A 72,089-nucleotide genomic window follows, 5' to 3' on the forward strand; every position below is an offset into this window, starting at 1 on the left:
ACCTGAGCTGAAGGCAGAGGCTTAAGCACTGAGCCACCCAGGTGCCCCAGACTTCTAATAACAATTTTAAATAAAAACATATTTCCAGTGAACATAGTAACTTATTTACTTTCAAATTTTTTAGTAGAATCTGCTTTTATATCAATATCTTCAATAATAGATTGTAGGACAATGTATAAAGATTGACAGAATATAAGTAATAAACCTGTTAAATTAAGAATAATCATATAAATAATGACATAACAATCTTTTTAAAAAAATTTTATTTATTATAAACATACAATATATTTTTATCCACAGGGGTACAGGTCTGTGAATCGCCAGGTTTACACACTTCACAGCACTCACCATAGCACATACCCTCCCCAATGTCCATAAACCCACACCCCCTCCCAACCTCCCTCTTCCCATCAAACCTCAGTTTGTTTTGTGAGATTCTTGTCACTTATGGTTTGTCTCCCTCCCAATTCCATCTTGTTTCATTTACACTTCTCCTACCCCCTTAACCCCACATGTTGCATCTCCTCTCCCTCATATCAGGGAGATCATATGATAGTTGTCTTTCTCCGATTGACTTATTTCGCTAAGCATGATACCCTCTAGTTCCATCCACGTCGTCGCAAATGGCAAGATTTCATTTCTTTTGATGGCTGCATAGTATTCCATAGTATTACATCTTCTTTATCCCTTCGTCTGTTGATGGACATCTAGGTTCTTTCCATACTTTGGCTATTGTAGACATTGCTGCTATAAACATTCGGGTGCACGTGCCCCTTCAGATCACTACATTTGTATCTTTAGGGTAAATACCCAGCAGTGCAATTGCTGGGTCATAGGGTAGTTCTATTTTCAACATTTTTTTTTAAAGATTTTATTTATTTATTTGACAGACAGAGATCACAAGTAGGCAGAGAGGCAGGCAGAGAGAGAGGGGGAAGCAGGCTCCCTGCGGAGCAGAGACCCTGATGTGGGGCTCGATCCCAGGACCCTGGGATCATGACCTGAGCTGAAGGCAGAGGCTTTAACCCACTGAGCCACCCAGGCGCCCCTATTTTCAACATTTTGAGGAACCTCCATGCTGTTTTCCAGAGTGGTTGCACCAGCTTGCATTCCCACCCACAGTGTAGGAGGGTTCCCCTTTCTCCGCATCCTCGCCAGCATCTGTCATTTCCTGACTTGTTAATTTTAGCCATTCTGACTGGTGTGAGGTGGTATCTCATTGTGGTTTTGATTTGTATTTCCCTGATGCCGAGTGATGTGGAGCACTTTTTCATGTGTCTGTTGGCCATCTGGATGTCGACTTTGCAGAAATGTCTGTTCATGTCCTCTGCCCATTTCTTGATTGGATTATTTGTTCTTTGGGTGTTGAGTTTGCTAAGTTCTTTATAGATTTTGGACACTAGCCCTTTATCTGATATGTCGTTTGCAAATATCTTTTCCCATTCTGTCAGTTGTCTTTTGGTTTTATTAACTGTTTCCTTTGCTGTGCAAAAGCTTTTGATCTTGATAAAATCCCAATAGTTCATTTTTGCCCTTGCTTCCCTTGCCTTTGGTGATGTTCCTAGGAAGATGTTGCTGCGGCTGAGGTCGAACTGGTTGCTGCCTGTGTTCACCTCGAGGATTTTGATGGATTCCTTTCTCACATTGAGATCCTTCATCCATTTTGAGTCTATTTTCGTGTGTGGTGTAAGGAAATGATCCAATTTCATTTTTCTGCATGTGGCTGTCCAACTTTCCCAACACCATTTATTGAAGAGGCTGTCTTTTTTCCATTGGACGTTCTTTCCTGCTTTGTAGAAGATGAGTTGACCATAGAGTTGAGGGTCTATTTCTGGGCTCTCTATTCTGTTCCATTGATCTATGTGTCTGTTTTTGTGCCAGTACCATGCTGTCTTGATGATGACAGCTTTGTAATAGAGCTTGAAGTCCGGAATTGTGATGCCACCAACTTTGGCTTTCTTTTACAATATTCCTTTGGCTATTCGAGGTCTTTTCTGGTTCCATATAAACTTTAGGATTATTTGTTCCATTTCTTTGAAAAAAATGGATGGTACTTTGATAGGAATTGCATTAAATGTGTAGATTGCTTTAGGTGGCATAGACATTTTCACAATATTTATTCTTCCAATCCAGGAGCATGGAACATTTTTCCATTTCTTTGTGTCTTCCTCAATTTCTTTCATGAGTACTTTATAGTTTTCTGAGTATAGATTCTTAGTCTCTTTGGTTAGGTTTATTCCTAGGTATCTTATAGTTTTGGGTGTAATTGTAAATGGGATAGACTCCTTAATTTCTCTTTCTTCAGTCTTGTTGTTGGTGTAGAGAAATGCAACTGATTTCTGTGCATTGATTTTATATCCTGACACTTTACTGAATTCCTGTACAAGTTCTAGCAGTTTTGGAGTGGAGTCTTTTGGGTTTTCCACATATAGTATCATATCATCTGCGAAGAGTGATAGTTTGACTTCTTCTTTGCCGATTTGGATGCCTTTAATTTCCTTTTGTTGTCTGATTGCTGAGGCTAGGACTTCTAGTACTATGTTGAATAGCAGTGGTGATAACGGACATCCCTGCCGTGTTCCTGACCTTAGCGGAAAAGCTTTCAGTTTTTCTCCATTGAGAATGATATTTGCGGTGGGTTTTTCATAGATGGCTTTGATAATATTGAGGTATGTGCTGTCTATCCCAACACTTTGAAGAGTTTTGATCAGGAAGGGATGCTGTACTTTGTCAAATGCTTTTTCAGCATCTATGGAGAGTATCATATGGTTCTTGTTCTTTCTTTTATTAATGTGTTCTATCACATTGATTGCTTTGCAGATGTTGAAACAACCTTGCAGCCATGGAATAAATCCCACTTGGTCGTGGTGAATAATCCTTTTAATGTACTGTTGAATCCTATTGGATAGTATTTTGGTGAGAATTTTTGCATCTGTGTTCATCAAGGATATTGGTCTGTAGTTCTCATTTTTGATGGGATCCTTGTCTGGTTTTGGGATCAAGGTGATGCTGGCCTCATAAAATGAGTTTGGAAGTTTTCCTTCCATTTCTATTTTTTGGAACAGTTTCAGGAGAATAGGAATTAGTTCTTCTTTAAATGTTTGGTAGAATTCCCCTGGGAAGCCATCTGGCCCTGGGCTTTTGTTTGTTTGGAGATTTTTGATGACTGTTTCAATCTCCTTACTGCTTATGGGTCTGTTGAAGCTTTCTATTTCTTCCTGGTTCAGTTGTGGTAGTTTATCTGTCTCTAGGAATGCATCTATTTCTTCCAGATTGTCAAAGTTGTTGGCGTAGAGTTGCTCATAGTATGTTCTTATAACTGTCTGTATTTCTTTGGTGTTGGTTGTGATCTCTCCTCTTTCATTCATGATTTTATTTATTTGGGTCCTTTCTCTTTTCTTTTTGATAAGTCTGGCCAGGGGTTTATCAATCTTATTAATTCTTTCAAAGAACCAGCTCCTAGTTTCATTGATTTGTTCTACTGTTTTTTTTTTTTGTTTGTTTCTATTTCATTGATTTCTGCTCTGATCTTTATGATTTCTCTTCTCCTGCTGGGTTAGGCTTTCTTTCTTGTTCTTTCTCTTGTTCAGCTCTTTTAGGTGTAGGGTTAGGTTGTGTACCTGAGACCTTTCTTTTTTCTTGAGAAAGGCTTGTACCGCTATATATTGTCCTCTCAGGACTGCCTTTGTTGTGTCCCACAGATTTTGAACCATTGTGTTTTCATTATCATTTGTTTCCATGAATTTTTTCAATTCTTCTTTAATTTCCTGGTTGACCCATTCATTCTTTAGAAGGATGCTGTTTAGTCTCCATGTATTTGGGTTCTTTCCAAATTTCCTCTTGTGATTGAGTTCTAGCTTCAGAGCATTGTGGTCTGAAAATATGCAGGGAATGATCCCAATCTTTTGATAACGGTTGAGACCTGATTTAGGACCGAGAATGTGATCTATTCTGGAGAATTTTCCATGTGCACTAGAGAAGAATGTGTATTCTGTTGCTTTGGGATGAAATGTTCTGAATATATCTGTGATGTCCATCTGGTCCAGTGTGTCATTTAAGGCCTTGATTTCCTTGTTGATCTTTTGCTTGGATGATCTGTCCATTTCAGTGGGGGGAGTGTTAAAGTCCCCTACTATTATTGTATTATTGTCGATATGTTTCTTTGATTTTGTTATTAATTGGTTTATATAGTTGGCTGCTCCCACGTTAGGGGCATAGATATTTAAAATTGTTAGATCTTCTTGTTGGACAGTTCGAGTATGATATAGTGTCCTTCCTCATCTCTTATTGTAGTCTTTGGCTTAAAATCTAATTGAGTGATATAAGGATTGCCACTCCTGCTTTCTTCTGATGTCCATTAGCATGGTAAATTCTTTTCCACCCCCTCACTTTAAATCTGGAGGTGTCTTCGGGTTTAAGATGAGTTTCTTGTAGGTAACATATAGATGGTTTTTTTTTTTTTAATCCATTCTGATACCCTGTGTCTTTTGATTGGGGCATTTAGCCCATTAACATTCAGGGTAAGTATTGAGAGATATGAATTTAGTGCCATTATATTGCCTGTAAGGTGACTGTTATTGTATATTGTCTCTGTTTCTTTCTGATCTACTACTTTTAGGGTCTCTCTTTGCTTAGAGGACCCCTTTCAATATTTCCTGTAGAGCTGGTTTGGTATTTGCAAATTCTTTCAGTTTTTGTTTGTCCTAGAAGCTTTTAATCTCTCCTTCTATTTTCAATGATAGCCTAGCTGGATATAGTATTCTTAGCTGCATGTTTTTCTCGTTTAGTACTCTGAATATATCATGCCAGCTCTTTCTGGCCTGCCAGGTCTCTGTGGATAAGTCTGCTGCCAATCGAATATTTTTACCATTGTATGTTACAGACTTCCTTTCCCGGGCTGCTTTCAGGATCTTCTCTTTGTCACTAAGACTTGTCAATTTTACTATTAGGTGACGGGGTGTGGTCCTATTCTTATTGATCTTGAGGGGGATTCTCTGAACATCCTGGATTTTGATGCTTGTTCCCTTTGCCATATTGGGGAAATTCTCTCCAATAATTCTCTCCAATATACCTTCTGCTCCCCTCTCTGTTTCCTCTTCTTCTGGAATCCCAATTATTCTAATGTTGTTTCGTCTTATGGTGTCACTTATCTCTTGAATTCTCCCCTCGTGTTCCAGTAGCTGTTTGTCCCTCTTTTGCTCAGCTTATTTTATTCTCTGTCACTTGGTCTTCTATATCACTAATTCTTTCTTTTGCCTCATTTATCCTAGCAGTGAGAGCCTCCATTTTTGATTGCACCTCATTAATTGCTTTTTTATTTTCAACTTGGTTCAATTTTTGTTCTTTTATTTCTCCAGAAAGGGCTTTTATATCTCCTGAGAGGGTTTCTCTAATATCTTCCATGCCTTTTTCGAGCCCGGCTAGAACCTTGAGATTCATCATTCTGAACTCTAGATCTGACATATTACCAATGTCTGTATTGATTAGGTCCCTAGCCTTTGGTGCTGCCTCTTGTTCTTTTTTTTGTGGTGAATTTTTCCGCCTTGTCATTTTGTCCAGATAAGAGTATATGAAGGAGCAAGTAAAATACTAAAAGGGTGGCAACAACCCCAGGAAAATATGCTTTAAGCAAATCAGAAGAGATCCCAAATCGTGAGGGGGGAGAAAGGGGATAAAAAGAGGTTCAGAAAGAAAAAAAAAAAGAAAAAAAAAAGAAAAAAGAAACAATTAAAAAACTAAACCAATAAAGAAAAAATATAAAAAGGAAAAAAAATATATATATTAGATAAACTAGTTTAAAAACGTTAAAAAAGAAAGGGTAAAAGTTAAAAAAATTTAGCAGCAGAAGAAAAAAAATTGAAAAGTAAAATAAAAAAAAATTAAATTAACTGCAAGGCTAAAGAATCATGGGGAGAATGCCATGAGTTCCGTGCTTTGCTTTCTCCTTTTCTGGAATTCCGATGCTCTCCTTGGTATTGAAACTGTACTCCTTGGTAGGTGAACTTGGTCCTGGCTGGGTTTCTTGTTGATCTTCTGGGGGAGGGGCCTGTTGTAGTGATTCTCAAGTGTCTTTGCCCCAGGCCGAGTTGCACCGCCCTTACACGGCCGGTCTGAGTAATCCGATCGGGTTTGCTTTCGGGAGCTTTTGTTCCCTGAGCGCATTCTGTAGAGTTCTGGAGGGCAGGAATGAAGATGGCGGCCTCCCGGTCTCCGGCCCAGAGGAGCCGAGAGTCAGGGGCCCCACTCCTCAGTGCTCCCTCAGAGAATAGCACCCAATGACTCCCATCACCCTGGCCTCCGGCCGCTCTCCGAGCTGACCGAGCCTGTGACCAGTTCAAGGTAACCCCGAGCTTAGAGCTTACTCCTCGGCTCTGTCCCTGTAGCTGGCTTCCCTGTTCTAATACCTGTAAGCTCTGTGACACTCAGACACCCCCGATCCTTCTGTGACCCTGCGGGACCTGAGGCCACGCTGACCCTGCGTGGGCTTCACCCCGGTTAAGCCTCTGGAGTGATGTCCCTCAGTGGAACAGACTTTTAAAAGTCCTGATTTTGTGCTCCGTTGCTCCGCCGCTTGCCGGGAGCCGGCCCCTCCCTCCGCGGTCTATCTTCCCGTCGCTTTGGATTCACGCCTCTGCCAGTCCTACCTTTCAGAAAGTGGTTGATTTTCTGTTTCTAGAGTTGCTGTTCTTCTTCTCTTCGATCTCCCGTTGGATTTGTAGGTGTTTGCAATCTTTAGATGAGCTATCTAGCTGATCTCCCACTACCTGAGGTGTAGTCTCAGCCTGCTACTTCTCCGCCATCTTGACTCCTCCTTGACATAACAATCTTTTATGCATTAAAGACAAATCCATCAAAGACTGAAGATTGTGTTAAGTCTATGGTATGCCATATCAGTTTACTAATGATAAGATTTGTTTGTATTTTAGCTTTAGTTTACTTTTAAATTCACACCTGAGACCATATTTTTTACCCCAGTGATAGATGTGGTACTATTCAGCAATTAGTTATCCAGTATGCACAATTAAAAAAAATGAATATCTAGTATTTGCCTTCATTTTATAAAGTTGAAAATGAAATGAAAAAATAAATAAATGAAAATTAATGAGTACATATAAAATTATAAATAAGCAAAAGACAGGTAAAAAATGATGGTCAGATTACAGATGGCATATTAATAAACTCCTTTCTTCTTGTATGATTTACCTTGTTTATTGTATCTTTTGTTGTAAACAAAGCAATGCTTCTTAGCACGTCCTAAGAGCTTCTCCCCAAGTCAGAAAAAAAGCTGTTAAATGATATTTTCTTAATTTTATCATTATGTAGTGTATATATACACATTTACATTTTTTTTTCTTCAGTCAGCGCCTTGCTTGGCTATTGGTATGGTGACCTAAACCTCATTTCTGAGAAACCAAAATGTTTTGCCTACATGAATGCTTCCTGTATCTCTCATGTACGTTCCATTTTAATTTACCCCTTAAATGGTGATGCTAGTAAGACCCCTGCAGATACTTGGCACCTAGACATTTTCCACAAACCCCAGTTATTGGGTTATTACTCATAATTTTCATGAATGAATGAATGACCAGAATTTATCATCATAGCTATTTTGTGTTTGTCATTTCTAGATGATATAGTACCTAGTAATATGTATACACATCACTGCCTCACTTCTTTTACTCTCAAATAAGTTCATTTTCAGAACCAATTTTCTTTAAATCATTGTGACTTGGGATAAAATATTTAGTACCCTACAGATGGTATTTCAGGAAGAAGCCTTATGGGAAACAGAAGCAAATACATATTCAGAAAAAGTTTTTCTTCCAGTGAGTACAAATTCGAGTCCCCTCAATGAAGAAAGGGGTTGTAAACTTATCAATTTTCTGTCAGGTAGCTGGTTGTTCCCTCTAGCATATGAGCTATATCAAAAGCTCAGCATGATCCTGGGTACTGGCAGGTTTTACATCCAGGTAACTTTTACATAAATTTAATCATTGCCTTCATGGCCATATTTTTCTTTAACTTAGTAAACAAGTATTCAAATAAATGGTTCAGGAAAAGTGAATGGCTTTCATAAAATGGGTCATCTTATCCTCTTGATTATTATAAATCTCCTTTTCAGATGAGTTTTTGTTGAAAAGTCACATGGCACACAAACACCTAAATATTCTGGTTCCATTATGAGAGTCTCATTCAAGTACCAATCTCCTAACTCTCTTTGTTTTGATACTCCAATATTTCTTCTAAGCCTCTTGCTACCCAATATACCATCAACTAATGTTAATAAAACAGTACAAAATCTTAACATCTGACTATCTGTAAGCTTCTGGAAATGATTCTACTGGAAAAACATCCTATCCTATGATTTAGGGCCATTTCTGAATGAGATTCATTGACTCAGTAGATTATTTATTGCATTTATATTATATGATGCAGAATTGTCTGTCAACCAGTTTCAGTTTTTTCTTCTTCTGGTAACTAGCCATTATAAATTGACAATGAAATTCATTGTATGTATGTTGTGAACCTGCAGGGTCTTTCTTAAATTGTAACAGAACACTTTCTGCTGCACAGAAGATGCTCTTTTTCTGGAAATTGATTCAGGTTTGCATTGGATGAAAGTTTGTGATTAACCATAGTAATTCAGGTCAGGCTTTCATAAGACATTATGTTTATTGTGGTTGCTGCTGTTGTTACTGAATAAGAATTACCTCAGTGGGTTGGCCATTTATTTCTCTCCTAGACTTTCATGAAGAATCTCCTATAGGAAGGTCGATTTTGTCAATTATCATTTTTATTACCAATCTAGACATCCTTGGGTGTTGGATAATAGCTTGCTTACATCATTTGAAGATTTAAGGGAGACATTAGTGCGGATGCTCAATTGCTCCTTCACTAAGAGTACCTCCCACTTTAGTCATTACCCCTTCTTCCATTTTTCCTGTTTTTTTTTTTTTTTTAATTTTTTAAAGATTTTATTTATTTTAGAGAGGAAGAGAGAGAACATGAGCTGGGAAGGACAGAGCAAGAGGAAGAGAATCCTCAAGCAGACTCCCTGCTGAGTGTGGAACATGACAGGATACTTGATCTCATGGCCCTGAGATCATGACCACAGCTGAAATCAAGATTCAAATGCACAACATACTGAGGCACCTATGTGCTCCTTTACTCAGTTTTTAATTTTTTAATTGTTTAGATTTTATTTATTTATTTGAGAGAGAGAAAGTGAGAGTGAGAGAGAGCATGAGATGGAAGAAGGTCAGAGGGAGAAGCAGTCTCCCCATGGAGCTGGAACCCAATGTGGGACTTGATCCCAGGACTCCAGGATCATGACCTGAGTCAAAGGCAGTTTCCCAGCCAACTGAGCCACCTAGGTGCCCTCCTCAGTTTTTTAAAAAAGAAAGTCATTATATTTGTTTCAACTCTTGGTGTCTTAGGGAATAGAGTTTGGAGGTCAGTGAATAGCTTAAACATGTTGAATGCTTTCCAAACTATATCATCAATCTATTGATTATAATTATATTAAGGAATTTATAATATTTTAACTTTTTTGTTATAAGTTAACTCAGAATTATCAGTTCAGTGATCTCATGAGAATCCACTGGAACTTCTTTTTTTTTTTTCTTTTTAAAGATTTTATTTATTTATTTGACAGAGATCACAAATTGGCAGAGATGGAAGCAAGGGTTGGGAGAAGCAAGGTCCCCACTGAGCAGAGAGCCTGATTCAGGGCTCAATCCCAGGACTCTGGGATCATGAGCCAAAGGCAGAGGCTTTAACCCACTGAGCCACCCAGGTGCCCCTCCAGTGGAACTTCTAGCTATTCAAGGTGGCTTAGGAAACCCAGAATTTCTGGTAGAGGCACTTATTTAAATGAATTTGGCATAATTTAAAATTCTGTTTCTTCTCTCCTGGATATGTGCTATGAGAATCCATCCAAACATAAGTTCCCATATTTAATTTTGATAAATTATCAAAATCGGTAAAATTTTTCAATGTAATTATGCCTTCTCCTGAGTTTGTACTTGCTTACCACTTCCTGGTAAGGCTAGATTCTGATACATATTATTAGGTCAGAAAATAGGAATGGTGACTGTACACATAAGGAAAAATTTAAAGCTAATTCCTTCATGTGTGGTAACTACAGAGGTTCTATAGTTTCATGAAGCAGAGGAAGATAAATATGGTTCCTTCTGTTGACAAGGGAGTCTACGTGGTGCTTTCACTTTCAGGTACTCTGAGTCATCTGAATCCACAGAGATACCTTCATCCATTGATCAGTTCCCATTCTTTCCCAATCAGTGTCCTAGCATTCACATAAGACATGTGAAGAAGTTGTGAATTAAATCAGCTTTATAACTAAGGAACCTGTAGGATAAGGATTTAATACTGGCTATATCATCTCTTCAGTTATGACATAATTGAAACTTTAAAGTTATATTTTCTTTTTTTAAGCTGTCTAATATATTTGGAAGCAGCTAGCTCCTAAATAAGTGTTGTATTCATTGTTCAGTTTTATTCAGCCTTGCTTTTAGTAGGCTTTTAATTCTAGATGAACTCTCCCTTATAAATGTGTCCATGTAGACTATCAGTATTCATGTGTCTAATGGAATCATTGCTGATTTCAGACAAAACTGGGTTAATAAATTGGTTCCAGATTCTTATTGGTTTAAGAGTCTGGGGGGCACCTGGGTGGCTCAGTGGGTTAAGCCTCTGCCTTTGGCTCAGGTCATGGTCTCAGGGTCCTGGGATCGAGCCCCACATCGGGCTCTCTGCTTATCAGGGAGCCTGCTTCCTCCTCTCTCTCTGCCTGCCTCTCGCCTATTTGTGATCTCTGCCTGTCAAATAAATAAATAAAAATCTTAAAAAAAAAAAGAGTCTGTTCCTGGGATAGGTTCTCTGTATTTCAACTACAGTTGCAGAGAGCAGGATTTAAGGAAGCTAATTAAAAATAAATCTATTTAGTATCAAGTAGTTGTTGGTTTAAGGAATTACCAAGAGAGCTAAAGGCAGATTTTTTTAAAGTATTTTTGTTAATTTTTTGTCTGAGAGGGAGAGAGAAAGAGCGCACAAGCGGGGAAAGCAGCAGGCAGAGGGGGAAGCAGGACCCAACTGAGCAAGAAGCCTGCTGCGGGACTCGATCCCAGGGCTCTGGGACAATGACCTGAGCCAAAAGCAGGCACTTAACTGACTGAGCCATCCAGGCATCCCTGAAGGCAGATTTTAGGATGAGCTTCGTGGAATGACCTCAAAGCTGCTTCACAAAATTAAGTTACCACGATAACTCTTCCTCAGGAATCTGGTGCTATTGCTATAAAATTTAGGGTCATTTGAATCTGCTATGATCTACACCAGCAATGTAGATGCTTAACTATAACAATGTTGTGTTTTTTTCTAAGATTTTATTTATTTATTAGAGAGAACATGAGAGGGGAGAAGGTCAGAGGGAGAAGCAGACTCCCCATGGAGCTGGGAGCCCGATGTGGGACTCGATCCTGGGATTCCAGGATCATGATCTGAGCTGAAGGCAGTCACGTAACCAACTGAGTCACCCAGGCACCCCTGTAACAATGTTTAAAGTTTGTATCTTTTATGAAGTTATCTGATTGGCAGAACTAAAATGATATTTAGAATCCTAGCTTCAAAGACAACTGAAAATGTAGCCTTTGCAGTCCTTGCATATAGATAGACATATGTGATGGAACTTAGAAGATGCAAAATGTATAAGTTCATAATAAAACAGTAGTAGAGTAATGAAATGTAAAAGAGTCATGCAGATTACTCACCAATAAATGAAGTAAGCATTATTGTCATCCTCAATTTACAGATGAAGGAATACCACATAAAGTACTCTACAAGGACAGTTGTCCTACAGACACTGTTGTGATGCATAAAGGCAAATTATTTTTGAGTAAATTGCATGTTGCTGGCTTTATGACATTTAATTAAAACTGACATTACTTAAGATAATAGTAATAGTTTTAATTTATTAAGCCCTGGGAGGTACTAGGCAAGTTTGTTAGCCATGTCTGAATAAATATTTAAACTACCCTCTGAGGTAATTCCCATTATTCTCCTTAATTTTTATATCAGTAAGTGACTCACTGAGAGTTTCATTAATTTTTCCAAGATTGCACAAATGGAGACTTAGTGGAGTGAATAATGGAGTATATGAGCTGCTCCTGAGACCTGAAGGCATCCGTGTCAAGAAAGCCATTGATGTGCTAAGTGAATAATATTGTTGAGTACCATTGTGATTTTCACTATTATCTGTATGAAAACATCTCAAGTTAAGAAAACATTAAAAGTGTGATACCCATGGAAGTCTAACCATAGGGTTCCAGCTGGTACCATGATTAAAAGATATAATTTTGCTCTGTATGTGTCCCCAGTGGAGATCCTGGGAGGTAGACCTAAAAAGAAAAGAGAGTTTCTGCCTGTTGAGTAATGAGTTTAAGAGGAGCTGCTATTCAACAACTGTATTGTTGAAGGGGTATAGTGATTTCTGTCCATGGTTTTGAAAAACAAGGCATCCTAGAAAACCGAGTCATAAAAAAATTATTCAAACAGGATATCAGAGCAGAGCAATGATAATTTTAAGGCAGGAGGTATTAATAGTTTATATAGGAATAGGCTTTTTGAGGCCTCCATCCTTTTGTAGATTAACAAATATTTTAGTAAATGACGGCACTATGGTAAGCCCTTTGGTAGGGATTAATGAACAAAGTATTCCATTTTCTATAAAACGTTCATAGTCTGTGAAGATCTAGCATCGAGAAAGATGACATTCTAGTATATGGTGAAAATTTCTAATCATATTGATAAACATACTGTATCATGAGGCTCATGTAATCCTATTTGACTATGAGTTACAGCAATACAAAGCCAATTTTATAGATGGAGCAAAGAGGGCAATGCGAATTTGAGGACTTTAGCGCTGGAGATCTACCATCAGACAGAGTGGTATATGGCATGATGAACACCAAGGAGATCTATTTAAGTATACAAAGACTTACTGTGACTCAAATCAGACTGATGGAGAACGATTAAGTTTTATCTATCAGTGAGAGAATCAGTTGTTAATCCCATAATCTATGATTATGGCTGCAGTTGTTGTTGTGGATAACTCAGTGCTCAATCCAAAAATGACAGAAACTCTTTCCAATGAGAAATGATATTATCATACAGGCATATGTTATATCTGAGATTACCAGTGGAAGAGTTTGGGATTCTAAGCTTCTTTAGTGAAAGCAATATTCTGCATGTAAATTTAGGGATTTAAGTTTAATTCGAAAAGAGTAGCTGTCTTATGAATTTTTAATTTTCTAAGATATGTTATTTTGGAAAGAAATCCCCATAAGCCAAGCCTGGCATATTAGATGAGCTTTTTTAGTACTCTTGTGAAAGAAAGTGCTTTTGTGGAAGAAATAGCATCCTATTCTGAAAATCTAAGATTTCTTTGTGTATGTTCATGTTGCAAAATTTCTCACCTCCCCTAGCAATGGGTACAATGGCTGTTTTGGGGGACACAGTTTTGATCTGAATCATTTTTCAGATGCATATTGGTGATATATACATTATTTGTTTCCTATGAATATCTGCCTTTTACTTTAAAAGGAGGAAAAAAGTATAACCACTTAAAGGGATTGTTAATATCTTGTGGGGGGTAGGTAAAATGTTGAAGAGAGTTTAAAACATATAATGTTGCTCTTGCATCTGGTTATTGTGTCATGAGGCACCATGAGCAGCAAAGTTTCCAAGTGACACCCTGTACTGGTGGTGTGGGAAGTCCTGAATGGGAATCAGTGCCAGTGTCAGAAATTTCTGGAGATGGTGGAGCTGCAGATCAGCTTGAAGAACTACAACCCACAGAAGGACAAATGCTTCGCAGGCACATTCAGGCTCAAGTCCACTCCTTGCCCCAAGTTTTGGGGGCTCAGCAGCACTGTGATGAGTCCAAGATTGTGGATATTCCCCACATGGACACTAAGACCCTGAAGAAACTCAAGAAGAAAAAAAAATTAGTCAAGAATATGACCAAGAAGTGTGATGCCTTTTTGGCTTCAGAATCTCTGATCAAGCAGATTCCACAAGTTTTGGGTCTAGGCCTGAATAAAGTTGGCAATTTCCCTTCCATGCTGACCCACAATGAGAACATGGGGGTCAAAGTGGATAAAGTGAAGTCCGCAGTCCAATTCCAGATGAAGAAGTTGCTATGTCTGGCAGTGACTGTTGGCCACATGAAGATGGCAGGTGATGAGCTTGTGTGCAACATCCACTTAGCTGTCAACTTCCAGGTGTTGTTGCTCAAGAAGGATTGGCAGGAGGTCTGCGCTTTATGCAACAAAAGCATCATGGACAAGCCCCAGCACCTGTACTAAGGCATACCTCGATAAACCCTTCTGCTAACATTAGAAAATAAAAAAGAAAGAAATATATACTATCCATATGAGGAACACTAATAATGGTTTTATAGCATACCTTTTTTCTGTGCATAATAAATTGAATCAATAAAATCAGCTTTTCATAGAAAGCATAAGAGAGAAGTAATGACTACTTGCTGTTTTCTGTTTCCAACCACCCAATTCCCATTCACTTCGCTCACTTTTACAGCTGCTATTTGCAATCATTATTCTTTTTGCCCAGGATATCCATTTAATTATATTTCTTACCTTTACTTGGAATTCTTACTGCATTGTTGGAAATGTTGTGAGCACTCCTATATTTTATAATCATATGGACCTGGGTATATGTTTTTATAAAATATTAATTCCATACTGAAAAGTCTACCTTTTTTTTTCAGCATAAGAGTATTCATTGTTTTTTCACCATACCCAGTGCTCCATGTAATCTGTACTCTCTCCAATACCCACCACCTGGTTCACCCAACCTCCCATCCCCCGCCCATTCAAAACCCTCAGATTGTTTTTCAGAGTCCATAGTCTCTCATGGTTCATCTCCCCTTCCAATTTCCCTCAACTCCCTTCTCCTCTCTAACTCCCCTTGTCCTCCATGCTATTTGTCTACCTTTTTATCTGTTGCTCAAAATCTTATAAGGTGGAAATGGTCTGTTCTATTAATCCAAATGGCTAGTGCTTGCTTGCAATTAGTTGCTTTGAAAGTCTTTTCAGAAATAACATCTGAATGATTTTCATTATAAGAATCAGGAAGAAATTAAAAGAGACCCTTAATCTCAGGAAACAAACTGAGGTTTGCTGGGGAGTGGGAGGGAGGCGAAGGGTGGCTGGGTGATGGATATTGGGGAGGGTATGTGCTATGGTGAGTGCTGTGAATTGTGTTAGACTGATGATTCACAGACCTGTACACCTGAAGCAAATAATGCATTATATGTTTAAAAAAAAAATGCAACAGCAAAGGCAAAGGAAGACAGAATTTGGAGAGCTAGAAAAAACTTTTCATCATTTGCTCCTCTAAAGCATTAAAAAGTACAATAAGTAAGAAAAAAAAGGAGGAAGAAATTATATTTGTGAGTTTCCTAATCTGCTTATAGTAAGCTGTTAAAATCCACATAATAGGTATTAAATATTTTTATTGGTTTTTCTTTTAGTTTACCTAGTTTGTGCATCGACTTAATTTGTCAAATATATCTCAGTGTTTCCTAATGTAAATTGATAAATGCCTGAAAAAGTCTTAAAAATCTTGACTATGGTCATTGATATAAATTCTTTCAAAATAGATCTGAGATAGTAATAGATTCGGTGTGGTACCAGGTTAACTGAGTGTAGATGAATGAATGATCCACAATGCCATTTGAGGGTAAAGGGAACCTTGCTGGAGAGTCTTGGAGAGTATCATATCCTATTCTCAAAAACTCTTCTTACTGGGGGACCTGGGTGACTCCATCGCTAAGTGTCTGCTTTCCACTCAGGACATGATCCCAGGGTCCTGAGATCAAGCCCTCCATTCAGCCCTGCATCGTACTCATTGCTTGGTGGGAAGCCTGCTTCTCCTTCTCCCATTCCCCTTTTGTGTTCCCTCTCTCACTGTGTCTCTCTCTGTCAAATAAATAAATAAACATTTTTTAAAAACCCTGTATTACTGAGGAAATAGTATAACTTTTTTTTAAAAAACATATGTGATTATGACAAAGAAATAAAATAAAGGTGAAAACTGAGATAATAGCCAAAGCAGACAAGGTTTGTCTTATTCACGTGACTTTAGGGTTAAAAAGAATCAACATTTAGCAATTATAGTGAAAATGACACTAATTGTGCTAAGGCAGGAAAACTGACATTTTCTTTGACAATGATAACATTACCTGGCCAATGGGCTGCTCATGCTTAAGTTACTGCATTGATCAAATTAAATTTTAATTTCACGTAGTTTCTCTCCCCCACTAGAATCTGAGATAAGTTAGAGCAAGAATCCTCCTTCTCATCACTGATCCCTAAAGCTTGCCATAAGTAAGAAAAGCCTGAATGAGTTCATTAAACATTACAAAGTCCTTTAATGTAACAATCCTAATATTGAACATGAGCTTTTATTCATAATTTATTTACAAGTGAAAGTCAGGGTGAAGATGAAAGTAACCCAACTAGTCTGGGTTTTGAGGTGAAGGGAAAGTGACTGAAATGCCAGTTCTGAAAGCTGCAATCTCTGTACTTTGAAATTTCAACTTCAATTTCATCATGTTCATTCACCTATAAATCGGAAGCAATAATGTTCACTTTCTAAGAAGTTTTGTAAAATATATACTGCATGTGATTTGCTTAATACAGAGTAGAGCGTGTAGAATATTATCAGTAGATGTTATTTCTCTTCCGTACTTCCCAAAACCCTAAAGTCGGTTCTAGATGCCACAAATAAAGCTCGGTTCTCCAGAAAGGTGAACTTCCAGTGGTTTATCATAGTTTCATCCATTTTATACGTTTGGTGTATTTTTACATTGTCTGTTTTTTGCCTATTTTTTAATTTTTGGAGGCATTTGATCTGCCTACGGAAAAATACTTCTGACTAAGAGAAATGAGTAATGAATCGCACCCCATAAAGTTGTTGGCAGGATTAAATGAGTCAAGACAAAGAAAACAATAGCTCTAGAAGGTAGGAATTGCTGAAAATTTATATGTTATCTTCTACCCCCTTCTGCCTCCTTTCTCTTCCTCCTCATTAGCATCCTAATTATGATAAATGTTGTAAATATTTTTTAGTATGTATGAGTCTCTAATCTTTTAATATTTTAAAGTAGATATTTATATTTTATTCCCAGTCCTCTGGTGATTGTGTTTACTTGATTTTATGGAAATGACAAAGAGAATCAGAGTTTTCTAATAACATTCATTTCTATTACTGGGTAAGAATGAAAAGTTCAGAAATCCACATCAATCCTGACACTCTTTCCATCAAACTAAATGCCCAGTGTCTCTTTAAAGGAAACCACTATCATTCAGAATCATAATCATTAACCCAGATGTTTTACTGCATTGAAAAAAAACACTTGAATTTACAGAAAATTCTGAAACAATATCCAGTTCATTAAATGTATTGAGTTCAATGATTAGGAACTTTAATATGGGAGTGGAAAAAAGGGGAAAATACATAAATCTAGTAAAGGAAAGGGAGTTTTGGGAAAGTGTGATAATAGTATTTACAAGAACGTCATCCTTTTAATGTTCCTTATACTTTCATTTACTGGAGAAAAACATAACCTTTTGGATAGTATCCTTAAAGGCTTGCTTTACTTGCTGGTTCCTGAGGGTGTAAATAAATGGATTCATCATAGGAGCGACAGAAGTATTCAGAATAGCCACTCCTTTGGTCAATGATGCCTTTTCTTTTGCAGAAGGGTTGGCATACATGAATATGCAGCTTCCATAAGAGATGGAAATGACAATCATGTGTGAGGAACATGTAGAAAATGCCTTTTTTCTCTGACTGGCAGAGGGTAGTTTCAGAATTGTTCTAATGATGAACATGTAGGACAAAATTATTAGTGCCAAAGTGAAAAGCAGAATCACTATGGCAGAGTAAAAACCGATCACTTCTAAGAGCCATGTGTCTGAGCAAGATAATTGCAAGAGGGGAAAATAATCACAAGCAAAGTGATCAATGACATTGGAACCACAGTAATCTAACTGGAGAAAAAGAATAACTGGCGGGAAGATATTTAAGAATCCTGCCAGCCAAGCACAAAAGACAAGTAAAATGCAGACTCTTTTGTTCATGATGGTTGTATAATGCAAGGGTTTACAGATGGCAACATAGCGGTCATAGGACATGGCAGTTAGAAGGTAAAACTCAGTTATACCCATGAAGATGAAGAAAAACAACTGAGCTGTACAATTATTGTATGAGATCGTCCTGTCTTTGGTGATAATTGTGCCCAGAAATCTAGGAATACAGACAGTTGTAAAGGATATTTCTAATACAGAGAAGTTCCTGAGGAAGAAATACATGGGGGTCTGTAGATGGGAGTCAACCAAGGTGAGAGTGATGATGGCCAAATTACCAGTGACACTTAATATATATGTGATAATTAAAAAGAGAAAAATCATAATCTGAAGCTGTGGGTCATCTGATAGCCCTAGAAGAATGAATTCTGTGGGTACTGTGCGGTTTTTCATTGCCGATCCTTTCTTCCCCCCTTTAGAGCAGAAACTTTAGAGCAGAAACTGTGTGTTCCCCTGTAGGACATAAAAATTTAAAACAAGATTGAGGTTAGAGTACAGAATCTTAAAAATATCCACAGTGATGAATAATCTATGAAACCCAAAAACAAATGTTTTCCTTCAGCAACTCTCCAATTTCTACTGGACTTCACATTCAAGTAATACATATTCTTTGAAGTTAAATACTGATTTCTTTTTGTTGAAAATGCACTGTCACGCACCATGGATAAAAAAAAAATCTTGTGCTAACATTTAAGCAGAAGCTATTTATTCTAATATTTTTTTAATATTAAGATTCTAATTATTCTTGAAAATATTTAGCTCCTTTTTAAAAAATCATGAAGATATTCTAATTGATATTTTTCTTTTCAATATTATAAAAACTAGTCTGGATTATGGATAATCTAAATACAGGGTTTCAAATCTCACAGGGGTTATTTAGGCCTGCCTCCACAATTTGAGACCTACATAGTTTAGGAAACTTTCACAAGGTTGCAAAATTAGTCATCTAATTTGTGAGTAATCCTCTCACTGTACAACATGCATGTTTATGCATGGGAATGTTTTGTTGACATTCTTTCATGAATTATTTTAAGAGTTTGGTTGATGCTGTCACACTCTTATATATATAATTTTTGCATTGTTGATAGGCTAGAAGGACAATAAGGTAACATTCTATTACTAAATTAAATAGTTGCCTAGAAGTAGTTGAATTCACTCAATGCATAATCATTTTCTTTTCTTTTTCTTTTTTTTTTTAATAATACTGCTATGGAAAATGAACAAGTAGTAGGTCAACATAATATCAACTGGGAAGCAGATATTTTTTCCAATAGGGAATTTTAATAATAATCTTGTGTATGTAACAGAATACATTTTCAAATTAGAAAAAACTGAACAATCCAAGATTAATTTCTGTGTTCCTGTTTTAGGATTTTATTAAGAGTCTCTTGGTAGTAAGCAATTATTTAATTTTTAATATTGAAATGGTTGTAAATCCACAAACATATATGCAAACATGATTTTAAAACATTTAAGTAAAATGAAGATTCCATATGTTATATTGAAGAATAAAAAATTTACTTACTTCCTGATTCTTCTTGATGACCTAGTCTCAAATTTTATCATCCGATTTGCTTAAATATTTACACAATTTCAGAGCTGGTAAATCGAGTTAGCAAAATATTTGGTTTCTACTGTGCTCTCAAAACAAGTGTGTTGATTTAACCTTTTCATGGTTCTTAGGGATTATAATTCTCTTCGACTCATGATATCCGTCATTCCTGATATTATAAAATGCTGACAACTTTTTATTATAATTCAACTCATTCTTGCTTTTCATCTATCAAACTCCACATACAAATTCAGTTACACCTAGATTGACTACTACTTTTCTATTTGCCTCTTTTCATATACTACAAAACACTTATTTATCCAGTCATTTTTCTTTCTATTCATGCAAACATTTAAAATAAATATTTTGTAATTCTATGATTATACATCTGTAAAACCTAAGTAATATTTTTCTCAAGTTCATGGACTGCTATATTTTCCTGCAAACAGTTTTGAGAAATAGAAATATATGAAATGTTCTTCTCTATGTCTGACATACAAATGGAACTGGACTTATTTTATCCGTGTCTTTTTGTTGGCCCCGGGGGAATTCATTAAGTAAACAGAATGCCAAGGAGAAGAATCATTAAAGACAGAGGTGAATCATTTTTATAAATATTGATTAAGAAGTACAAAAAGCAAAATGATTCAGGTAAATAGACAAATATACAAACAGCGAGATCCTAAGTATGTGAAAGCTTGATTTAGAATTTCACACTTCTATTGCTTCTCGGCCTTTTGGCTAAGATCAAGTGTAGAATTTCACTCTTCTGTGATTGCATAAGGAATCCACATTTTTCTTCCAGAAACTGGACTTGTCTCCAGTAGAATTAGTGTGCTGATATCTTTTGAATTTTGGCAACCTAGAGAAGAATTCTTTATCAGGATGAAAGGGTGGAAAACACTGCTGTGGATTTGTAGTATGACCTATTGTCTTCTGAAATGGACAACCTCTTAAAGACTGACCAGGAGGTTTATACCTCTACTGACCCTTTGAATTTAGGGAAGCCATTCCCAGCCCCTCCCTAATGTGGCTTTTATTGCCTTTTGACTACTTTCTTCACTGTGTTATTTACTTCCATTAAACAGTTACTTATATTTGTGCATATGACATCTTCTCATATTGAGAATATTTATGAATCAATAGAATAAATATCTGGAAAGCTGGCATTGGATATTTTGAACTTGTTTAATCCACAATTCCTTCAATGAGAGATGTCATTTTTATTCCTAGAAGTGTAATATAGTATAGAAATATAGGGGCGCGTTGGTGGCTCAGGGGCTTGGGCCTCTACCTTCAGCTCAGGTCATGATCTCAGGGTTCTGGGATCAAGCCCCATATCAGGCTCTCTGCTCAGCAGGGAGCCTGCTTCCCCGCCCCCACTGCTTGCCTCTCTGCCTACTTGTGATCTCTGTCTCTGTGTCAAATAAATAAATACAATAAAAAATAAATACATATGAATACCATATGTACACATATGTGTAATATAATTTTATATTTAACAAGTTAGCTTTATTTTCTTTGCAGTTATAAATGTGGACATAAAACATGTGTGCATTTAATACCAGTAGTGCAGATTAACACTATTTGTGGGGGGGTGGGGTGTGGATCATTTACAAGATTGAAAGATGAGAGTATTTGGTAATGAGACAAAAGAAAAAAGTGGGAAAGGATGAACAAACCACTGGCTCACACATAGGACAATACATAGATGCTGAGGTGTGTAGAATTTATATGTAACTGCTACACATTAAAATAGGCATTGAAAATATTTATTCAAGATATTTCAGTGGAGATGGTGAAATTGATTTTCTATTTGTGAAAATTCTATTCCTTTGCCTTTAGTTTTGTATCCAAATAGCAATTCTTTTTATATTTTATTCAGAGCTTTTATTGATTACCAGGCACTGACCATAAAATTATCTCATTTTTTCAAACAGGCAGACAAACAAAACCATCTGAGATCAGTGCTATTATTATTCAGGAAAAGAAAGAGTGAGGCAGAAAGAAGTTAAACTGTCTGGTGTCCACCATTTGTGTGCTTGTGAGCAACACAATCTTTAGTGACTCACAGGGAAAGGGAATGAATTTCTATCTCACAAAGCACTGCACTTCATGAAATATCCTATTAGACATGTTTCTTCTCCATATCTTTTCTCAAACTCCTAGATACTGGATTGTCTCTCTCTTTCCTCCTTGATCACCCTCTCACTCTCTAACTTTCTACCCTTACTGCTTTATTCCTAGTTCCTAATAGCTGTCTAGCTTTTCTCTAGGCCTCAGAATAATTTACTTTTAAAGAAGACTGATTAAATCTGTTACCCTCCTATCCACAAGCTAGTAGGCATCTGCTTTTTAATAATGTGTCAATTACCATCATGTATTCTGAGGTTGATGACTGACTATGTTTTAGGTCAATGAAACATCGTTCAAGCTACCAGGTTTCACTCTCCTCAGAGAGTGGAGGATGGATTTTAATTACAAATAATGGTTTGCTTAACATGTTCTAAATCAAAAGACAAAATTTGTTAAATCAAATGGTTAAGGGATCTAAATCTTTTAAGACTTTCTCTAAAACCTGAACTGGCATCGTATTACTGATCACTTCCAGTATGTATTACTAATCATTTTCAGTGATATATTATCATGCTCTTGTGGAGGTAAGCCACTCCACAAGATGTTGGTTGGCCTCCTACTTACTGACTACCATCATTTAATTGAGCTATTATTCTATAAATTGAATTTTTAATCTCAGAAGTGTATCGATTGACAGATGATGTTCGATCTGGTAAGTTACTAGGGGTAACCCATATAGTTAAGAGAATCTTTTTGTGTGTGAAAAAAATTAGGGTTTGCATCATGGGAGTTCCTACCATTAGAAAGTTCCAATACAAATCTTAGCAAGAATTGTTCTCAATAACTTCATGAAAAGTCATTACACATCAAATAAATTGATTTTTGCATAGTTGTCAAAAGTTCTAATGTAAAATAAAAGAGGAAAATGAACACCAGATGCATTAGAAAATATTCAATTAATTATTCCTTTGTCATACAAAATGTCTAGTTATGATAAAATATACACTTTATTTGATCACTGTTTTAAAAGCTAACTCACTGTTATGTACATTATTACATATGTTTATGTTGGGTAAAATATTTAGTCAGAGCACTAGGGCGTTGCAACCATTCTAAATTATTCAAATGTTTTTATGTACTCAGTGTTTATTGAAAACCCACTACATGGCAGATGCAGGTTCTAAGGGAGTAGTATTAATGACTTTTGGTAAAAGTCTAACAACTGCTTTTCAGGGGGTGGAGGTGAGGGTCTGATGTATAGAGCTGATTTTGTTCCAAGATGTGAAGTCTCTCACATGGCACATTTCAAGCTACTGATGTGAGCATGATTGATTCCTAAATTATAGGGTCTTTTATAAATTAGTAACTATTTTGTAAAGGAAAACTGAAAAACCTTGGAAGTGGGGGAGTACTATAATTTTATGTAGAGAAATTGGTGACATGCAGATATCTGGGAGAGGATTGTGTCTGGTTTAAGAACCATCTAGTGTAAATGCACTAAGGCCTTAGGAGGAAACATCATGTGATTTGCTAAGAAAGGTTTATTTGTTTCTTCCTTTCTAATATTAGTAAATGTATTGGTGCTTGTCCTGCTAGTCTCCTGGTTAGAACATCCAGTATAGTACTGAATAAACACAATGATAGTTCGTAACTGATTTTTGTTAAAATGATTTTTCTATGAACAAAGTATATCATGAAACAAATAAGGTTTTGCATCATTTGCACTTAAATGAATTGTATGTATAAACTGTTATATCAAAATAGCCAGAAAAAGTAAGAGAATGTTATAACTCTAAGCCATGACTGTATTTATGGTCTTTGTATAGTAAATTAAAAGTGTTAAACATGACTTAATATTTTCTGAAGTTCTAGAAGGTGTGTTTCCTGATGGAATCATATAACAGTTTCTCTCTTATGCTCTTGTTCTTTTTATGTATCTTCATTTTCTAAGAATTATTGTGGAAAAATTGGAATTAAAAAATACTTAGAAGAAGAAAATGAGGTCATTTTTATAGTTACAGAGTGGAAAGACTAACTCAAAGGAAGGGAAATACATGAGAAAGTGATTGGTTTTTAAATGGAAAAATATATATTCAAATATCCTCAGTATACTACTGGCAACAGAAATACAAGCAATGAAGTAAAACTGTAGTGAGACTATGTTGATATTCATAGGCATTTGAGGGACCTTGTTTTTTGTTTACTTGTTCTTTATTATGCCTCTAATTGATGACAATACTTTTATCCTTTATTTTTTATTTGTTTAAGAAAAATACAATCTTCCTTGCCCTCTCCATGAAGGCTTGCTTGACTTGCTGGTTCCTTAGGCTGTAAATAAAGGGGTTCAGCATGGGGGCTACTGAGGTGTTTAGCACAGCAACACCCTTGCTCAGAGACACTCTGTCTTTTGCTGCTGGATTAATGTACATGAAAATGCAGCTGCCATAGGAGATGGAGATGACAATGATGTGGGATGAACAGGTGGAAAAGGCCTTTGTCCTCTGACTAGCAGAAGGAAGCCTCAAAATTGTTCTGATGATATATATGTAGGACAGAATTATTAATGCCAAAGTGAACAGTAGAGTAAACACAGCACAGGAAAAGCCCACTATCTCTAGGAATTTTGTGTCTGAACAAGAAAGGTGTAGTAAGGGGAAATAATCACAGGTAAAATGGTCTATAACGTTGGACTTACAGTAATCAAGCTGTATGAACTGCATGAGTAATGGGAATATGATTAAGAATGAAGCCAACCAAGAGGCAAAGACAAGGAGTTTGCAGACTCTGGGATTCATGATGGTCATGTAATGCAGAGGTTTGCAGATGGCAATGTAACGGTCATAGGACATGGCAGCCAGAAGGCAAAATTCAGTGACACCCAAGAGGATGAAAAAAAAGAACTGAGCCATGCAGTCATTAAAGGAAATGGTTTTATCTCCTGTAATCAAGTTGCCCAGGAACTTGGGTATGCTGACAGTTGTGAATGAAACCTCTAGCAAGGAGAAATTTCTGAGGAAGAAATACATGGGAGTCTGGAGGTGGGAATCCAGCAGGGTAAGGGTGATAATGGTCAGGTTCCCAGTGATGCTGAGCATGTAGGTGATGAGCAGAAAGACAAAGATCACCCCCTGAAGCTGTGGATCATCTGACAATCCCAGGAGGATAAATTCTGTTATTTCTGTGTGGTTTTTCATTTATTTCTTCTTTTGTATAATCTAGAGGGAAAAATAAAACCAAACAGATTGTAGAAAAGAGGATTATCCACGGATAGTTCTGGAATTTATCTCTAGAAATAAACATATTATGCCATACCAGTTTGATGTAGCAGATCTTTAAGACATCTTAATAAAATAGGTAACATGTATAAGTAAGTTTTTTTCATATGTTGCTCTCTGTGTTTTACATAGAATGTTTCTCCATAAAATCCTTATTTCACAGATTGGAAACTGAATCTAAAAAGCGTTTTAAAAATCTTATCCAGGGCCGCCTGGGTGGCTCAGTGGGTTAAAGGCTCTTCCTTCTGCTCGGGTCATGATCTCAGGGTCCTGGGATCCAGCCCTGCATCCAGCTCTCTGCTCTGCAGGGAGCCAGCTTCCCAAACTCTCTCTCTGCCTGCCTCTCTGCCTGCTTGTGATCTCTGTCTGTCAAATAAATAAAATCTTAAAAAAAAAATCTTATCCAAACCATGTATTCCAAATGAGAAAAACAGGCGTTTTAGTTAGTTTTTTTTTGTTTGTTTGTTTGTTTTTGCATGTTTGATAACTGGAATAGAAATGCTTCCTGTTGATATAAATGTACTTCTTTCATGGGTCCCCTTCTTAATGGGAAACTACTTGTCTTTTTTTCCAAAAACAATAAAAGTGTCTCCTTTCCTCATTTCTGGCCCTTAGTTTCCTGTACTATTACTTACTGTACTAGTGTAACATAGAAAAGATGACATGTCAGGAAAAAAGTCACTAAAATGGAGGTGTCTCTAAATTTGAAATTCACTGAAGTTAAATCTTTAACAATGTGACAGATTTCTGTGTTTCACTCTGACTCCCATTTTCCTTTCAACTGCCTACTCGTGATCTTAAGCTGTAGACAATGAATTCATTGACACACTGTCCTCAGATATTACAGAGTATTGAATATGAAAAGACAGAGAAATTTAGTAGATTGGATCTACATATTTCATTGGCTAAAGAAGCAAAATTGGACGAACATTTAAAATAAACATTGTCTTCTACAGAACAGTTTTTCCTTCAAAGTTTTTTCCATCTAAATGTTGTTAGTGTATTCTCCCTATGTATATATTCTACTTTCCATCCCATATTATATTTTTATATTTTTCCTTTTATTTACATCAGTATTCATTTATAGAAGCTTTGTTTTATCAACCCTGGAGTAATCAATGAATCATACATGAAATCCCTTTATCTTCTCTTCCTGAATAACAACAACAACAAAAATAATGCATTTTAGAGTGAAGCTAAAATTCCCCTCAATAAATTGAACCAATCCATTTTCTAATCCCTTATTCTGTGCATTCTCATTAAATAGTAAAGTTTTCAAATCAGAGTCATGAGAGAAATCTTGCAATAGGATATTTAGTTTCAAGATATAGAATTGTTGATTGTTGGTATATAATGCCTCACAATACTGTGGAATTTCTTGCTCTTTTTTCCCCCTTAAATGCCTGAGTTCTCTTTTCACTCACTTCACTGTTTTGCAAAAAATATTGCTGTTGATTATTTAAGGCAAATTCCAACTGAAATGGATAGTGCCAAAGCTACTGGGAAAGCATGTGAGATTCATAAGAAATGAATATTTCTTTTATTATTTCTCAGGACTGGAGAAAACAGGCTAAAGAGCACTTACAAGAGAAACAGACATCACAATGACATTTTGTAAAAAAACTTATGGCAATTCAAGTGGATGATGGATATTTCAATCATAAAAGTCATTGTTCTCAATGGACAATACTCTATAATTAACAGCTGTGTATAGACTCTGATCTCTCAAGCATTTCTGTGATGTTTTTGTTAGAGAAATGAAACATACACCTGAGACTTGAAGATATATAATTTTAGGCTTTCCTTCCTAACTACTCATTCATGTTTCTTTTTCCCAGTCACATATAAGTTATGGTCACAAGTTTAGTGTGTCCTCTGCTTCTTTTTGTTTCAATGAATTCTAACCTGTCCTGAGTATCTTACTGTTGAATTACCTGTGTGGCCCATTGAAAGTGAAATTTAATCAATTTAATGAACAAATACTTGCTATTGTGTTAAATGAAATAACTGATATGCGAATGAAATAATAAGCACAAACCAGTTATTTTATTTACTTAAATAAATGACTTTTAGGACTCTTCTGTTGTTTCATATGAATTTTAAGGACGGCCTTGTTGAGAAAAGAATGGTATCTCCTAAATTGTCCAATTTAAAAATGCAACTATTTATTTATTTATTTTTTAAAGATTTTATTTATTTATTTGACAGAGAGAAATCACAAGTAAGCAGAGAGGCAGGCAGAGAGAGAGGAGGAAGCAGGCTCCCTGCTGAGCAGAAAGCTCGATGTGGGGCTCGAACCCAGGACCTGGGATCATGACCTGAGCCGAAGGCAGCGGCTTAACCCACTGAGCCACCCAGGCGCCCCAAATGCAACTATTTAAAAAGACCTATTAAGAATTGAGAAATTGCTTTTTATTTATTTATTTTTTTAATAATTAGAGTAGTGGTAAAAAGCTCCCTAAATTCCACAATATAATTAGACACTAACTTTACCATTCTGCATTCTCTATATGTGCTGAAATCTCTCTTCTTAAGTTAGAAGTCCTAAAAAAGTTGTGAACATATATATCTTCAAGGCAATTTGCACCCATAACATGAATACACAGTTTTCCAATTCTCTTTCTCTCTCATTGACACTCTTTTTCTTGGTGTTAGGTCTATATGCTAGGCTATATGCTAGGTCTATATGCTAATTTGTCAGAGAAAAGTGCAAAATTTTGGTTTAATTTGGTATCTTGATTAATTTCTTGGTTTATACCAAGTACCATTTTTTTTTCCTGCAATGATTCATTCCATTTTTGATGAAAAAATGTTTAGTGACATTTAATCTCATGTAAGAACTTCATGGTGACTGAATGCAAAAAATCTCATAAGAAACAATGTAGGTTTTTTTTTTTTTTCAGATTATTACTTTAGCAATGCCTTAGAGTAGTACCAAAATTAGTTTGGAATGCAGTTTGCCTGAATCTTCTGAAAAAAAAGAAATGACCTTGTTTTTTTTTTTTTCCTAATGGAAAGGGGAAGTTTGAATCCCAAGTCAGATCGACCAGTATGAATAGGAATAATGAAGGAAAAACAGTAATCACTTAAATCAGTTCACAATCTGTAGATTGTCATAGAGATATTCTACTTATATCCTGATTATTTCAGTTTATTAACTAAGTATCTACATTTGCAGATGATTTTCAACTCAAAAAAAAAGGAAAAGAATTCTTATAAAATGTATGGCATCAGAACTTAATGTATAATGTGTGGTATTTTTAGGGCAATTTGTGGGCTTTGCATTCAAAGAAAAATAGATTAAAAATGCAATTTAGGGGTGCCTGGATGGTGCAGTTGGTTGAGTCTGCCTTTGGTTTTCACTCAGGTCATGACCTCAGGGACATGAGATTGAGCCCTGCTTTGGAGTCTGTACTCTTCATGGAGTCTGAAATTGTCTCTCCCTCCCCCTCTGCTCCTCCCGATTGGGTTCTCCCTCTCTCCCTCTAAAATATATAAATAAATCTTTTTTATTTTAAACTGTAATTTAGCTACATTATAGTATTGTGAGTTTGGACAAGTTTCTTAATCTCTATTTTAGTTCTTTTTTTTAAAATTTGAAATAAGAATAATATATCATGGAATTAGGGCTAATTTAATTACAAGCACAATTAAATTGTACCAAAATATTATAGCATGTATTCCTAGACAGTAGTTACTTATATCTTATTAGCAAATAAAATCAGTTATCACATTTGAGGAATACAGCTCCATTACAAAATCACAAAACCATTTTTGTTCTCACTCATTTGAGAGACAGTGCTGGGGCGCCTGGGTGGCTCAGTGGATTAAGCCGCTGCCTTCGGCTCAGGTCATGATCTCAGGGTCCTTTGATCGAGCCCCCGCATCGGGCTCTCTGCTCAGCAGGGAGCCTGCTTCCTCCCCTCTCTCTGCCTGCCTCTCTGCCTGCTTGTGATCTCTCTCTGTCAAATAAATAAAAAAAAAAAAAGAGAGAGACAGTGCTAACACTGTATGCTTTTAACCTCATTTATTCTTTTTGATAACCTTATGTTAATTTGAAGAAATTGACAATGAGAGAGGTTAAACGACATAAACACAATAAGACAGCTACTAAATGGTAGAATTGAAATACTAATTTCTTTGTGCTGGGAAATGGAGCATGGGCTACTTAGTAAACTTATAGTCAGTGGGAGAAACCAAAACAAGAAAATAATTTTCTGAAAATTAATAAAAGAATAAATTATTATGACAAACAGGAAATGTAACATGCCCATTTTTTATAACACTAGACATATGTGGAAAGAAATAGCAACCTCAAGTTATTCTGCATTATCTGATGAAAAGTTGAGTTAAGAATTAATGAATTAGTGCTAAGAAAAGGAAATTTATCATTGGGTTCAGTTTTATAATCTTACCTGTATTTGTCATATAAATGTACTGCATCAGCTGGTTGAAATTATACAAAAAGCACATTGACAACTATTTCAGTTTTAGGTTAAGAGATTCAGTATTTCTAAAAATCACTCTCAAAACATTTAGTATTATTTTATTTCTATAGGTAATTTTCTATTACACATTTTCCATTGTAGCTATGGTAACAAAAACAATGAAGAGAAGTTAGATTTGGAGTTACTTTGGGCTTTTCTGGATGAAGATTCTATATGGATTTTCCCCTGCACGAGGCACATGTTTTATTTACCATATATGCCTATGTCTCACAGCAAATACTCCAATGAATCAAATATGCCAACAAGGGCTTAGAGGAAAATACACTAAGGATTGTACAAATGTTATCAACAGTTGCACCAATATTGGAATAGGAAACTTTTTTGGGATAATGCCCAAAGAGATAGAAAGGGAATAAGAAGTCAGCCAGAAGCATATGGAATATTTTGCATATGATCTAAATGAGAAAACAACTAAAGTGCAAGGTTTTTGGGAGAGATTTCCTGAATTTCCTAAATCAGGATTTCTCTTAAGATTAGATGCTCCCATTTCTTTTGCTGAGTAAAATACTGGGACAACTTAATCTTATATGAAAACATTACATTTTTATCATATACTAAAATGTCTCCATAAAAGTGGCTCTCCAAGCTAGTAGGTATCAAATAAATATTCAAAAACAATGAATATAGAACAATAAAAAGAATGGGATAGAGTTCAGTGCTCAGTGATTTCCCATTGAAAGACATGAAAAACTATGGATTAAATACTCATTGAACTCTTCAATCTTTTCCAAGAATCACTTGAAATTATTCTCGCATCATAGTTATGGTGCTATTTATGGAGAAGTATCTACTACCTAGAAGGTCCCTTTCCATTTGAAAGTTGTGCTGGATTTAACCTTGTAATTAATGCAAGCATAAAATCTAGGAACTTGGTAGGATTTTACAACTCTGATTTCCTCTCTGTTTCATTTTAGAAATGACAAAATATTGACTCATTCACTTTTTTTCTTTCAACAAATATCTTTTGAGGATCTGCTATCTTTAAATAGTATACAAAGCACTGGGGATAAAATGGAATCAAAATAGATATGATTCCTACTGACATGCAATTACCAAAGATCAAGGGCAAGCCAGTGAGAGAAAAAGACTCGAATAATGTCACATAATAATAGCCAAAGTTATGAAGCACCTGGGTGGCTCATTTGGTTAGCGTCTGACTCAACTTCAGCTCAGGTCATGACCTCAGGGTTTTAGGATTGATTCCTACCTCAGGGTCTGAGCTCAGTGCAGAGTCTGCTTGGGATTCTTTCTCCCTTCTCTGCCCCTCCCCCTGCTCATGCTTTCTTTCTCACCCTCTCTAAATAAGTCAATATGATCTTTAAAAATAAATAACAGTGTCCCAAAATACATAAGGTAACCTCTCACTTCAGAACTTTGATACTACGCCAAGGTACTTTTAATGAGGAAGCTTTCTCCATTATACTAAGATATGTGTATATATATATATATATACACATATATATATATTTCATTATATTTAGTCATTTTCTGAATATGAATGTATACCAAAATTTACTTTTAATATTTTATAATTTTTGGGGGGAGGAGTCAAGATGGCGGAGAAGTAGCAGGCTGAGACTACTTCGGGTAGCGGGAGATCAGCTAAATAGCTTATCTAAAGATTGCAAACACCTACAAATCCAACGGGAGATTGAAGAGAAGAAGAACAGCAATTCTAGAAACAGAAAATCAACCACTTTCTGCAAGGTAGGACTGGCGGAAAAGTGAATCCAAAGCGACGGGAAGATAGACCGCGGGGGGAGGGGCCGGCTCCCGGCGAGCGTCGGAGCAACTGAGCAAAATCAGGACTTTTAAAAGTCTGTTCCGCTGAGGGACATCGCTCCAGAGGCTTAACTGGAAGCCCAGGCGGGGTCAGCGCGGCCTCAGGTCCCGCAGGGTCGCAGAAGGATCGGGGGTGTCTGAGTGACGCAGAGCTTACCGGTATTCGAACGGGGAAGCCGGCTGCAGAGACAGAGCCGAGGAGTGACTCTCAGCTCGGGGTTGCCTGGAACCGGTTGCGGGCTCGGTCAGCTCGGAGCGCGGCCAGAGGCCAGGGTGACGGGAGTCATTGGGAGCTGTTCTCTGGGGGCGCACTGAGGAGTGGGGCCCCGGGCTCTCGGCTCCTCCGGGCCGGAGACTGGGAGGCCGCCATCTTCATTCCCGTCCTCCGGACTCTATGGAAAGCACTCAGGGAACAAAAGCTACCGAAAGCAAACCCGAGCGGATTACTTAGCGCCGCCCCGGGTAAGGGCGGTGCAACTCCGCCTGGGGCAAAGACGCTTGAGAATCACTACAACAGGCCCCTCCCCCAGAAGATCAACGGGAAACCCAGCCAGGACCAAGTTCACCTACCGAGGAGAGCGGCGGAATTCCAGAGGAGAAGAAAGCAAAGCACGGAACTCATGGCTTTCTCCCCATGATTTTTTAGCCTTGCAGTTAATTTAATTTTTTTTTCTTTTTTTCTTTTTCAATTTTTTTTTCTTTTTCTCTTCTTCTGCTAAATTTTTTTAACTTTTACCGTTTCCTTTTTTAACGTTTTTTAAATAGTTTATCTAATATATATATATTTTTTCCTCTTTTTATATTTTTTCTTTATCGGCTTTCTTTTTTTTAATAGTTTCTTTTTTTTTTTCTTTCTTTCTGAACCCCTTTTTATCCCCTTTCTCCCCCCTCACAATTCGGGATCTCTTCTGATTTGGCTAAAGCATATTTTCCTGGGGTTGTTGCCACCCTTTTAGTATTTTACTTGCTCCTTCATAAACTCTTATCTGGACAAAATGACAAGGCGGAAAAATTCACAACAAAAAAAAAAACAAGAGGCAGTACCAAAGGCTAGGGACCTAATCAATACAGACATTGGTAATATGTCAGATCTAGAGTTCAGAATGACGATTTTCAAGGTTCTAGCCGGGCTCGAAAAAGGCATGGAAGATATTAAAGCAACCCTCTCGGGAGATATAAAAGCCCTTTCTGGAGAAATAAAAGAACTAAAATCTAACCAAGTTGAAATCAAAAAAGCTATTAATGAGGTGCAATCAAAAATGGAGGCTCTCACTGCTAGGATAAATGAGGCAGAAGAAAGAATTAGCGATATAGAAGACCAAATGACAGAGAATAAAGAAGCTGAGCAAAAGAGGGACAAACAGCTACTGGACCACGAGGGGAGAATTCAAGAGATAAGTGACACCATAAGACGAAACAACATTAGAATAATTGGGATTCCAGAAGAAGAGGAAACAGAGAGGGGAGCAGAAGGTATATTGGAGAGAATTATTGGAGAGAATTTCCCCAATATGGCAAAGGGAACAAGCATCAAAATTCAGGAGGTTCAGAGAACCCCCCTCAAAATCAATAAGAATAGGTCCACACCCCGTCACCTAATAGTAAAATTGACAAGTCTTAGTGACAAAGAAAAGATCCTGAAAGCAGCCCGGGAAAAGAAGTCTGTAACGTACAATGGTAAAAATATTCGATTGGCAGCAGACTTATCCACAGAGACCTGGCAGGCCAGAAAGAGCTGGCATGATATATTCAGAGTACTAAATGAGAAAAACATGCAGCCAAGAATACTATATCCAGCTAGGCTATCATTGAAAATAGAAGGAGAGATTAAAAGCTTCCAGGACAAACAAAAACTGAAAGAATTTGCAAATACCAAACCAGCTCTACAGGAAATATTGAAAGGGGTCCTCTAAGCAAAGAGAGACCCTCAAAGTAGTAGATCAGAAAGAAACAGAGACAATATACAATAACAGTCACCTTACAGGCAATACAATGGCACTAAATTCGTATCTCTCAATACTTACCCTGAATGTTAATGGGCTAAATGCCCCAATCAAAAGACACAGGGTATCAGAATGGATAAAAAAAAAAAACCCATCTATATGTTGCCTACAAGAAACTCATCTTAAACCCGAAGACACCTCCAGGTTTAAAGTGAGGGGGTGGAAAAGAATTTACCATGCTAATGGACATCAGAAGAAAGCAGGAGTGGCAATCCTTATATCAGATCCATTAGATTTTAAGCCAAAGACTATAATAAGAGATGAGGAAGGACACTATATCATACTCAAAGGAACTGTCCAACAAGAAGATCTAACAATTTTAAATATCTATGCCCCTAACGTGGGAGCAGCCAACTATATAAACCAATTAATAACAAAATCAAAGAAACACATCGACAAGAATACAATAATAGTAGGGGATTTTAACACTCCCCTCACTGAAATGGACAGATCATCCAAGCAAAAGATCAACAAGGAAATCAAGGCCTTAAATGACACACTGGACAGAATGGACATCACAGATATATTCAGAACATTTCATCCCAAAGCAAAAGAATACACATTCTTCTCTAGTGCACATGGAACATTCTCCAGAATAGATCACATTCTTGGTCCTAAATCAAGTCTCAACCGGTATCAAAAGATTGGGATCATTCCCTGCATATTTTCAGACCACAATGCTCTGAAGCTAGAACTCAAACACAAGAGGAAATTTGGAAAGAACCCAAATACATGGAGACTAAACAGCATCCTTCTAAAGAATGAATGGGTCAACCAGGAAATTAAAGAAGAATTGAAAAAATTTATGGAAACAAATGATAATGAAAACACAACGGTTCAGAATCTGTGGGACACAACAAAGGCAGTCCTGAGAGGAAAATATATAGCGGTACAAGCCTTTCTCAAGAAACAAGAAAGGGCTCAGGTACACAACCTAACCCTACACCTCAAGGAGCTGGAGAAAGAACAAGAAAGAAACCCTAAACCCAGCAGGAGAAGAGAAATCATAAAGATTAGAGCAGAAATCAATGAAATAGAAACCAAAAAAAACAATAGAATAAATCAACGAAACTAGGAGCTGGTTCTTTGAAAGAATTAATAAGATTGATAAACCCCTGGCCAGACTTATCAAAAAGAAAAGAGAAAGGACCCAAATAAATAAAATCATGAATGAAAGAGGAGAGATCACAACCAACACCAAAGAAATACAGACAATTATAAGAACATACTATGAGCAACTCTACGCCAACAAATTTGACAATCTGGAAGAAATGGATGCATTCCTAGAGACATATAAACTACCACAACTGAACCAGGAAGAAATAGAAAGCCTGAACAGACCCATAACCAGTAAGGAGATTGAAACAGTCATCAAAAATCTCCAAACTAACAAAAGCCCAGGGCCAGACGGCTTCCCGGGGGAATTCTACCAAACATTTAAAGAAGAACTAATTCCTATTCTCCTGAAACTGTTCCAAAAAATAGAAATAGAAGGAAAACTTCCAAACTCATTTTATGAGGCCAGCATCACCTTGATCCCAAAACCAGACAAGGATCCCAACAAAAAAGAGAACTACAGACCAATATCCTTGATGAACACAGATGCAAAAATTCTCGCCAAAATACTAGCCAATAGGATTCAACAGTACATTAAGAGGATTATTCACCACGACCAAGTGGGATTTATTCCAGGGCTGCAAGGTTGGTTCAACATCCGCAAATCAATCAATGTGATACAACACATTAATAAAAGAAAGAACAAGAACCATATGATACTCTCCATAGATGCTGAAAAAGCATTTGACAAAGTACAGCATCCCTTCCTGATCAAAACTCTTCAAAGTGTAGGGATAGACGGCACATACCTCAATATTATACCTCAATATTGAGGCACATACCACAATACTATGAAAAACCCACCGCAAATATCATTCTCAATGGAGAAAAACTGAAAGCTTTTCCGCTAAGGTCAGGAACACGGCAGGGATGTCCGTTATCACCACTGCTATTCAACATAGTACTAGAAGTCCTAGCCTCAGCAATCAGACAACAAAAGGAAATTAAAGGCATCCAAATCGGCAACGAAGAAGTCAAACTATCACTCTTTGCAGATGATATGATACTATATGTGGAAAACCCAAAAGACTCCACTCCAAAACTGCTAGAACTTGTACAGGAATTCAGTAAAGTGTCAGGATATAAAATCAATGCCCAGAAATCAGTTGCATTTCTCTACACCAACAACAAGACAGAAGAAAGAGAAATTAAGGCGTCCATTCCATTTACAATTGCACCCAAAACTATAAGATACCTAGGAGTAAACCTAACCAAAGAGACTAAGAATCTATACGCAGAAAACTATAAAGTACTCATGAAAGAAATTGAGGAAGACACAAAGAAATGGAAAAATGTTCCATGCTCCTGGATTGGAAGAATAAATATTGTGAAAATGTCTATGCTACCTAAAGCAATCTACACATTTAATGCAATTCCTATCAAAATGCCATCCATTTTTTTCAAAGAAATGGAACAAATAATCCTAAAATTCATATGGAACCAGAAAAGACCTCGAATAGCCAAAGGAATATTGAAAAAGAAAGCCAAAGTTGGTGGCATCACAATTCCGGACTTCAAGCTCTATTACAAAGCTGTCATCATCAAGACAGCATGGTACTGGCACAAAAACAGACACATAGATCAATGGAACAGAATAGAGAGCCCAGAAATGGACCCTCAAGTCTATGGTCAACTCATCTTCAACAAAGCAGGAAAGAATGTCCAATGGAAAAAAGACAGCCTCTTCAATAAATGGTGTTGGGAAAATTGGACAGCCACATGCAGAAAAATGAAATTGGATCATTTCCTTACACCACACACGAAAATAGACTCAAAATGGATGAAGGATCTCAACGTGAGAAAGGAATCCATCAAAATCCTCGAGGAGAACACAAGCAGCAACCTCTTCGACCTCAGCCGCAGCAACATCTTCCTAGGAACATCACCAAAAGCAAGGGAAGCAAGGGCAAAAATGAACTTTTGGGATTTTATCAAGATCAAAAGCTTTTGCACAGCAAAGGAAACAGTGAACAAAACCAAAAGACAACTGACAGAATGGGAGAAGATATTTGCAAATGACATATCAGATAAAGGGCTAGTGTCCAAAATCTATAAAGAACTTAGCAAACTCAACACCCAAAGAACAAATAATCCAATCAAGAAATGGGCAGAAGACATGAACAGACATTTCTGCAAAGAAGACATCCAGATGGCCAACAGACACATGAAAAAGTGCTCCACATCACTCGGCATCAGGGAAATACAAATCAAAACCACAATGAGATATCACCTCACACCAGTCAGAATGGCTAAAATTAACAAGTCAGGAAATGACAGATTCTGGCGAGGATGCGGAGAAAGGGGAACCCTCCTACACTGTGGGTGGGAATGCAAGCTGGTGCAACCACTCTGGAAAACAGCATGGAGGTTCCTCAAAATGTTGAAAATAGAACTACCCTATGACCCAGCAATTGCACTGCTGGGTATTTACCCTAAAGATACAAACGTAGTGATCCGAAGGGGCACGTGCACCCGAATGTTTATAGCAGCAATGTCTACAATAGCCAAACTATGGAAAGAACCTAGATGTCCATCTACAGACGAATGGATAAAGAAGATGTGGTATATATACACAATGGAATACTATGCAGCCATCAAAAGAAGTGAAATCTTGCCATTTGCGACGACATGGATGGAATTAGAGGGTATCATGCTTAGCGAAATAAGTCAATCAGAGAAAGACAACTATCATATGATCTCCCTGATATGAGGGAGAGGAGATGCAACATGGGGGGTTGAAGGGGTAGGAGAAGAGTAAATGAAACAAGATGGGATTGGGAGGGAGACAAACCATAAGTGACTCTTAATCTCACAAAACAAACTGAGGGTTGATGGGGGGAGGGGGTTGGGAGAGGGGGGTGGGGTTATGGATATTGGGGAGGGCATGTACTATGGTGAGTAGTGTAGTAGTAGTAGTAGTAGTAGTATGCTGTGAAGTGTGTCAACCTGGCGATTCGCAGACCTGTACCCCTGGGGATAAAAATATATGTTTATAAAGCTGTAAAAAAAAAAAAAAAAGAAAAAAAGAAAAAAGAAAGGATGAATACCCAAGCTTTGTAGCAACATGGACGGGACTGGAAGAGATTATGCTGAGTGAAATAAGTCAAGCAGAGAGAGTCAATTATCATATGGTTTCACTTATTTGTGGAGCATAACAATAGCATGGAGGACAAGGGGAGATGGAGAGGAGAAGGGAGTTGAGGGAAATTGGAAGGGGAGGTGAACCATGAGAGACTATGGACTCTGAAAAACGATCTGAGAATTTTGAAGGGGTGGGGAGTGGGAGGTTGGGGGCACCAGGTGGTGGGTATTGTAGAGGGCACGGATTGCATGGAGCACTGGGTGTGGTGCAAAAATAATGAATACTGTTTTGCTGAAAAAAAAAATTAAAAAAAAAAAAAGAGATTAATATTTTATAATTTTTATGTTGAATGAAGTTTACCAGAAATCCCAAAATAGTGACTTTTAGCTAAATACTCTAAATTATTCTTATTCAACCATAGTATTTAATAAAATTATGTTTGAGGATGACCTAATTGTTTATGTCACAGTTAATCAGTATAACCTGCATATCTGTGAAAAAAGCTATTTAAACAGGTATCTTTAATTAAAAAAAAAGTTTCATAGATACAAAATTTTGTTACTTTAGGGATCAAAAATATTTTTAGTTTGATATATAAGTGCCTATGATATACAAGAATATCAATGGAAGACAGTATATCACAAGGATTTTTTTTTGGAAGATTTTCTTTATTTGAGAGAGAGAGAGAGAGTGAGAGAGAGCATGAGAGGGAGAAGGTCAGAGGGAGAAGCAGACTCCCCATGGAGCTGGGAGCCTGATGCAGGACTTGATCCTGGGACTCTGGGATGATGACCTGAGCCGAAGGCAGTCGCTTAACCAACTGAGCCACCCAGGTGCCCAAAGATCTTTTTTTTTTTTTTTAAATGGAGTTTTATATCCAAGAGAGATAGGTTCAAATTCAAGCTTTGCTATTTACTCACATTATAAGACTGGAAAATTATTAAAGGCCTTTCTTTCTTCATTTCTAAAACCGGCTTAACAATGCAAATTTTAAAAAATATTTATTAATTTATTTGACAGAGAGAGAGAGAGATCACAAACAGGCATAGAGGTAGGCAGAGAGAGTGGGAGGAAGCAGGCTCCCTGCTGAGCAGAGATCCCGATGCAGGGCTCGATCCCAGGACCCTGAGATCATGACCTGAACCGAAGGCAGAGGCTTTAACCCACTGAGCCACCCAGGCGCCCCCAATCCAAATTTTTAACAAATTAAATAAAACATAATATGTGGAGTTTTCTGTTTCAAAAGAAGGAGTAGCTTGAGACAGACCAATAGTCATGCAAAGAGCATATAGAAATGTGAGATTAAACAAAAAATAATGTGCTCTAAGACATATGACACCTTCAGTTTCCAGTTCTGCATGTAAGAAGTCACAAATCACCACCTGGGTCTAACGAAAGAAAGAAGATGAACAGCCTGAAAAAATCAACTCCTTTTGGATCCTTAGAGCAGGCAAATCACTGCCCTCAAGATTGAAAATCAGACAGGTAAGTATAAGAAGTGAAGGTTTTAGGGAGTAGAAGCTCATGAGCAGGAACTGCCATAAGGTCCAGTGCCAGAGTAGGAAAACCTGAAGTATAATGTCAGAAAAATCACCTCAGGCTTCTTCATGGAAAGAGGAAAAGGGACTATTCTGAAATACATGAGAGTGCTGTGCTCTTAAGAGAGCCAGCCCTCACAGAAATCTAGCTGACCAGAGCCTAACCTGCTGGGACACTATAGAGCTTAACTGACCCCAGACAAGGAAATACCCAACTCCAGTATCCTCTAGCCTTACCATGTGGGAAAAAGGAAATACCCAACTCCAGCCCACTCTAACCTTCCTGTTCTACTAAAGTGGAGAAAAAAAAAAACAACTGAGAAACACTTAGAAAATTTATAGCCCAGAGGCCAAGGCTCACTAAGACACTGAGCCCTAACCGTAGGGCTATAGAATCCTTCCCCTCCTCCCATGCCTGACCATCACATTTCTAAAAGTCTGCTTGCTCTGTTCCTTTTACCCAGTGTGTCATGTCTGGGTGTCAAGAAAAGAGTACAAGCATAACAAAGGCAAAAAAAAAAAAAAAAATGAAGAGTCAGAGCATGACTCAGAACCAGACATGGAAGAGGTGTTAGAATATTAAGGCTGGAAATTTTGAAATAAATATGGTTAGTATCACAAGGGATCTAGGGGGTAAAGTAGATGGAAAGCAAGAACAGAATGGAAAGATAAGCACAGAGTTACAATCCAAAAACCCCATACAAACAAACAAACAAAAAAAAACCACCACCACCACCACCACCAACAAAAACAATCCCTGAAGAAATAAAGAATTCTTAGACAAAGAGAAATTAAATGTATGTGAAGTCAATATCCAGACTGGACGGAATTGTTAAGAGAAATGCTTTAAAAAGAAAGAAAATAATATAGTTCACTGTGTCAGAGATTTACATAAAGTAAGGAAGAGCACGGCAGAAAGAAGAGTTGAAGGTAAAAAAACAAAAACAAAAACACATTAGTCTGTTGGGCGCCTGGGTGGCTCAGTGGGTTAAAGCCTCTGCCTTGGGCTCAGGTCACGATCCCAGGGTTCTGGGATTGAGCCCCACATCAGGCTCTCTGCTCAGCAGGGAGCCTGCTTCCTCCTCTCTTTCTGCCTACCTCTCTGCCTACTTGCGATCTCTGTCAAATAAATAAATTTAATAAATGTAATAAATATATAAATTTATATATAAATTATATATAAATATTTATAAATTTTAAAATTTATAAAATATAAAAATATAAAAAATATAAAATATAAATAAAAATATAAAAATTTATAAATTATATATAAATATAAAATTATATATAAATTTATATATAAATTTAATAAATTTAATAAATAAATAAATAAAAATTTTTAAATAAATAAATAAATAATTTTTTAAAAAAACCCACAAAACCAAAACATTAGTTTGTTAACTTAGGGCACTTGACATATCCTAGGTGATTTTAGGCTGCTGAGAACAAGAAGGATCTGGATGGCAAGATGTTGCTTCAAGGACCTGAGGTAACACAGAAACAAAGCCAGCAATAGATTACAAACTCCATAAAATAAGAAAATAAGGAAATGGGCAAAATCTTCGAATTGGGAAGATCCTCATGGAAGTGTGAGAAGACACATCCTTGGAAAAGGTTTGAGAGGCCCCCAGAATTTTGTGGACTGAAGCTGGACTGAAGGGTGATGGTTTTCCTCTGTACAAACCCAGGTTTATGAGACTGTGAGAAGCCATTGTTTTTTCAGATGTGTAAGTATTAACCCAAAGGTGCAAGAAACATGAAGAAACAAAATTCTCCAATCAAATAACAAAACCTTCATTAGCAGAGTCTAGAGAAATATAGGCACATCTCACAAATTATTCAAAATAACTGTCATAAGATGCTCAATGAATTAGGAAAGTGGCATGTGTTTTAGTTTTATTGCATTTGCTTTAAATCTTTAACAGATGTAAATAGTTTTTTAAAGATTTTATTTATTTATTTGACAGAACGAATGAGAATGAGAGATGGCCCAAGTAAGCAGAGTGGGAGTCAGAGGAAGAGGGAGAAGTAGGCTCTCCACTGAGCAGGGTGCCTGATGCAGGACTCGATCTCAGGACCTGGGATCATGACCTGAATGGAAGGCAAATGCTTAACTGACTGAGCCACCCAGGTGCCCCAAGTATAGTACTTAAAAAAAATGGTAGAGAACATGGAAGTTCTATAAATAGTACTCAAATCATGATCAATATTTACCTTGTAATATGCACTAAATTTCACAAAATACAAAGCTCTACATTTAAAGTGCAAATCACAACTTCTTATTACTTCAATAGTTTGGGAGTGTAGATTTTTTTAATTAACATATAATGTATTATTTGCCCCAGGTGTACAGGTCTGTGAATCATCAGGCTTACACATTTCACAGCATGCACCATAGTGCATACCCTCCCAATGTCCATAACCCAGCTACCCCACCCTACCACCTCACCCCCAGCAACCCTCAGTTTGTTTTGTGAGATTAAGTGTCTTTTTTTTTAATGTTAAGAGATCATAAGTGAACTACTTGAAAACACACAGGAGATCACACACTAATTTTGAAACTATATGTGCCACTTAGGGAATTTATTAACAGAATTAATACCATTTTCCACATCGTGCTATAGAGTATGTCTTATAGAAATGCACTTCATTTTGACAAAGATTTGTAGGAGAAATAAAGTTTACCATATTTTAAAATAAGTCAATAAACAATGCATTGAAGACACTTTGGTACGGAAGTGGAAGAAATGAGCCGGGAAAATATTTAACTATAATGGGGCATGAGAGACTATAAGAAGAAGCATACTGATATAGGTATTTAGGAATTTCAGGATTTTACCTAGTTACTCTTTAGACTCTCCTTCCCCCCCCCCCCACCCCAGGAGAAATATTTCATTTACTTGAAGAAAATACTACTTTATGGACCACATCTCTGAAGGCTTGTTTTACTTGCTGGTTTCTCAGAGTGTAAATGAAGGGGTTTAGCATGGGGGCAACAGAGGTGTTGAGAATAGCTACTCCTTTTGTCAATGATGCCTTTTCTTTTGCAGAGGGATTAGCATACATAAATATACAGCTTCCATAAGAAATGGAGATGACAATCATATGAGAGGAACATGTGGAGAAAGCCTTTTTTCTTTGACTGGCAGATGGGATTCTCAAAATCGTTCTGATAATATACATATAAGATAAAATCATCAGTGCCAAAGTGAATAGCAGAGCAACCAAAGCAAAGTAAAAACCAATCACTTCTAGGAGCCACGTATCTGAACAGGATAGTTGTAGAAGGGGAAAATAGTCACAGGCAAAGTGATCGATGACATTGGAAGCGCAGTAATCCAGCTGGAGCAGAAGCATGAGGGGTGGGAAGATGGTCAGGAACCCGCCCAGCCACGCACAGAGCACAAGCACTGTGCAGAGTTTCCTGTTCATGATGGTGGTGTAATGAAGGGGCTTGCAGATGGCAACATAGCGGTCGTAAGACATGGCAGTTAGAATGTAAAATTCTGTCACCCCCATGAAAATAAAGAAAAAGAGTTGGGCTGCACAGTTGTTATAGGAAATAGTCTTATCCCTGGTGATAATTGCCCCCAGAAATCTAGGAATACACACAGTTGTAAATAAGACTTCTAAGAAAGAGAAGTTTCGGAGGAAGAAATACATTGGTGTCTGTAGATGAGGGTCCACCAAGGTTAGGGTGATGATAGTCAGGTTTCCAGTGACACTTAATAAGTATGTGATAAATAAGAAGAGAAAAATCACAATCTGAAGGTCAGGATCATCAGAAAGGCCTAGCAGGACAAACTCTGTGATCACTGTGTGGTTCATTCCTCTCTCTTTCTCTCCTTTTCTTCTTTTAAAGGTATTTAGGTGGCAAGAGAATTAAAGGGAGGAGATGCAAGTTATAACTCATGATGATCAATATCACCATCATTGATACCATTGTAAAATACATTCTATAGTCCTTGATGATCTTATTTTCTTTTGATCCTCTTGTTTGCATTTGGTTGCATTTGGTTGTGAGTTTTGCTTTTTTAGTTTTCTTACATTTCTTTGAAATGTAGCAGGAGTAAAAAAAAAAAAGAAATGTAGCAGGAGAAAATTGGAAACCTTTATACAATAATTCACATCATTGAAAGATGGTAAATAAAATCAGTACTTCTTGCTTTGTCCAATTTATGCATATCATTGATTTTTGTTGACAAATTAAGAGAAATAGGCATTTTTCTTTCTTTTCTGTCACATATTTGTTAATGGATACTCCCACCTAAAAAATAGAAATGGATGATCTTAATTCCATCACAAGGTTAAAGTGAAATTTAGAAGACTAAACAACCAGTATAGTTATAGGTTTCATGAGATGAGAAATCAATTAATAATTTTCCTAGTAAATGAAGCATGGTATTAATTATAAATTATTTAAATTAATTAGTAACTTTATTTTATATTAATAGTTTTTAGTGTAGTTATCTATACTGTATGTGAGCAGTCTATATATATTATATAGTTTTATATATGTATTTACCGTATGATAAAATATATAACCTAAATATTTTAACAGAGAACATATTCACTTACTTCTTGGTTTCTCTTACAAGTCCATTGAAATCATTAATGTTTGACATCTTCTGTGACTTGCTAGAAATGTATATATAGAAACATTTTTATATTTGAGCTTAAAGGGACATGCAATATTTATCTATTTTTTCATTTTACACTAAAGTACAAATTGAAAAAGTAAGTACTTGCCTCAGATCTTAGCAGCGCTGTCACCCAGATTTTCCATCTGATCCTTCTTTCTTTTTATTAGCTTTATGAGAAATGTTTGATTCTCTTGTAATTCTGCCACATACTTTCCTTTTACATGAGAAAACCTTATCTATAAGGTTATTCCAGAAGCATATAGGAAAACCTCTACCATTTCTACTAACCTATTCAGCTATTTCCCAGCTGTGCTGGATATCCAGTGCTGTAGATTTTGATTGTTAATTTTATGACAGTCCTCCCTTTTGTTTTAGATTGTCAGATTTGTGCATGAAGAATAGAATGTAAATCATTGATTCTCTGCCAGACTCCAGCAACATTCACTCTAGTCAAATTTGATTTGCTTTGTCTTTATTTTATGATGGCTCAAAGAAAATAATTCAGGAAATAAAAATGGAATGTCAGAAACTTTTAAAAATGTGGAAATAATACAATAGTCCTCTTCAATAATGTTAATCTAAAAATTTAGGAAAGCACGATTTAAAGAGAGGACTGAAAGGGATATAACATTATTGGGGTATTCTTAAACTAGATTGATTTCCCTTCACTTGGACTTATACCTCAAATTTTCCAAGACTACTTGTTTTGACCTCAAAATAAGGTTGTTCATGGATCTCCTGGGAGCAAGACCAAGTCCAGGTCAGACTGTATATTTATAGACCATGAGGGATTTCTGGAAGCCATTCTTGCATTTCTCATTTCTCATTTTTGTCTCTTCTCTATAGTGAATCTCCCTTGAGAATGGTTGTGTTCATCCTGTATCTCACAGAAGACCTATAATGTTGACTTCTACAGAATAATTACTTCCATTAATCACAGTTATTTAATATTTCATGAGTAACAAAAACAGTTGTGAAATCTTTTTTACAAAAATAAGTCATAATCTAGTTTATATTTAATCTTCTTGAAATATAAAGATTTCAACATATACCCTTTTTTGCTGTTGTTTATCTTTAGGCTTTGTTAATATTGAGGCATCAAGAAGCAAGGCCATTTAATAATTCTAAGTCAAATAGTAACTATTATAATGCACATATCATCACAGTCTTAAAAAACATTATTACATTGGCTAACCGATTTAGTCCTCATTACAAATAGCAATATTTAATTGCAGAGTCAATTTGATCATCTTAATTTTCATCTTGTCCTTTATCTCAAGTGGTGCCTTCTTGTGTGCTGATTTAGGGACCTCAGAAGGAGCCTTCCTGCATTCTGGTCAGGGCATACATTAAACTTCAGGGGGCCTGGATCATAGCCCAAGGGGTTCATTGCTCTTGAAATGGAGGATGAGAGATGGAGTCAGGATTATCATCACTCCTATCAATAGATATGATGTAATAACTACTTAATATTAAATAAGTGTTATATGTCTAAATTAAATAACAAAACATACATTTAACATAAAATACATAATAATGAATTTATATAATCAAATAATACAGTCACCAATTCAGAACTAAATCACAGCTAGGATGCAATGTGGAAATAAATTACTTACTAGAAGAAGGGAATTAGAACAGAGTATGGTGAAAGATGGAAGGAAAAGGTAGGCATAACTCAACTTTATGACTGCATACTATATTTATTTAACCTACTTAAAGGAGCAGTCAGTAAAGGAGCATGCTGGCAGATGTGGCTTTATATCATAGAGAGTGATACCCTTGTCCACTTCATTTATATTTTTTCAGCTTTGTTGAGCTAGAATCAATCTATATAACATTGTATAAGTTTGAAAGGAACAATGTGTTGATTTTAGACACTTGTGCATTGTGAAATGATTACCAAGGTAGGGTTAATTAGCCCATCTTTCACTTGTATATTTACCTTTTCTTTTTTGTGGTGAGAACATTTAAGATTTACTCTCTCAGCAACTTTAAGTATATAATATGGTAATCTTGTACATCAGTTCTGTTGCAAGAATGAAATGGTGTCATGTTTTTACCCTAGAAGCCCAATTAATAGGGAACAAGAAACTCTCTCATAGTCATGGGGGGCACAGGGGCAGTAATGCTCATTTGACTGCATTCTCATTCCCAGGATTTCCTGTAATCGTTATTTAGATTCTTAATCCAGGTTTAGATTTGGGAACTTTTTTTGCAAAAATTTAGGTTTGGGAATTTTTTTGCAACTATCAAGAGGAGATACATGCTTAGTCTTCTTTTTTTATTCTTAGCAGCTACTGTTGATCAATGGCTGAATCCTTTAATTCATGATGTGATGCAAAATGACTATGTTCTTAATCTGTTATTTACCATTTGCTTATTCATTGTTACAGTTTACATGAGAAAGCCCGGGTGAATACCTACTTCATTTCTATTCAGTAGTCAGAGTTGGTTGTCTAGGATATTTTGTTGGTATCTTTAGGAATACATGGCTCTATAAATTTTGTATTTGTTGTAGGTCACATTAGTGATTGACATACGTATTTCAAGGGAGATTGAAATTGTCATCCCTCTCTCTTTGGAGTGCTTTAGTCAGGGGGGAGACCCTTCTCTTTTGGGGAGTACACTTTTCCTCTTTGGTTGTTTCCTTCGCATCTTGTAGGACAAGTGTTTCCAGGCTCATGCTACATTTTTCTGTATTAGAACTGGACTGAGTCATTTCTCCAAAGAGGCCTCCTTACATTGGTTAGGAAATGTGAATCAAGGTAAGAAACTGGGTACTAGCTATGAAAATTACTATGAGTTTGATCATCCTTTCTAGGTATTTTCAGTGGATAGGGCCAGCACACAGAATTTTTTTAAAAGATTTCATTTATTTCCCCATGTCCTCTGTATTATTTGTTATGCTCCACAAATAAAGGAAACCATATGATAATTGACTCTCTCTGCTTGACTTATTTCACTCAGCATAATCTCTTCCAGTCCCATCCATGTTGTTACAAAAGTTGGGTATTCATCCTTTCTGATGGAGGCATAATACTCCATAGTGTATATGGACCACATCTTCCTTATCCATTCATCTGTTGAAGGGCATCTTGGTTCTTTCCACAGTTTGGCAACCATGGCCACTGCTGCTATGAACACTAGGGTACAGATGGCCCTTCTTATCACTACATCTGTATCGTTGGGGTAAATACCCAGTAGTGCAATTGCAGGGTCATAAGGAAACTCTATTTTAAATTTCTTGAGGAATCTCCACACTGTTCTTCAAAGTGGCTGCACCAACTTGCATTCCCGCCAACAGTGGAAGAGGGTTCCCCTTTCTCCACATCCTCTCCAACACACGTTGTTTCCTGTCTTGCTAATTTTGGCCATTCTAACTGGTGTAAGGTGGTATCTCAATGTGGTTTTAATTTGAATCTCCCTGATGGCTAGTGGTGATGTATTGGAGGAGGAGATGAACTAAGAGAGGATGGACTCTGAAAAACAATCTGAGGGTTTTTAAGGGGTGGGGAGTGGGAGGTTGGGGGAGCCTGGTGTGGGTATTATGGAGGGCACATATTGCATGGAGCACTAGGTGTGGTGCATAGACAATGAATTCTGTTACACTGAAAAGAAATTAAAATTTAAAAAAAAGTAAAAAAAAAGATGTCATTTATTTATTTGAGAGAGAAAGAGCACATGTGAGAGAGAAGGCAGGAGTGGGTGGTGGCGGGTGAGTTGGGGGGGGGACAGAGGGAGAGGGAGAAGCAGACCACTCACTGAGCAGGAGCCCAAGGTGGGGCTCAATTTCAGGACCCTGGGATCATGACCTGAGCTAAAAGCAGCCACTAACCCATTGAGTCACCCAGGCGCCACACACACGTATATATATTTTTTAAAGTGAAATGCCTATAAGGGCAATTTCAATCTATCATTCAAATTTAGGACTACAATATTTTTATGAAACTCCTTCTACCATATACATATATATGTTATATATTAATATATATTTATTAATAAAATAAAGATATACATATATATATATCTTTAATTTAAAGTCTTATTTATTTGAGAGAGACAGCATACCTGTGGCAGCGGTAAGGGTGGATAGGGAAGGAGAAACAGACTCTCCTGCTGAGCAGGGACCTTGGTGCAGGGCTCAATCCCAGGACTCTGGGATCATGACCTGAAATGAAGGCAGATGCATAACCAACCGAAAAACACAGGCACCCCTTTATATATTCTTTATTTCATAATGAGAACTCTGGCTATGGATGGAATTAGAGAAGATTCTAATATCGTATTGATCTTCATTTGTTTCTTTTCCTCACACTGCATATAGAGAGCAGCATTAGAATAACAGTGACAGCACTACTATCCACCATATTATTCCTACCTAGTAACAACTTAAGATTTTTTTAAGCTATTGTTTTTGCTCTTAGATTAAATCCCACTTGGACGTACAGTTCAATTACAGCACTTAAGATCTCTTGGAATAATTGCACCTGATTTGGTTATCTCACTAACTAAATATATATTTAATATATTTATTCTAGTTCAGTGTAATGGCTTATGCCAGTAGGATACACATTTCCTTCCACTCCTTTCAAACAATTTTGACTTGCTTTCTAAGGATTCCTGAGACAGATTCATGGAGCCATTGAAAAGTGAAACTAGAGGGGTGCCTGGGTGGCCCAGTCAGTTGAGCCTCTGACTATTTGTTTTGGTCCAGGTTATGATCTCAGGGTTGTTAGATCCAGCCTTGCATCATGCTCAGTGCTCAGCGAGGAGTCTGCTTGGGATTCTCTCTATGCCCCCCATGGGCCCCCCCAACTCTCTCTCTCTTTCTCTCTCACAAAAATAAATAATTTTTTAAAAATAATAAATAGAATTGAAATTGAAACATAATACTGAATATTGGCTAAATAAGAAGTCTAAGAAGCATCTTCAGAGGTTTTGTTCTTTTTTTTTTTTTAAAGATTTATTTATTTGACACAGAGAGAGAGAGAGAGATCACAAGCAGGCAGAGAGGCAGGCAGAGAGAGGGCGGGGGAAGCAGGCTCCCTGCCGAGCAGAGAGCCCGATGTGGGGTTCGATCCCACGACTCTGGGATCATGACCTGAGCCGAAGGCAGAGGCTTAACCCACTGAGCCACCCGGGCGCCCCCAGAGGTTTTGTTCTTAACACATCGATATCATGGGGTGCCTGGGTGGCTCAGTCGGTTGAATGACTGACCCACTCTTGGTTTTGGCTCAGATCATGATCTCAAGATTGTGGGATGGAACCCTGAGTCAGTCTCCATGCCCATCATGGAGTTTGCTTCAGATTCTTTTCCCCTCTCCCTCTCTGTCCCCTCTGTTCTGCCAGCTCACACCCACTCTCTCTTTCTGAAATAAATAAAATCTTTTTTAAAAAGTTGATATCTTACCCTTTTGAAATTTTTACCATTAAGTAAATATGAATTGTGATTAATTAGTACCTCTGATAAACTAGTTAATGGCAATTTCATTGATGTTCCAGGTAAGAAAATAACTCTATTTTAAAAAATACATGAGATTGAAGTCTCAAAGGATGTCCCTTTGGCAGTCTGAGAGAAGACTTTTGACTGGTTGCACTTCATTTCAGGTATCTTAAAATAAAAGTACTTAATTCTTTTATGTTGTGCTGGATGGAAGTCTCCCTTAGTAATGCATTAACTTTGATTGTTTTTTTTTAATCTTATGTATTTATTCACTTATCTTTAGTTAAACATCCTTTAAAAGTCATTAGAAAAATATATTCAGAGAGTACTCCAAAGAAATTTGCTCTGTTGATCATGTTACTGTGTTTCTTTTTCCTTTATAAAATTGTTAAGCATGAGTTGTTCACATTCATCTTAATATATTAGAGGAAAGAAAAAGAATTTAATTAATGTTATGGGCAATATCTAGCTCAGCTTGATAGTAACACTGAAATACTCTTCTGGCACTACTCATTCATTCTTGACAAATTAACTAGAGATCATGTGAAAATTCGGCCTGAATGAAACAAAATCTCCACAGTTGACTCCACTGAGTGACTGGAAGAATTAGTTTATTGGAATTGTCTTTCACTGTTCTTCATAATTATTTTGGAGATCATTTTCCTGGAGAAATCATAATTATTTACATTTATTCATTTCATCAAGGATGAGAAGATCAGTTTTTATAATTCATACATTTGTGCATAGAAACAAATCAAGGAAAAAAGAAAGCACCAAATTACATTTAATAATATTTTCAGAAATGATAACTCTCATCTCTTTAGGGGTTTTTGCTGAATATTAACACATAACCTTATACTTTTAGTTTATTAATCAGACATCTATAATTTGAACAAGGAAGGAAACAAATTATTAATAAAATTATGACATTAAAACTTATTATTCATATTTTTGACATTATAGGGTTAGTTTATTTATTACAGAACATATTTTTTTTGTCATTACAAAGGCATGGATTGGGGCGCCTGGGTGGCTCAATGGGTTAAAGCCTCTGCCTTCCACTCAGGGGCCTGGGATGGAGCCCTACATCTGGCTCTCTGCTCAGCAGGGAGCCTGCTTCCCCCCTCCTCTCTGCCTGCCTCTCTGCCTACTTGTGATCTCTGTCTGTCAAGTAGATGACTAAAATCTTAAAAAAAAAAAAAAAGAGAAAGGCATGGATGAACAAGGAAAATGAGCCACTTAGTGTATTTGTGACTTTGGATGTTACTAAAGTTTTTTAAGCTTCATTTTTCTTCATTTGACATGGAGTTAAAATGTAAGGAGTGTTTTGAGAATTAACTCAACCAATAAAAGTGAACACACTCTATAATTTATGTGACACTAGGATATATGAATAACTGCTTTATTTCTTTTTGTTTTAGTTGGAATTAATTTCTAACTTTGGGAAGGATGCTCACGGTCGTTGTTTTTTCAAAGGCAATTTATTTCAGTGATATTTAGGACTTTTATTATTTATCTCACTTAGTCCTTAAACACAGTTATGAAAGTTTTATTCTCTTATTCTATATTCCCATTGAAGAACTGAGGCTCAGAGATGGTATACCTTACACAAATTCACATAGCTAGCAAGTGTCAAATATAATCTTAGACTTCCTGAAATTAAAGTCTGTCCTCTTGAACACAATATCCGTAGCCTATCTCCAAATGGCAACACACATAGCCATAGTAACTTCCTGTTCTTAACTGAAAATGAATTAATTGATATAGTAAAACAAAATATACTGTCCTGTTTTTATGCTTTTTAATATATCCAGTTGCAAATCCTAACCCCAATATACTCCATTTAATTTGATTAAAAGTTGAACTAATGAGTCAATAATAAGGCTTGAGAGACTTTCACTGCCTTCTGTATGCCAGGCTTAACTCTGCTTTTCATACAGGTTCACAAACACAGATTGCCTGTAATAGTAAAATATTGGCAATCTCATCATTGTCATCTAGGGGAGCAAGCATTTCTGATAGCCTTCCCTTTGCCATTGAACAATGATGTTTTCTATCATCAATATTTTTGTCTTGTTCTTCCCATTTTTTCCAGGAGGAATATACATATTTAACTATAGAGAGTAAGAAAGACCAAATATATAAAGGACAAAAAAATCAGAAGGTGTGTTAAAACTTTTTGGCATGGTTTTTACACAGATTTAACTTGCACAGAGTAGTTAATATGTTATGTGTTCCCTGACTCAAGGGAAATAATTCAGTGAATCAAAATTGCCAGAAAAGGGGGCACCTGGATGGCTCAGTGGATTAAGCCTCTGCCTTTGTCTCATGTCATGATCTCAGGGTCCTGGGACTGAGGCCTGCATCAGGATCTCCACTCAGTGGTGAGTCTGCTTCCCCTCCTTCCCGCCTTCCTCTCTACCTACTTGTGATCTCTGTCTGTCAAATAAATAAATAAAATCTTAAGAAAATTGCCAGAACAGGAAAGTGTACAAACATTAAATAGTATAAAACATAGTCCACATTAGTACTGCAGTTGAAACAGGAAGCTTGAGAGACTATCCAATGAGCTAGGAGAAATAAAACCCAACAGTAAGCAACAACAACAAGCACTAAGTGTGACGTTTGTTTCCTTTGACATTACTTTTCAGACAGAGATTAGCAACCAAATATCTAAATTCCTAATGCAGATCTCTACTGAATGCATCTCTACTCGATGGCATGTTTTTTAAACTGGTAATCTACCACCTTGTACTAAGTCTATTCATTCACTCCATTATTTTTAATCTGACTTCTAATAAGTTTTGGTGTCATAATACTGCTCATATTTTAGATTTTTTTTCTCACTCACACTATTGCTCATAACCAACAGCAGTTGAAGAAATTCTTATCTTAGTGTTCTAATTTATATGCCAAGTATAATAATAGGAGTTAGTACCATCTCTGACTAGACTATAATAATATAGTCATGTCCAAATGAGATAGTATGAGTGAAAAGCACCAGTAAAATTATGCAAGTGCTTAATGAAAGCTATGCAAAATATGGAGGTCTTTTGTGAGTTTCAAGTGTGTATATAATACAGCAAATAATTTTTTGTCAGTTTGTTTTGTTTTTCAAATCAGGTTATGATACTAGCTGTTATAGCTGAAGAGCTCAGGCAAATTATGCAACTTTTTTGAACATCTATTTACACACTTGTAAAGAAGAGATAATTCATCTAATTTGCCATATAGCTGTGAAGATTAAATATGATGTGGTTTAGGATATATCTAGCTCAGCATATGGCACAATAATAATGTTCTCTATAGAAGAGATTTTATGGAATTCCTATCAAACGTCCTGGTGGCACTAGTGTAAAGATGACTGCCCAACTATTCACCTACTATATATTTAAAAATAATACAGATAAAGAAGGAAAGTATGTAAAAACATGGCATGTCACATGCCTTAAGCATAACTAGAAAATAAGACATATGACCTTCAAATCATTTGTAGTAATAGAAACACTCAAGTCAACTAGCTGAATTGGAGAATTAGAAAGACACTGAAGATAGTGTCAAAAAATATTTTTGTTACAGATAATTTCATATTTTTCATAATTTCAGGAAAGAAACCATGATATTAGTAACAAAAAAATTAAGAGTTAAGACAGTGTTTACTCATTTACCATTACAGTATACAATACAATACAATACAATATTTTTATTATTAGAATAATCATCAAAACAACTGATATTTTATAGCTATGGGATTTCTATTTGGAACTGTAAATCAATGAGAAAGTGGAACCTACAGACAGTTTGAAGGAAAGACACAACATGGTTACTTTCAGTTTAAAGAAAGCTTCAACAAAGTGCTCAGCCTTGCAAGTATCTCTGAGATGGATATGGGAGAATATTGTAGAAGTTGAGATTTTATTTTTTCTTTGTTGAATCTTCATGATGACATCCATTCATGTTAATATATATTTTCATTTCTTTCTCAACAACACCATTAAGTAAGTTTTTGTAAACTTGTTTTACTTGCTGGTTCACCAGGACATAAATAAAAGGGTTCAGTGTGGTGGGGGGCAATTGAGGTGTTGAGAATAGCTACTCCTTTAGTCAGTGATGCTCTTTCTCTTGCTGAAGGCTTGACATACATAAATATACAGCTCCCATAAGAGACGGAAAAGACAATCAAGTAAGAGGAACACGTGGAGAAAGCCTTTTTCCTCTGACTAGCAGATGGGATTCTCAGGATCGTGCTAAGGATGTACAGGTAGGAGAGGATCACTAATGCCAAAATAAAGAGCAGAGTGACAAAAGCAAAGTAAAAGCCATTCATCTTTAAATGTATTTGAGCACAAGAGTTGTAAGATGTGGAAATACTCACAAGAGATATGATCAAATACATTGGAAGCACAGAAATCTAGTTGGAGGATGAACATGAGTGGTGGGAAAATGGTAAGAAATCCTCCTAGCCAGGACCTAAAGACAAGCAAGTGCAGATTTTTTTGCTCTTGATGGTGTACTGAAGAAATTTGCAGAAGGCAACGTAATGATCAAAAGACATGGCAGTGAGAAGAAAAAATTCAGAAACACCCATGAAGATGAAGAAAAATAATTGAGCTAAACAATTGTTTTAGGAAATGGTCTTGATATTTGTAATGATTGCCCCCAAAAATCTTGAGATAGAGACACTGGTGAATGTGATTTTTAAGAAGGAGAAATTCTGCAGGAAGTAATATATAGGAGCCTTGAGATGACAGTCTATCAAGGTGAGGATGATGATGGTTAGGTTTCCAGTGACACTTAATATATAAGCCACAAATAAAAAGATAAAGCTGTGGGTCATCTGAGATGCCGAAGGGAATGAACTCTGTAATCATTGTATTATTTCTCATGCTGCTTTTTATTTTCTTTAAGCAAAATCTACTGTTGAGAAATAAAACAGAAAGAAAGAGTATGTGAATAGTAAAGGAATGGAGGATTTAAATGTTCATACTTGCTTCTTTTTTAAAATTTTTATTTAAATTCTAGTTGGTTAACATATAATGCAATACTAGTTTCAGATGTACAACTGAGGGACTCAATACCCACATACTACATGTGGTGCAAGTTACAAATGGCCTCCTTAATGCCCATCACCTATTTCACTCATTCCCTCCACCCACCCCCCCTGGTAACCACCAGTTTGTTCTCTATAGTTAAGAGTCTGTTTCTTGGTTTGCCACTATGTTTCCTTCTAAGATTGTTTTGTTTTTAAAATTCCACATATGAGTGAAATCATAAGGTATTTGTCTGTCTGTGATTGACTTACTTTACTTATTAGAACAACACACACACACACACACACACACACACACACACACACACTCACACACACCCCATATTTTCTTTACCCACTCATCAGTTAATGGGCATTTGGGCTCTTCCTATAATTTGGCTATTGTTGATAATGCTGCTATAAAGGTAAATGTGCTGTCTCACATTTAGGTCCTTCGTCCATTTTGAATTTAATTTTTGCGTATGGTGTAAGAAAGTGGTTCAGTTTCATTTCTTTGCATGTTGCGGTCCAGTTTTCCTAGTATCATTTTTTGAAGAGACTGTCTTTTTCTCATTGGATATTCTTTCCTGTTTTGTCAAAGATTTGTTGATCATAAAGCTGTGGTTTCATTTTGGGGTTTTATATTCTGTTCTACTGATCTGTCTGTTTTTGTGCTGTACTGTTTTCATCACTACAGCTTTGTAATATAACTTCCAAGTCAGCATTGCGGTTCCCCAGCTCTGCTTTTTTTTCCAAGGTTATTTTGGCTATTCGGGGTCTTTTGTCATTCCATACAAATTTTAGGATTGTTTGTTCTAGTTCTGTGAAAAATGCTGTTGGTATTTTTATAGGAGTTGTATTAAATGGATAGATCGCTTTAGGTATTGTAGAGAGTTTAACAATATTTGTTCTTCAAATCCATGAGCATTGAATGGCATTCCATTTCCTTGTGCTATTTTCACTTACTTTCATCAGTGTTCAATAGTTATCAGAGTACAACTCTTTCATGTATGTATCTTATTGTTTTTGGTGCAATTGTAAATGGTATTGATTCCTCAATATTTCTCTCTGCCAGCTCATTTTTTGATATATACAAATGCAACAGATTTCTGTACATTGGCTTTGTATCCTGCAATGTTACTGAATTCATTTGTCAGTTCTAGCAACTATTTGGTGGAATCTTTTGGGTTTTCTATATAGAGTATCCTATCATCTACAATTAGTGAAAGTTTGACTTCTTTACCAATTTAGATGTCTTTTACCTCTCTTTGTTGTCTGATAGCTGAGGTTATCACTTCTCCTAATATGTTAAATAACAGTGGTGACAGTGGACATCCTGGTTCTTGCTTTTGGCCATAGAGAAAAAATGCTCAGTTTTTTCCCCATTGAGGATGATATATAATTTGGGGTTTTCATATATGACCTTCATTATGTTGAGGTTTGCTTCCTCTCTCCCAACTTTGTTGAGAGTTTTATCATGAACGGATGTTGTACTTAGTCAGATTCTTTTTCTGCATCTATTGAAAGGATCATATGGTTCTTATCCTTTCTTTTATTAATATGTTGTATCACAGTGATCAATTTATGGATATTGAACCACCCTGGCAGGTCAAGAAAAAAATCCCACTTGATCATGTTGAATGATTCTATTAGTAACTGTTTTTCAATTTACTAGTGTTCTGTTGAGAGTTTTCACATCTATTTTCATCAGGGATATTGGCCTATAGTTGTCTTTTTTAATGGTATCTTTGTCTGGTTTTGGTATAAGGGTGATACTGGCCTCAAAGAATGAATTTGGAAGTTTTCCTTCAATTTCTATTTCTGGGAATAGTTCGGGAAGTATAGGTATTAACTATTCTTTGAGTGTTTAGTAGAGTTCACCTGGGAAGCCATTTGGACCAGGACTCTTGTTTGTTGGGAGATTATTGATTATTGATTTCATTTCTCTGCTGGTTATCAGTCTGTTCAAGTTTTCCGTTATCTTCCTATTTGACTTTTGATAATTTATATATTTTAGGAATTTATCTGTTTCTTCCAGGCTGTCTAATTTGTTGGTATATACTCTTTCATAATATTCTCTTAAAATTCTATGTATTTCTGTGGTGTTGATAGTTATTTCTCCTCTTTCATTTGTGGTTTTTTAGTCCTTTTTTTTTTTTTTGAATGAGTCTGGTTGTCAGTTTTATTAATATTTTAATTTTTAAATTTTTATTTAATTAATTTATTTTTAAAGTTTTTATTTGTTTGACACAGAGAGACATAGCAAGAGGGGAAATACAAGCAGGGGGAGTGGGAAAGGGAGAAGCAAACTTCCACTGAACAGGGAGTCTGATGTGAGGCTCAAACCCAGGACCCTGGGATCATGACCTGAGCAGAAGGCAGATGCTTAATGACTGAGCCACTCAGGAGCCCCTATTAATGTTTTTAAAATTTTAAATTAACATATAATGCATTATTTGTTTCAGGGGTACATGTCTCTATTTCATTAGTCTTACACAATTCATTGTACTCACCATAGGACATACCTTCCCCAATGTCCATCACACAGCTGCCCCGTCCCTCCCACCCACCTCCACTCCAACCCTCAGTTCATTTCCTGAGATTAAGAGTCTCTTATGGTTTGCCTCCCTCTCTGGTTTCATCTTTCCCTTCCCCTATGATCCATTGTCTTGTTTCTCAAATTTCTCATATCAGTGAGATCATATAATAATGGTCTTTCTCTGATTGACTTATTTCACTTAGCATAATACCCTCTAGTTCCATCCATATCATTGCAAATGGCAAGAGTTCATTTTTGATGGTTGCATAATATTCCATTGTATATATACACACTATCTCTTCTTTATCCATTCAACTGTTGATGGACATCTGGGCTCTTTGAATAGTTTGGCTATTGTAGACATGGCTGCTGTAAACACTCAGATGCACGTACCCCTTCAGATCACTACATTTGTATCTTTGTGGTAAATACACAGTAATGCAATTGCTGGGTTGTAGGAGAGCTCTATTTTCAACTTTTTGAGGAACCTCCATGCTTTTTCCCAGAGTGGCTGCACCAACTTGCATTTCCACCAACATGTAGGAGGGTTCCCCTTTCTCTGCATCCTCACCAACATCTGTAGTTTCCTAACATGTTAATTTTAGACATTCTGACTGGGGTGAGGTAGTATCTCATTGAGGTTTTGACTTGTATTTCCCTGATGCTGAGTGATGTGGAGCACTTTTTCATGTGTTGGTTGGCCATTTGGGTGAGTTCTTTGCAGAAATATCTTTTCATATCTTCTGCCCATTTCTTGATTGGTTTAAAATTTATTCTTTGGTGTTGTTTGATAAGTTCTTTATAGATTTTGGATACTAGCCCTCTATGTGATATGTCATTTGCAAATATCTTCTCCCATTCTGTCAGTTGTCTTTTGGATTTGTTGACTGTTTCCTTTGTTGTGCAAAAGTTTTCTATCTTGAAGAAGTCCCAATAGTTCACTTTTGCCCTTACCTCCCTTGCCTTTGGTGATGTTTCTAGGAAGAAGTTGTTGTGGTTGAAGTTGAAAAGGTTGCTCTCTGTATTCTCCTCAAGGTTTTTGATGGAGTCCTGTCTCACATTGAGGTCTTTCATCCATTTTGAGTCTATTTTTGTGTGTGGGGTAAAGAAATGGTCCAGTTTCATTCTTCTGCATCTGTCTCTCTAATTTTCCCAACATCATTTGTTAAAGAGACTGTCGTCTTTCCATTGGATATTCTTTTCTGCTTTGTCAAAGATTAGTTGACCATAGAGTGGAGGGTTCATTTATGGGCTCTCTATTCTGTTCCATTGATCGATGTGTTTGTTTTTGTGCCAGTACCATACTGTCTTGATGATCACATCTTTTTAATAGAGCTTGAAGTCCAGAATTGTGATGCTGCCAACTCTGGTTTTGTTTTCCAACATTCCTCTGGCTATTTGGGGACTTTTGTGGTTCCATACAAGTTTTAGGATTATTTGTTCCACTTCTTTGAAAAAATTGATGGTATTTTCATAGGGATTGCTTTAAATGTGTAGATTGCTCTAGGCAGCATTGACATTTTCACAATATTTGTTCTTCCAATCCATGAGCATGGAACGTTTTTCCATTTCCTTGTATCTTCCTCAATTTCTTTCATGAATATTCTAGAGTTTTCTGAGTATGGGTTTTTTGCCTCATTGGTTGAATTATTCCTAGGCATCTTATGGCTTTGGGTGCCATTGTAAATGGAATTGACTCCTTAATTTCTCTTTCTTCTATCTTGTTGTTGGTATTCACCTGATTTCTGTGCATTGATTTTATATCCTGACACTTTACTGAATTCCCATATGAGTTCTAGCAGTTTTGGGGTGGAGTCTTTTGGGTTTTCCACATAAAGTATCATATCATCTGCAAAGAGTGAGGGTTTGACATCTTTGCCGAATCGGACACTTTTTATTTCTTTTTGTTGTCTGATTGTTGAGGCTAGGACTTCTAACAATGTTGAATAACAGTGGTGATAGTGGACATCCCTACCATATTTCTGACCTTAGGGGAAAAGATCTCAGTTTTTCCCCATTGAGAATGATATTCTCTATGGGTTCTTCATAGATGACTTTGATGATATTGAGGTATGTACCCTATACCATGAAGAGGTTTGATCAAGAAAGGATGCCATACTTTGTCACATGCTTTTTCTGCATCTATTGAGAGTATCGTTTGTTTATTGTTCTTTCTTTTATTAATGTATTGTATCGCATTAATTGCTTTGCAGATGTTAAGCCAACCTTGCAGCCTAGAAATAAATCCCACTTCTTTGTGGTGAATAATCCTTTTCATATACTGTTGGATCCTACTGGCTTGTATTTTGATGAGAATTTTTACATCCGTGTTCATCAGGGATACTGGCTGGTAATTCTCCTTTTTGATGGGGTCTTTGTCTGGTTTTGGGATCAAGGTAGTGCTGGCCTCATAAAATGAGTTTGGAAGTTTTCCTTCCATTTATATTTTTTGGGACAATTTCAGGAGAATAAGTATTAATTTTTCTTTAAATGTTTGGTAGAATTCCCCTGGGCAGCTGTCTGGCCCTGGACTCTTGTTTGTTGGGAGATTTTTGGTGACTGCTTCAATCTTCTTACTGGTTTTGGGTCTGTTCAGGTTTTCTATTTTTTTCTGGTTCAGTTGTGGTAGTTTATATGTCTCTAGGAAAGCATCCATTTCTTCCAGATTGTCAAATTTGCTGACATCTAGTTGTTCATAATATGTTCTTATAATTGTTTGTATTTCTTTGGTGTTGGTTGTGATCTCTCCTCTTTCATTCATGATTTTATTTATTTGAGTCCTCTCTCTTTTTGAGAAGTCTGGCCAAGAGTTTATTAACCTCATTAATTCTTTCGAAGAACCAGCTCCTAGTTTCGTTGATCTGTTCTACTGTTCTTTTGGTTTCTATTTCATTGATTTCTGCTCTGATCTTTATGATTTCTCTTCTCCTGCTGGGTTTAGGTTTTCTTTGCTGTTCTTTCTCCTTTAGGTGTAGGGTTAGGCTGTGAATTTGAGACTTTTCCTTACTTCTTTCTTTTTTTCTTTCTATCTTTTTCTTTCTTTTCTTACTCTCTTTCTCTTTTTCTTTCTTTCTTTCTTTTTTTAAAAGATTTTATTTATTTATTTGGCAGAGAGAGACACAGTGAGAGAGGGAACATAAGCAGGGGGAATGGGAGAAGGACTGGGAGAAGCAGGCTTCCCTTGAAGCAGGGAGTCCAATGTGGGGCTCAATCCCAGGACCCTGGGATCATGACCTGAGCCAAAGGCAGATGCTTAACTACTGAACCACCCAAGCACACCTCCTTTCTTATTTCTTGAGAAAGGCTTGTTTTGCTATATACTTTCCTCTTAGCACCATCTTTGTTGCAACCCAAGATTTTGAACACTTCTGTTTTTCTTTTCATTTGTTTGTATGAATTTCTTTAATTCTTCTTTAATTTCCTGGTTGACCCATTCAAGAGGATGTGTTAGGGCCAATTTAATGTTAAAACCTGTTTAACTATTAGGGCCTGCTTAGCCAGAGCAACTCCATATTGCCTAGGTAGCCATATTGTTGTTTATATCCACAGACTTCATTCCAGGAATAAACGCCCCAGTAGTTCCTGGTATGGTTCCGGGTATCAATTCTGGGAGTAAACTCCTTAACAACAGAAGCCACATACCTTGGGTCTGCGTTTATGCCCTATAAAACCAGCCTGTGAGATCGGGAGGCGGTCGCTCTCTTTGGAGGCGGCCCTGGCCGGTCAGTCTGACTTCTAATACTTGGCATAGAATAAAGCTCTACATAACTTTCACTTTGTCTCAGTCCCATTCCCCTGGCCAGTCAGTCTGACTTCTAATGCTTGGTATAGAATAAGGCTTTGCATAACGTTCACTTTGTCTCAATCTCCTTCCTTTGATAACGGACCCCAACAGATGCTCTTTATCCTCCACTTATTTGAGTTCTTTCCAACTCTCCTCTTGTGGTTGACTTCTAGTTTCAAAGCATTGTGGTCTGAAAATATGCAGGGAATAATCTTTACCTTTTGGTACTGATTGAGAGCTGATTTGTGACCCAGGATATGATCTATTCTAGAGTATGTTCCATATGCACTAAAGAAGAATGTGTATTCTGCTGCTTTGGGATGGAATGGTCTGATTATATCTAGAAGTCCATCTAGTCCAGTGTGTCATTTAAACACTTTATCTCCTTGTTAATCTTTTGTTTAGGTGATTTGTCCATTTCAGTGGAGGGGTTGGTCAAGTCTCCTATATTATTTTATTATAGTTGATGTGCTTCTTTGATTTTGTTATCAATTAGCTTGTATAATTTTCTGCTCCCATGTTAGGGGCATAGATATTTAAAATTGTTAGATATTCTTGGATAGACCCTTTAAACATGAAATAGTGTCCTTCCTCACTTCTTATCATAGTCTTTGGCTTAAAATCTGATTTGTTTGATATAAGGATTGCCACCCCGGCTGGCTGGCTGGCTTTCTTTCTTTCTTTCTTTCTTTCTTTCTTTCTTTCTTTCTTTCTTTCTTTCTTTCTTTTTTAAGATTTTATTTACTTATTTGACAGACAGAGATCACAAGTAGGCAGAGAGGCAGGTGGAGAGAGAGAGGGGAAGCTGGCTCCCTGTTGAGCAGAGAGCCCAATGAGGGACTCGATCCCAGGACCCGATCATGACCTGTGCCAAAGGCAGAGGCTTTAACCCACTGAGCCATCCAGGCACCCCCCGGGTTTTTTTGATGTCCATTAAAATGGTAAATTGTTTTCCACCTCCTCAGTTTAAATCTACAGTTGTCCTTGGGTCTAAAATGAGTCTCTTGCAGACAGCATTTTGATGGGTCTTGTTTTTTTTTATCCAATCTGATACCCTGTGTCTTTAATTGGGGCCTTTAGCCCATTTACATTGAAAAACTATTGAAAGATATGAATTTGGTGCCATTGTATTGCCTGTAAGGTGACTGTTATTGTATATTGTCTGTTCCTTTCTGATTTATGTGACTTTTAGAATCTCTTTTTGCTTAGAGAACCCCTTTCAATGTTTCCTATATGGCTGGTTTAGTGTTTGCAAATTCATTTAGTTTATGTTTGTCCTGGAAACTTTTATAAACATATATTTTTATCTCCAGGGGTACAGGTCTGCGAATCGCCAGGTTTACACACTTCACAGCACTCACCATAGCACATACCCTCCCCAATATCCATAACCCCACCCCCCCTCTCCCAACCCCCCTCCCCCCATCAACCCTCAGTTTGTTTTGTGAGATTAAGGGTCACTTATGGTTTGTCTCCCTCCCAATCCCATCTTGTTTCATTTATTCTTCTCCTACCCCCTTAACCCCTCATGTTGCATCTCCTCTCCCTCATATCAGGGAGATCATATGATAGTTGTCTTTCTCCGATTGACTTATTTCGCTAAGCATGATACCCTCTAGTTCCATCCACGTCGTCGCAAATGGCAAGATTTCATTGCTTTTGATGGCTGCATAGTATTCCATTGTGTATATATACCACATCTTCTTTATCCACTCGTCTGTTGATGGACATCTAGGTTCTTTCCATAGTTTGGTTATTGTAGACATTGCTGCTATAAACATTCGGGTGCACGTGCCCCTTCGGATCACTACGTCTGTATCTTTAGGGTAAATACCCAGCAGTGCAATTGCTGGGTCATAGGGTAGTTCTATTTTCAACATTTTGAGGAACCTCCATGCTGTTTTCCAGAGTGGTTGCACCAGCTTGCATTCCCACCCACAGTGTAGGAGGGTTCCCCTTTCTCCACATCCTCGCCAGAATCTGTCATTTCCTGACTTGTTAATTTTAGCCATTCTGACTGGTGTGAGGTGATATCTCATAGTGGTTTTGATTTGTATTTCCCTGATGCCGAGTGATGTGGAGCACTTTTTCATGTGTCTGTTGGCCATCTGGATGTCTTCTTTGCAGAAATGTCTGTTCATGTCTTCTGCCCATTTCTTGATTGGATTCTTTGTTCTTTGGGTGTTGAGTTTGCTAAGTTCTTTATAGATTTTGGACACTAGCCCTTTATCTGATATGTCATTTGCAAATATCTTCTCCCATTCTGTCAGTTGTCTTTTGGTTTTGTTAACTGTTTCCTTTGCTGTGCAAAAGCTTTTGATCTTGATAAAATCCCAATAGTTCATTTTTGCCCTTGCTTCCCTTGCTTTTGGCGATGTTCCTAGGAAGATGTTGCTGCGGCTGAGGTCGAAGAGGTTGTTGCCTGTGTTCTCCTCAAGGATTTTGATGGATTCCTTTCTCACATTGAGATCCTTCATCCATTTTGAGTCTATTTTCGTGTGTGGTGTAAGGAAATGATCCAATTTCATTTTTCTGCATGTGGCTGTCCAATTTTCCCAACACCATTTATTGAAGAGGCTGTCTTTTTTGTCCTGGAAACTTTTAATCTCTCTTCTATTTTCTATTTTCTTCCAACCTAGCTAGATATAGTACTCTTGGCTGCATCTTTTTCTCATTTAGTGCTCTGAATATATCATGCCAGTCATTCTGGCTTGCCAGGTCTCTGTGGATCAGTCTGCTGTCAATCTAGTGTTTCTACCATTGTATGTTATATATTTCTCATCCTGAGCTGCTTTCAGGATTTCTCTTTGTCTCTGACACTTGTAAGTTTTACTATTAGATGAATGGGTGTGAACATATTTTTATCGATTTTAAGAGGGGTACTCTGTGTCTCCTGGATTTTGATGCAAAGGGATTATCCAGTATTTTCTATGCTTTTTTCAAGCTCAGCTAGTATCTTTACATCAGTTCTGACATCTTACTCATGTCCATATTGATTAGGTCCCTTGCAATCAGTACTGCCTCTTGCTCTTTTTTTTTTTTTTTTTTGAGGTGAGTTTTTCCATTATGTGATTGTGTCCAAAGAAGAATAGATGAATAAGAACAAGAGAACTAATTGCTAAAAGAGTAACAATAACCCCAGAAAAATGTACACTGAATAAATCAGAAGATACAGGAAATCAGGGGAAAAAGAAAGGGGAAAAAATAGAGAATGATCAGACTGGTGAATAGAACAGAGGCACACAACTAGATTTTGGGTGTATTTTGGTCTGTTAGAAGAATTGCCTCCCAAAATTTTAAAGAAAGAAAAACATATATATAAGTTTAAATACAATGAAGGGATAGACTATGACTATAAAAATGAAAATTAAAAAGACTTTAAAAAAGTAATTGATAAGATAAGATGTTGGTTGAAATAGGAAAGAAGAAAAATTCAAAAGAAATAGAAAAAGAAAAAAATGAAAATTAAAGAAATTAACTTTGAAAGACTAAAGAGACATAGGAAAATTTTAGGTGTACAGTTTATGCTATTAAGTACATTCACATTGTTGTGCAATGATCATCACTATCCATCTCTAGAACTTTTTCATCATCCAAAACTGAAACAGTGTACCCATTAAAAAATAACTGCATTCTCCCCTGCCCCCCAGCAGAGTTTGCTATCACTGTTCTACTTTCTCTCTGTATGAATTTGACTATTCTAGTTTCTTCTATAAGTAGAACTGTATAATATTTGTTTAAAAAAAAAAGGAATCATGGGACAAAGGCCATGAATTTTATGTGCTGTATTTCTCTAGCACTGGAGTTTTGGAGTTCTCATTGATTGGTAAACTTGGTCTTGGCTGGATATTCTTGCTGATCTTCTGGGGTAAGGGCCTGTTGCAGTGATTCACAAATGTGTTTGCCTCAGGCAGAATTGTACTTCCCTTTCCAGGGGCCAGGTTTAGTCATCTGCTCTGGTTTGCTCTTGGTAGCTTTTGTTCCCTGAGAGCTTTCAACGCATCTTTGGAGGATGAGAATGGAAATGGTGACCTCCCAATCTCTGGCCCCAGAGGAGCTAAGAACTCAGGGCCCCACTCTTCAGTGAGCCCTCAGAGAAAAGCGGTCAATCACTCCTGTCTCCTTGGTCTCTGGCTGCACTCCATGCTTACCAGGCTTGTGACCAAGCTTTTGTATCTCTGGCACATGGCCCTGCTTGGAGTTTCGAAACAAAGCAGATTCCTACCATGAGCTCCCATGCCATTCCTCCCCAGGGAGGAAGGGGAGTCTCCTTGGGTCTGTTGTTTGCTAGGTCCCTGCTTGAAGAATAGTGGCCCTACTGTGCTACAGATCATGGTTAGGGTAACCCAGAGCTTACAGCCCACTTCTCGGCTCTGTCTTTGCAGCCAGCTTCCCCACTATGATACTTGGGAGCTCTGTCACACTCAGGCACCCCCAGTCTTTCCCTGAGGTTCTTGAGAACACACTGTCCCAGTGAGGGTTCCATACCCCCCCCTTGCTTCCCCTCCCACCAACCGCTTAGCCACTGGAGTGACATCCCTCAGGGGAGTAGGATTCTATAAGTTCTGATTTTGTGCTCTGCTGGCTTGGTGTTTGCAAATTGCCTCAGATTCACTTCTCTGCACATCCTACCTTCCAGGAAGTGACCACTTTTCTGTTCATAGGATTGCTGCTATTTTTTTCCTTGATCTCCTTTTGAGTTTGTAGATGTTCAGAGTGGTTTGATAGCTATATAGCTGAATTCCTGGGACCAGAGGAAATTTAGGTCTCCTACTCCTCTGCCACCTTGCTCCCAATCAGTTTTATTAATTTTATTTCAAAGGAGGAGCTCCTGGCTTCATTGATATGTTTTATTGATTTTTTTTGGATCTATATCATTTTTTTTCTGCTCTAATCTTTATCATTTCCTTTCTTCTACTTGCATTAGGGCTAATTGTTGTTCTTTTTCTAGCTTTTTAAAGTATGAATTTAGATTGTTTATTTGAGTTTTTTCTTGCATCATATAGTAGGGCTGTATTAGTGTATACTTTCCTCCTAGAACCACTTTTTCTTTTTCCCAAGGGTTTTGGGCTAATGTGTTATCATTTTCATTTGTTTCCATATATATATGTATATAAATGTGTATATAGATACACACATACACATTTCTTTTCTAATTTCCTGGTTGTCCCATTCACTCTTTAGTAGGATGTTCTTTAGCCTCCATTTATTTGCAGTCTTTCCAAATTTGTTTTTGTGGGTGACTACAAGTTTCCTAGTGCTCTGGTTGGGCAACATGCAAGGTATTATCTCAGTATTTTTGTGCTTGTTGAGGCCCAATTGTGACCCAGTATGTGATCTATGCTGGAGAATGTCCATGTGCACTTGAAAAAATGTATCTTCTGTTTGTTTAGGATGGAATGTTCTGAATATATCTGTTAAGTCCATCTGGTCCAGTGTGTCATTCAAAGCCATTGTTTCCCTGTTGATTTCTTGCTGAGACCATCTGGGGTATTAAAGTCCCCTACTATTATTGTATTATTATCAAGGAATTCCTTTATGTTTGTGATGAAATTTTTTTATATATTTGGGTGCTCCCAAGTTCAGGGCATAAGTATTTATAATTGTTTGACCTTCTTGTTGGATAGACATCTTTATTATGATATAGGGCCCTTCTTTGTGTCTTGTTACAGTCTTTGATTTATCTGATATAAGTATGGCTAGTTTATCTGCTATCATTATGGTTACTCTGGCTTTCTTTTGACATCTGTTTCCATGATAAATATTTCTCCATCAGCTCACTTTCAATCTGCAAGTGTCTTTAGGTCTCAAATGAGTCTCTTGTAGGAAGTATATAGATGGGTATTTTTTTTTAAATCCATTCAGACACCCTAAGTCTTTTGATTGGAGCATTTAGTCCATTTACATTCAGAGTAATTATTGATAGATATGAATTTAGTGCCTTTTATTACCTGTAAACTCTTTGTTTCTGGAGGTTTTCTCTCTTCCTTTCTAGTTTTTGTTCCTTTTGGTCTTTCTTTTCCAGTCAAAGGGTCCCCTTTAATATTTCTTTCACAGCTGGTTTAGTGGTCCTGAACTCCGTTAATTTATGTTTGTCTGGGAAACTATTTAACTCTCCTTCTATTCTGAATTATAGCCTTACTGGATTGAATAATCTTGGCTGCCGATTTTCCGCATCGGGTATTTTGAATACACATGCCACTTTCATCTTGCCTGCCAAGTTTCTGTGGAGAGATCTGCTGCTAACCTTATTGGTCTTTGTAAGTTAGGGACTTCTTTTGTTTTACTACTTTCAGGATTTTTCCTTTATCTCTATATTTTGCAAATTTAACTACAGTGTGTCTTGCTGTTGGCCTTCTTTTGTTGATTTTAATGGCAATTCTCTGCACCTCCTGAATTTGGATATTTGTTTTTTCTCCCAGATTAGGGAAATTTTCAGCTATAATTTCCTCAAATAAACCTTCTGCCCCCTTTTCCCTCTTTTCTTCTTCTGGGACTCCTATAATACAAATGTTATTAACTTTGATGATTTCAGTGAGTTCTCAATTTCATGATCTAAATTTTCTTTCCCTCTTGTGCAGCTTCATTATTTTCCATAATTATATATCAGTTATTCATTTCTCTGCTTCTTTCATCCTTGAAGTCATTATGTCCAATGGGTTTCACATCTTAGTTTTTTCATTTTTCATTCAGGACTGGTTAATTTTTAGCTTTTCTATCTCCGTGGTAGGGGCCTCCCTGGAGTCTTCTATGCTTTTCTCAAGCACAATTAATATCTTTATGATTGTTGCTTTAAATTCTGGATCAGGCATGTTACTTATATCTGTTTCAGTTTGATCCCTGGCCATGACCTTTTCTTGTTCTTTCTTTTGAGATGAATTCATCCATCTTGGCTTTTTGTCTAGGTCTCTGTCTTCTTCTGTGTGTTATGAAAATTTGTTATGTTTCCTGCTCCTGCTAATGATGTTTTTATGCAGAAGAGTTTATATAAGGACCATGTCCTATGCTCCAGAATGTGTCTCTGGTTGTGTGCTGTGTGGACTCTGCTCCTATATTATGGCAGCTCTTTTCTTCAGGTCAGTCCTCTGCAGTATTTCTCCTTGCCTCCTGTGGGGAGTGTCTGGACCTTTGCCAGAGTGTGGTTGAGTTTTAACCAAGTATCTTCTGGTCTGCTTGCTAAAAGAGACCCGAGGCTACTTCCACTAGAGCTGAAGATTTGCAGAACTCTAGTCAGTAGATGTGCTGTGTGCAGGGGGTTGTGCTGGTCTGGGGGCCCACTAAACTTGTCCTAAGGCACACTTGCTCTTGAAAAGTAGTACTAGTCGATCAGAGCATGAGAGGACTTGGCTTAAGCAGGTTAGGTTTCCAGTGTTGGTACTGTGCTGCTTACTGAAGTCAGTTTGTGCTAAGGGACACAAGAGGAAAATGGCACCAGCCCACTCCTTTTCCCCAGAGAAGAGGGTCCATGCTTGCTTCTCCCATAGAAGCACTTTCAGAGGAGCAAATAATTCTTCCTGTTGCATCACTGACATTTTTCAGTTTGCTGAATTGACACTGTCTCTGGGTCACTTTCCTGCCTGGAGTAGCACAGTGCGCATTGGCCTATATATGAGCCAGGCCTGCTGCCTTTTAAAATTTCATGGTGTGGCAGAACCCGCACTGGTTCTTTGGGAAAGGGTCTTTCCACTCTGGGACTGATACTGTCATCTAAGATCATTTTAAGAAATGTTTAACTGTCCAGGCACCTGTCCAAGTGTGTAATGTCTCATTTGTTCTCTATATCATTCAGAGGTTTCAGAGTTTTCAAAAGTAATAATATTTACTTCTAATTAGACAATTAATTTAATATGTTAATGAACTTACTAAAATTCTTTACCTACAAAATTCCTGGGAGGGAATTATTCCACTTTCCATCATCTGTCCTTTCTGTTGTCATAAGATATGCATTTTTTGGGCTTCTGCCTTTATATGCTGGATGCTAACTTTCACTCTATAAAATTCACATTGGGCAAAACTGAAGCATAAAGTAGATCTGCTCAGTGTTAAGACACATGAAATAAAGTGTTTTGAATTTTGTACAGGAATGATTACATGGTGTGCTGATATTGACTGTATTAAAATAATCATTAAAAGATATTTAGATAAGAACACAAAACCATCATGTGGTCCTATCAGTCACCAATTATTTATGTTATAATGAACAAAAATGTATGAAACTCTTACTAAATTATAGCAGTTTTAAAAATGTCTTCATTTGTGTATTTCATATAAATTGTGTGGCTTAATTTTATTCACATATACTGTTGTGCATAAGTGAGATTACTTGTATAAAGCATAAATTTACCCTATTAAAGCAAACATATATTCCTGAAAGAAAGTATTAAAGACATATTTTATGGTAACTATGAGTGGTTTAGACAATGTCACTTTTAATGGCTTCTTTAATTTGTTTAAACATAAGTGCTTTGAGATTCTTCAAGTGTCTTTGCAATCTGTTTGTCCTCTGCCATCTTGTATTTATAAATACTTGAAATATTGAAAATAAAGAATAATTCCAGGAGCTTCTTTATAATTTCACACAAAGGGCATAGATAAACTCATTTCTACACCTTAACCCAACTTTCAGTAAGGATCTAAGGTCCCAAGTTACCCTATGATTTGTCACTTAAAGAAGTATTATTTTAACACTTAAAATGAAACAAGTTATAGTTAAAATAAGGGTTAATACAATGTCTTTCCAAGCTTGGTGGGCAAGTTGATATGGATCTTAGTAATGTTAATGATTCAGGCTAGCTATAATTTTATCTGCTTTCTTTTTTTTTTTTAAGATTTTATTTATTTATTTGACAGACAGAAATCACAAGTAGGCAGAGAGGCAGGCAGAGAGAGAGAGGAGGAAGCAGGCTCCCTGCCGAGCAGAGAGCCTGATGCGGGGCTTGATCCCAGGACTCTGGGATCATGACCTGAGCCGAAGGCAGAGGCTTTAACCCACTGAGCCACTCAGGCGCCCCTTTTATCTGCTTTCTTAACAATGGATGCAGGGGAATTAGTTGAATGGATAAACAAAAGGTACCATGGAGTTTTGTGTTCTCAAGACACCAGCATTAACCTGTAGTCCAAATTAGGACAAAATTTGGATAAAATATTTCAGCGATAATGGCCTGAAATCAGAGCAGAAAAATAATAGAAGAGTTTAAATTTTTATAATTGTCCATAACTTCACAAGGACAAGAAACTTAACAGTTGCGTAACACAGAATAACAGTTTCTCAATAGGAACAGATTAATTTGTGAACAAGTGACTTTTTTCTCTTAATCTTAGGGAAAATATTAAAAATTCATTGTGTTGATTTAGACTGGGGCTGAGGTCTCTATCCTTCTACACCATAAGAGATGTCAGGCTTGCCTTTATGTTTTGTATCTTCCCACTGAATGGTGACATAGAGCACCTGACCATGATTAGAATTCTTACCATTTATTCATTCAATAATTACTTTCTAGATGTTTATTATGTGTTGGGCAAACTTAGTTTTGGAGAATACAAAGATGCTAGTGACAGCTGTATGTGTAATTTTCTTCTTACAGCAAAGGGTGAGAATTCTACATTATTTTACAAATCTCAGATTCCTTTTCTCATATCTAATACAAGGAACATACCCTCCACCCCACTCATCTTCTGTGCACTGCAATGATCTGAGAAGACATCTCTAATATTTAATTTATATTCATTATTTAAGACTTATATTTAGTTTCTACTGTAACCAGGATGCAGGGGAGTAAGTGCCCCTTGCTCTGGTGTTCCAAAGAGACCAGGTTTGGCCACTCACTGCTGACAAAACGCAAAGGCAAAGTAATTCATGGTGGTGAAACAAAAAAGGAATTTATTTCAGTGACACTAATACCAGGAAGACAGTGGACTAGCATCTCAAGGACTGTGTCCAAGTGTCAAAGTGCCAAAGTCCTCCCGGACTTATACAAGGGAGATGTGGGAAATGTGAGTTGGTAGCGGCAGGCAGGTAGTAAATTGAAATTGATCATTGTCTTGGAGATACTCTTGTGGAGTTTTGCTGACTTAACAGTTCTTACGGCTTGAGAGGTTAATTTCAGTTCCCATCCTAGAAAACCCAGTCACAGAAAATTATTCAAAGAAGGTATCAGAGGAGAGCAATAATAATTTCAAGCAGGAGATATCAACAATTTAGATAGGAATAGGCTTTTTGAGATCTCCATCCTTTTGTTGATTAATTTAACAAATATTTTAAAAAGTGATGGCACTATGGTAAGCCCTTTGGTAGGCAATAATGAACAAAGTATCCCATTTTCTAGCAAAATGTTCATGGTCTGTGAAGATCTAGCATCGAGAAAGATGACATTCTAGTATAGGTGAAAATTTCTAATTATATTCATAAGCATACTGTATCACAAAACTCATGTAATCCTATTTGACTATAAATTACAGCAATACAAAGCCAATTTTATAGATGGAGCAAAGAGGGCAATGCGAATTTGAGGACTTTAGTGTTGGAGATCTATCATCAGACAGAGTGGTATAGGACATGATGAACACCAAAGAGATCTGATTATTTAAGTATACAAAAACTTACTGTGACTCAAATCAGACTGATGGAGAACGACTAAGTATATTATCTATCAGTGAGAGAATCAGTTGTTAATCCCATATTCTATGGTTATGGCTGCGGTAGTTGTTGCTGTGGATAACTCTGCTCAATCCAAAAATGACAGAAACTCTTGCCAATGAGAGATTATATTTTCATACAGGCATATGTTACATTTGAGATTACCAGTGGAAGAGTTTGGGATACTAAGCTTCTTTAGTGAAAGCAATTTTCTGCATTTAAATTTAGGGATTAAGTTTAATTCCAAAAGAGTAGTTGTCTTCTGAATTTTTAATTTCCTAAAATATGTTATTTTGGGGAGAAATCTCCATAAGCCAAACCTGGTATTTTTGGTGAGCTTATTTAGTACTCTTGTGAAGGAAGGGCTTTTGTGGAAAAAATAGCAACCTATTCTGACATTCTAAGATTTTTTGGTATATGTTCATGTTGCAAGATTTCTTACCTCCCCCAGCAATTGGTACAATGGCTTCTTTGGGGGCACAACATTGATCTGAATCACTGTTCAGATGCATATTGGCCATATATACATTATTTGTTCCCTATGAATATCTGTCTCATTCTTTAAAAGGAGAAGAAAGCATATTCATTTAAAGAGATTGTTAATATCTTGTGGGGGGTAGGTAAAATGTTAAACAGAGTTTAAAACATATAATGTTGCTCTTTTCATCTGGTTATTGTGTCATGAGTCACCATGAATAGCAAAGTCTCCAAGTGACACCCTGTACTGGTGGTGTGGGAAGTTTCTGGAGACGGTGGAGCTGCAGATCAACTTGAAGAACTACAATCCTCAGAAGGACAAATTCTTCTCAGGACATTCAGGCTCAATTCCACTCCCTGCCCCAAGTTTTGGGGGCTCAGCAGCACTGTGATGAGTCCATGATTGTGGATATTC

General features: G+C 36.9%; 3 protein-coding genes and 2 pseudogenes across 4 annotated transcripts; 2 read left to right on the forward strand and 3 right to left on the reverse strand.

Moving 5' to 3' along the window:
• Positions 1-13,740: 13,740 nt before the first annotated feature.
• Positions 13,741-14,381, forward strand: LOC125107295 (60S ribosomal protein L10a-like; annotated as a pseudogene).
• A 3,261-nt stretch (positions 14,382-17,642) lies between these two features.
• Positions 17,643-18,581, reverse strand: LOC125106774 (olfactory receptor 6C3-like). The gene has a single exon (XM_047741310.1). The coding sequence runs from the start codon at positions 18,579-18,581 to the stop codon at positions 17,643-17,645; it is 939 nt and encodes a 312-aa protein (XP_047597266.1).
• Positions 18,582-24,071: 5,490 nt separating this feature from the next.
• LOC125107083 (olfactory receptor 6C1-like) lies at positions 24,072-31,633 on the reverse strand. 2 transcript variants are annotated; one of them, XM_047741737.1, is made up of 2 exons: positions 31,592-31,633; positions 24,072-25,036 (listed from the first exon to the last, which is right to left on the reverse strand). In XM_047741737.1, the coding sequence occupies exon 2, from the start codon at positions 25,008-25,010 to the stop codon at positions 24,072-24,074; it is 939 nt and encodes a 312-aa protein (XP_047597693.1). In that variant the 5' UTR covers positions 25,011-25,036; positions 31,592-31,633. The 2 variants fall into 2 exon arrangements, with proteins under 2 accessions (XP_047597693.1, XP_047597692.1); XM_047741736.1 differs by lacking the exon at positions 31,592-31,633 and adding an exon at positions 31,232-31,272 and having other exon boundaries at positions 24,072-25,031.
• Positions 31,634-42,012: 10,379 nt separating this feature from the next.
• On the reverse strand, positions 42,013-42,948 carry LOC125106768 (olfactory receptor 6C3). The gene has a single exon (XM_047741295.1). The coding sequence runs from the start codon at positions 42,946-42,948 to the stop codon at positions 42,013-42,015; it is 936 nt and encodes a 311-aa protein (XP_047597251.1).
• A 27,378-nt stretch (positions 42,949-70,326) lies between these two features.
• Positions 70,327-72,089, forward strand: part of LOC125106876 (60S ribosomal protein L10a-like) — a 2,158-nt pseudogene continuing 395 nt past the window's right edge.

This window comes from Lutra lutra, chromosome 8 (genome assembly GCF_902655055.1).
Source record: "Lutra lutra chromosome 8, mLutLut1.2, whole genome shotgun sequence".
Classification (NCBI taxonomy): domain Eukaryota; kingdom Metazoa; phylum Chordata; class Mammalia; order Carnivora; family Mustelidae; genus Lutra; species Lutra lutra.

Bases quoted from the DNA above. Each gene is read 5' to 3' on its own strand.
- LOC125106768 (XM_047741295.1), bottom strand. From the start codon at position 42,948: ATGAACCACACAGTGATCACAGAGTTTGTCCTGCTAGGCCTTTCTGAT.
- LOC125106774 (XM_047741310.1), bottom strand. From the start codon at position 18,581: ATGAAAAACCGCACAGTACCCACAGAATTCATTCTTCTAGGGCTATCA.
- LOC125107083 (XM_047741737.1), bottom strand. From the start codon at position 25,010: ATGAAAAACCACACAGAAATAACAGAATTTATCCTCCTGGGATTGTCA.